The 72,089-nt window shown below is 38.7% G+C and overlaps 3 protein-coding genes across 6 annotated transcripts in view; all 3 read right to left on the bottom strand.

Annotated features, from left to right (window-relative positions):
* TMOD1 (tropomodulin 1) overlaps window positions 1-11,987 on the bottom strand; it is a 35,016-nt gene extending 23,029 nt beyond the window's left edge. For both annotated transcript variants that reach the window (XM_072404455.1, XM_072404454.1), the window contains exons 1-3: window positions 11,834-11,987; window positions 3,653-3,800; window positions 1,918-2,074 (exon numbers count right to left, since the gene is read on the bottom strand). In XM_072404455.1, the coding sequence (XP_072260556.1) occupies window positions 1,918-2,074; window positions 3,653-3,772 (277 nt within the window). In that variant the 5' untranslated portion in view covers window positions 3,773-3,800; window positions 11,834-11,987. The remainder of the gene's footprint in view (window positions 1-1,917; window positions 2,075-3,652; window positions 3,801-11,833) is intronic.
* A 14,254-nt stretch (window positions 11,988-26,241) lies between these two features.
* On the bottom strand, window positions 26,242-53,067 carry TDRD7 (tudor domain containing 7). Of its 3 annotated transcripts, none has more exons than XM_072404451.1 (17): window positions 52,848-53,067; window positions 44,227-44,443; window positions 42,825-42,966; window positions 41,558-41,738; window positions 40,361-40,470; window positions 38,932-39,140; window positions 36,226-36,779; window positions 34,285-34,471; window positions 33,706-33,817; window positions 32,270-32,472; window positions 32,032-32,166; window positions 31,573-31,659; window positions 31,083-31,217; window positions 29,958-30,068; window positions 28,602-29,077; window positions 27,107-27,267; window positions 26,242-26,756 (listed from the first exon to the last, which is right to left on the bottom strand). In XM_072404451.1, exons 2-17 carry the CDS (start codon window positions 44,437-44,439, stop codon window positions 26,536-26,538), a joined length of 3,237 nt encoding a protein of 1,078 aa, XP_072260552.1. In that variant the 5' UTR covers window positions 44,440-44,443; window positions 52,848-53,067; the 3' UTR covers window positions 26,242-26,535. The 3 variants fall into 3 exon arrangements, with proteins under 3 accessions (XP_072260552.1, XP_072260553.1, XP_072260554.1); XM_072404452.1 differs by having other exon boundaries at window positions 40,361-40,446; XM_072404453.1 differs by lacking the exon at window positions 38,932-39,140 and having other exon boundaries at window positions 40,361-40,409.
* Window positions 53,068-64,297: 11,230 nt separating this feature from the next.
* The window catches only part of LOC140326124 (stimulated by retinoic acid gene 6 protein-like), a 23,304-nt gene continuing 15,512 nt past the window's right edge, over window positions 64,298-72,089 (bottom strand). Inside the window, exons 12-18 of the mRNA XM_072404450.1 lie at window positions 72,046-72,089; window positions 71,440-71,488; window positions 71,241-71,358; window positions 70,110-70,229; window positions 69,320-69,483; window positions 68,788-68,934; window positions 64,298-65,337 (exon numbers count right to left, since the gene is read on the bottom strand). The exon at window positions 72,046-72,089 is cut by the window's right edge and continues 38 nt beyond it. Coding sequence (XP_072260551.1) covers window positions 65,096-65,337; window positions 68,788-68,934; window positions 69,320-69,483; window positions 70,110-70,229; window positions 71,241-71,358; window positions 71,440-71,488; window positions 72,046-72,089 — 884 coding nt within the window. The 3' untranslated portion in view covers window positions 64,298-65,095. The remainder of the gene's footprint in view (window positions 65,338-68,787; window positions 68,935-69,319; window positions 69,484-70,109; window positions 70,230-71,240; window positions 71,359-71,439; window positions 71,489-72,045) is intronic.

The raw sequence follows: 72,089 nt of genomic DNA, 5'->3' as shown, positions 1-72,089 counted from the left end.
AGAGTACATTTAATAATTTTAATAAATCCTATATCTGGTAAAATGCTTCACTCTATATTCTCTCCTCTATTCTCTACTCGACCTCATCCCTCCCATACCTCTCTGTCTCATATTACCATACAAAAAAAGGTTGATTTCTGAATTTCAGGTCATTGGATGTACTAATTATTACTGCAGGTTTACAAAACAGAATCTGTCTGATTTAAAACAAGAACATATAAAAGGTTATTAGTGATATGAATTACCCACTCTGATTTTGACTAAGTGGTCAGTTGAGGGAGTTTTGGAGTAGCAACTTTGTTGCACATGGCAAGATATTTTTTTACTGATTTGTGTATTATTGCTTTATAAGAATAGTGGATTTTAAATAAAAGGAACATATACCAAGGTAGCATTAATTTTATTACTGGGCTGCTGATGTTTTACAATTAGTTTATAAATAGCATGATGTAATCCATGAAAAAAATTGCTTTGTCCACTCTTTAACCCCCCATTAAATATAATTTACTGAGCTACCTGACATTATGCAGATTACACTTATTAAATACACACTAGATAATTTAAATGAGCATTGTATTACAAAAATGGAAAAGTAAGAATATATGCTATCAAGGTGTCAAAGGGAGAAAAAAAGGCTAGTCTTTGAAAAATATGTCAGGAAACTTTTCAAGTGCATTTAAATGTAAGATAAGAATGGGAGTATCACATGAGAACTGTGGGATTGTCTGGATAAGAGATACCAAGCACTGAACACACATAGCAAGGAGGAAGGAATGTTACACAGGATCTATTTTTGGCCTGTCCCTAAAGAAAGTCATGAAGGACAGAGTGACTGCCAGACAAGAGAACAAAGGGGCAGCCATGTTTAATAAAATACCCACTCACCAAAGCCAAATATAACCCACTCATCAGGGCTGAAATTAGCAACCAGTCACTTGGACTAAATCTAACCTTTATCGGCTTTATCACTTGTTAATCTTGTAAAGGATTACACAGCTGTGATGCTACAACCACCTTCTAATTCACTGTTCTCTACTATGACTCTGATTTTTTTTATAAATGGCACTAAAAAAAATGATATGACTCATCCTGGTAGAAGGCTACATTTACATGGCTTGTTGTTCAGCTGCACCACTTGGAGAGATGTCAGCCTTTGCTCAGCATTATTTAATCATTTATTCTACCTTTATGCAGCATTTATCCAGCAGTTATCCCATGGTTATACAACATTTACACCACTGTGTAGAAGCTGGCTTTAAAAGAAGTGGGAAAGCAGTTCCCCTTTAGATTGTGTGGAAAAAACACCAAAATATGTTGACATACTTTAGAAAAGTTTATTAGTTGTTTATATGTAATTTACTGTCTGTCCACCACCAAAGAGACGCTGCACATGTCTACCACCACTAAATAACGGTGATTCTAAACAAACATTACACAAAATACAGATACAAGTGCTAAACTTCTTTGGCATTCCCACTGACTTCTATTGATGAATATTTTACTAGCCCTTAACAGTGTCTTCTTAGCAGTTAATCCGCTAGGTAAACGCACATGCACCTGCTTGTGTAAATGCAGCCGCAAGCAGTCCATCAATTATTGAGTTTTTTCCTGTTATTTCACTTATTCCAGCATCAATGATAAAAATCTGGTAGTTAGTTAAATAAAGGAATCACAGGTGACATTTGGAGCTTTAGTTACAAAGTTAACCCCTCTAGTTAAAAATCCTCCCAAAAAAACAAATAATGCAATTATATTTAATTTCCCAATGAAAATAATTTGACTTTGATTTCTGAAAACCATGATGGCACTTTAACCATGAACTAAAATTCCTGCAATACAACATGCATTTTACCACCAGAAAAAAAACACAAATAATCAACCTATTTTACAAATGCTACAGCCGGGCATATCCCTTACCTCTTTTTTCCCCTGTGAAAGGCACCAGATCCTCTTTATCTTTTATTTCTTTAGCCTGCTTTTCCAGGTGATCTAGAAGGGCATCTCGCTGAAAAGGTCCTGTTGGTGTTTTGTTGGTCTGATTCTTTTGTCTTAAACCAGCAGGTAACAACTGATTCTATAAAGAAAAATACAATTACAGTGCTAATGTTAAACTATCTTATAAATGTTAGTTTTGAGAACAGTTTATCTATGTAATTCTGTTAGGCTATGTGCTAATATTTGTTGTTGGAAAGGATTCTTCATGATCCTTTCCAATGACTAACAACTGCATGATGCATGAACGAGTGGTGTACAAACAGCACCATTCTGCTCAATGGAGAGGGGAGGGGGAGAATGACGGAGTAGCACCCCGCTGTTCTCTCTCTCCCTTCACTTACATTACGATGGATCGTCGTCCGTGGATCCGCCAAGACGGTCGTTTTGACAATGGACGAAGAGCGCTGTACACATGTAAGATCCTCGTCCAATATCGGTCCTAAACCGATTATCGGACAAGAACAATTGCACGTGTGTGCCTAGCTTTAGCATTGTTGTGGTTGTATTGATCTGATTCTTTGAATGGTAACTTAATATTTGACTGGTGTGCAAGTGATAATTGTACACGTGTTTTGTATTGTCTCTTTTTATTTTGTTCAATAGATGTATGTCTCAATTTTAAATTGTGTATGCATACGCTGTTTTCACTGTTTAACCACAATAAAATTATTTTATAAAAAAAAAATACAATACTTAGCTACAAAGAGTGCTATACTGCACTACAGCTTTCATCATCTAACTTTATTATTGTTAAAAAATCCAGTGTAAAAAAGTATACTGAGAAGGAAAGTGACCTTTTTACAAAGTGAGAAAGGCTGAAGAATTGGTTGCTAGACCAAAGAAAGTGTAGAAAGTGTAGTATGCTTAAGATAAAGAGGTATTTTCACCAGCTGGCCCCCTTACATAGATAATGGGTCTATTTATAAAGCAGTGAATATGAAATTCACTGAAAATTAGTTTTTGTCTAGGTCTCTGTTGGGAAGATTTCCTATGACTTCCTGTAAGGGTGCATGAACCAATGTCTATATAACCTGCTCGCTCATTGGGGGTTCTCTGATCTTACTGGTAATGACCATGATTGGATGAACATTCTTTACCTTTACCTGAAACAACATGTCAGAGCACAAGATCAACCTACCCCTTTACCTAAAGGTCATGAGCAGAAAACAGTGGTTGATTTTTATGCTTCCAATGATTATAATCAGTTAAGGGAGCTAAACAGCAGCATAGGGAGCGTACTAAGCTTTAGAAATAAGTGTGACTTTTGTTATCTTTCCTAATTTTTCCACTTTATTTCCACCTGATGATCTTGTAAATAAGATTTTTAGGGTTGGTGCCTGGTTGCCAACAAAAAAGTGGTCTATGTAACTTTCTGCCAACGCCCAACATCAAATTGTAATAATATTATATTATAAGGAAGATTGCTGGCACTAGTAGTTTACACAAAAAACATGGATTTGTTTGCTTTCTTTTCAGCTAGATGTGACAAGGACACCGCACAAAACAAATGCAGCCACCACATCCAAGGGGCGGAAAACTGCACTATATTACATTTTTTGTTTTTATGTTCAGATATGCTTTAAAAAAAGACTAAAATGTGTTGTTGTCACTAACAGAAATCAAGTAGCAGCATAAAAATGTAAAATGTGGTACCCACATCAGGATCTAGTTCTTCCAATTCTCCTTCAAGATCTCTCAATTCCTCCTCAGTAAGTTTATCTAGGATTTCATTCTCATCCACATCCCGGTATTTTTCTAAATCCTTTTGCCGCAACATTTTCTAATCTTTTGAATATTTTTACAACCTGAAACAAAAAAAAACATATGTGTACTTCACAAGAAAAACCGAAACTACTCTATTAATTCAAACAAAAAGTATATTTATGCATTTTCAAAAAGATATTGCTTCAGATTTAATGTCCAGCTGATCAGCTCTTCAATGCAGCAACATGTATCCCCAAGCAATCCAAAATTGATTGCTTCTTAATGTATGAATTCATTGGTGACCATGTTTGCTATTTACCACATGATATTGAGGCTCAGCTATTCTGCCAACAGTGTGGACCTGACAAATGTGGCCATATGGGTATATGGGTCTATGTATATTAAGGAGAAAATCTGTTTCTGTGAACTAGGCTTTGGATCAAAAGAAAATTATTTTCATCCAGTATTTATATAGCATCAACATATTACGCAGCACTTTACAAAGTCCATAGACATGTCACTAATCATCATGACTTCTGTCCAAATACATACAGACATTAGTTAACAACACTTTTTGACTGTTTACATACTTGCCTGTGATAATATATCAGCTGAAGCATTAGACAATTCAGCCTTTCAGTGAGATCGTCCAAAAGTCTGACATGTTATGGTACCCATATAGAGAACTGTTTTCTCAAGTTAAGACCTTTGTGTACTTTGGGTCATGTGTCAGACAGCGACAGCATGTAAAGAGTACACAGAAGCAGATTAAACCACAGTAAAAAAATAATGTTTTCATAAGGGAGTGTATTTTGGGTCAGCTGTCTCCCCTATTCCCAATCATTGCGTACTACTACTGGATAGTTATGGTTAGATTGAAGGTAAGAGTTTGTAAGGAAGCATTTCAAAACCTCTGCACACTCTCCCTGGATGACCTATTCTAAATGGAGAATTAACTTACAAGGTTGTTTATTATCATTTACTATTGTTCTTTCAACAAAATGTTGGCAGCAGGGTTGTCTGCTTAGGGCCTATAGATAGATATAGATAAACAGACACATTAGGTTGTTACCAAAATTTTACTATATATGACTATATATTTACTATAAATTATTATTTATAAATTTACTTTGCTTATATTTTGCCTTCCCTGATTCACCTTTATCAACATGCCTTTGGGTGCTGTACTTTGTTTTCTGAACATCCTAGATTGTAAGCTCTTCGGAGCAGGGTCCTCTCCTCCTCCTGTGTCACTGTCTATATTCGTCTGTCATTTGTATCTATTTAATGTACAGCGCTGTATAATATGTTGACACTGTAAAATTCCTGTTTATTATTATTATTAATAATAATAATAATAATAATAATAATAATAATAATGCTATTCATTCCAAAAAACATCACAGCCTCTGCTTCAGTGGATTCTTAGGAATCTGGTTCTGACATCTTTACCCAGTCCTTTTATTGGGGTTTGGGACCTCTTACCAGGCCGGAAAGATGTAACGCCAAATAATGTTTGAAAAGATTTGGTTCTATGTACTTATAGGAGAAGCTAAACCTATTAATTACATATGATGGGTATTGTTTAAGACAAACAATTACAAACCCATACCAATTAAACCAGCAAGGCATATTACATGACATACCTCCTTATCATATTCATATCCTTATGCCCAATAGCCCAATACTAGCTCACCTGTTACTTTAGTACTTCAAAAAATTTTATTTTGGACCAAGGTCAATTCACGGACTGTCCAGGTCCCAAGGACCCAGCTTTCTTCCGTCTTCATCACAATGATAGGCCCCTGAAATCCTACTGTAATTCAGTAGTCTGCCGTCTGGTTAATGGGTGCTGTGGAGAAGACTGGATCTGCCCACTATAAGCCTTTGGTTCAGGAAAATAAATGAGATAATGCTAATTGGGTGTCTCACCTACTTCGTACATAGTACTGAAGAAAAATTCTATAACACCTGTTTATTTTGGAGGCAATACCAAGAATCCGTTGGGTACTTAGCATACCTGAAACCAGAACTGAACACAGATATATCCGCATACTATTTGCAGCGAGCCTTCTAACCCTGCAGTCTCATATTGATGCCATTTCGCTAACTTACTACTATATCCCATCCCCTTTTCCCCAGTAGCTTCTGTTCCTCTCCTCCCCCATTCAGTTTCTAGGGGCCTGATTTATTAAAGCACTCCAGAGGATACACTTTTGTCAAGTGTGTCACTTTTGTGAACCTGGGTGATCCAAAAAACCTGAAATGGATCTGGTCCAGGATTGAAAACACGTGCTAACAAATAGCAAATGACACTAAGAAATACATTTTGTTTGTTTGTTGGATCACCCAGCTTCACAGATGAAAGTGTATACTCTCCAGTCTTGGAGAGCTTTAATAAATCAGGCCCTATGTGTCTCCTTGGTTAGCGCTATGCGATATACATTGTTATATAGTGAATATAGGCTTGCCACTTTTTAGATGTATGTCTTTGTATTTACTGTCTTTTTCCTTTGTATGGTTATTTGTAAAAAAAAAACCTAAACAAAGAATGTTTTTTAAAAAAACATACTATAATAAGAAATAGATTCATAAACATTCCTTTCATATTAATATATATTTACCAGAACTTCATAATAGCTGTGCTTTCTGCTGCTTCTCAGAATTAGACAGACAACACACTGGGTTCTATTTATAAAACAGGGAACCAGACATTCCCTCAAATATTCCCTTGTGGAAATCTTCTTTGTCCATGTGTTTCAATGGCAGTAATTGATTCCTACCAGGGAACGTTTGAAGTAATGTCAGATTCCCTGATTTATAAAGAGATTTATAAAGGTAATGCAAAAATATGCTACCGCAGGCATGTACGAGATTTATAATTAAAATCTTTAAATGCAATACACAATATGAACAATAAATAAACAATAATATTTGTTCAATAAAAAAACACTATACCTCTACTTAAATTAGACAGGCAGCAATGCAGAGTGTAGTACACCTAAGCTACCAATCAGATTTAAACTTTCATTAGTCTTAGGTCATTAGTATGATGATTTGTTGATATGTGCTTTTCCCTGCCTTTCTTTTTTGTTGATCATTTTTTCCCATAAACACTGCTTTTGTATTTGAATGAAGGTGCTAAAAGCCTTAATGATGAGTACAATTATCCATTTAATAATATGACAACCTAAAAGAAGTATACAAACCACAAGTCACTAAGGTTGACATCCATATCAGATAGAAGTAAGTGTAATACTGCCACAAAAATTACCCATTTACATCACTCCTATCTGAAAAGTTCCATCCTAAGTAGATGACTAATGACCATAACTAAACTCATGTCTAAATTTGGTAGTTTATTTTAAAGACAGTGCCATGACTCATAGCCACTTACCCCAGCAACCAGCAAACCACCTATTACTTATGACATTTATTAGCGTTGTCATCAGAAGACTACAATTTAGCCATATGTAAAAAAGACTATAAATGTCTTCATATATTTTATATGTAAACTTTCTTTCCTCAGTTTAAGCACTGCAAAACTTACAGTGTTGTCTTTGGAGACTGCTTGAGTTCATGACGTAAATGAGTAATTTTACAATGTTCCTAGAGCTATATATAAATGCATTTATAATACATTCTGAAGATTCTTTATACAAAGTAGGCTGGCAAACAACCCTTCACAGAAAATTGGATGGGTATATAACAAAGGAGCAATATATTTTTTTTCAAATGTATTCGACTTTGATATGTTCTGTTAAGCTACGTACACACGGCAGATTTTTATCGCCCGATAATCGGCATCGGCCAAATATCGGGCGAAAATCTGCCGTGTGTACAGTCGGTGTCGTCCATCGTCCGGACGACCGTCCTGCCGGATCCACGGACGATGGACGACAGCCGATCGTAATGAAAGGGAAGGGGAGAGCGCGCAGCAGGGTGCCGCTCCGTCGCTCTCCCCCTCCCCTCTCCATAGAGCAGAACGGTGCTGTATGTACAGCACCGTTCATGCATCATGCAGTCCCTTGTCGTTGGAAAGGATCGTGAAAGATCCTTTCCAACGACAAAAATTGCAAGTGTGTACGCAGCTTTAGAGTATCATATGGAGAAAGTATTTTATTATACAATGTAGCAAAGCGAGAATTGTAAGGATTTTTTTTTAGGTGATTTCAATGTGTTTTCCTCTGGAAAAAATTACATTGGGACTGGATTTGTGGTTCCAGGCCCAGAGGGCTTTTGAAGGAATGGGTGGGCCAGGCACTCTTCAAGGCCAGAAATCCAGATATTTCCTGGCAAATAGTAATAAAAGGGCACCTGTCTTCAGAACATAGAGGAATTGCAGCCTGAGTCTGGGTGGCCCCGGTGGACAGGCTGGGTGTAGTCTGTATGGGGGTAGAGCCCAGGAGGTCCCCCAATGTTTAGGACTGCGGGATCACTAACTCTGAATGTCAGAGATAAATATTGTGTTTATTTTCTGAAGGACGCTTGATGATAATGGTCTTCCTTGTGGATTTATTTGTAAATTCTAGATAAAAAAGATATCACCCTGTGCCCACTATATAAATTCAATGTACTGGCACCAGGACAAAGTGCTGCCATCTGCCATCCGGCTCTCTAAATAGCACTGTTTATGATCCCGGTCTGCAATTGTGCCTGTGCAGCCTGTCACTTGCATGTCCATGAAAAAGACCCCACCACTGAACAGCCAATAAAGAGGGACCAAGTGATGTGGGCAACCATAGACAGGCATTGTTGGAAGTTAACAGGAAACACGTCATGTGAACACAGTTTTAGGAGAGCAAAAATAAGTATTAGATGTAATTTTATCCATGCAGTGGGTTAGAAAGGGTAGTAGGTGAATGTGGAAGGAGGGAATATTCATATTCCAGAAAACCCTATAAATGCTGCAAGTACAATAAAATACCGGTCGACTTGTCAGCAATCAAGTAACCTCTGACCTTCCACTACTGAACCTGAATTCCCAATCAGCATTGTCAGCCTGACTACGCCTATGCCCACCTTCTCTGTGCAAATCCACATTCACACACTGATTTCATTCCCAGAAAAACAATGCATGCCTAGGCAACAGGAACTGTCCTAGGGCTCCCTGCTGATTCCACATCCTACAGGAATTTAATAGGCCTGGTGCTGATGCCTGATTTAACAAACCTCTCCAAGACTGGAGAAGATATACTATCATGGGTGAACCTGGGTGATACAGCAAATCTATATTGGATCTGGTCCAGGACTGAAACATTTGCCAGATAATAACAAATGATTTTAAGAAACCCATTGCAGGTATGCTGGATCACCTAGGTTCACCCATGATAGTCAGGCAGTGATACAATTTTTATCAATGGTAAAAAAGAAAAAAAAAATGCATAAGAATAGGCTTTATTAAGCGGAGACTGTGTATGTAGGAGATCAGAAGCCAGTTATTTGGTGCTAGGTTTCAAGGTAATAGTATACAGTTTAGTCTGTGATGTTTTCATATGATAATCTGCAACCAACATTTTTTGTACTGAAGGTGCACTGCAATATGAGCCACTTTGATGCACTGCAATCAGAAAATCATACTCTTTGTGCTAATTGGAGAGTTCTATCTCTGAATCAGTAGGTGGCAGGTCAGATCTCTGCAGAGAGATAACTGCTTCCATACACAGAGGAAGAACCCTTCTTTGCAGCTGCTGGCAGGGGACAATCTTTCCTACATGCTTTCCAAAAAATGTAAGACTATGTACACAATTTGTTTTGATGCCCCTGGAATGTACAGTATTTAAACTAAAAGCTCAGACTAGCTTTAACTGCATAATGAACTTGATATGAAACTTGCAGTTGCAATTCAGAATTAAGATGCCAAAACTGTCAAACATAAAAAAATTAAGCTAGTGACCTTACTATTAAAAGCATTATCCCCAAGTACTGGAATTAGAATATAATACATTGTCCTTATAAATAGTTCACACAGGGTTTCTCTGATGAAGGACAGAAAATGGAAACTCACTGATAACTACTTTTTACATTGTAATTATTATCTTCTTGTGTTCTATGACTCTCAGAAATGCCAATACCACAATTTAGCCACGTTACATGTTTACTAAACAATAAATACTGGAAGTATGTGGTATTGAGGGCTAGCATAATCCCATTTACAGCAGCATCAAGACTGGTAGGTGAATGGTTAGCACTCTCAGCCAATCAGGATCTATTGTTTTAAATGGGAGGAGCAGATGGATGAACTCATCAGCATGCTGATGCCCCTAACTGTGTATATGTTGCCAAAACTTTTTTTTTAAATTTAAGATAACCAGTTAAAGTAAAACTCTTTTTTTATTGGCTTTCTATGTCCTGCAAGGAAGAATTTCATTCAGTGAGGGGAAATTCCCTTCTTCAGACTTGTATAGACCCTCAATAATTGTAGCTTGAGATAATCTTAGTGATTGTATCAGGTGACAGCCTTAGGAATGTTTGCTGTACAGATAGGATGCCAAGCACACTGGAGGGGGAGCGTACCATACCCTGATATATCCTTAATAGTAAAACATTATAGGTCTATTGTTTAAGTAAATGACATCCGGGGACACCTTTACTAAAAAATGATCATCCGTGAAAATGACAATCTACTTCCAGAAACACCTCCAGTGAATCTCCCGGATAGGGACACATCCTGCAATACATATTGGAAGAAATTCTAACCCCCACCCACTCTATTCAAAACTTTTTAAAAAATGGAGAGGACTTGACTAAAAAAAGAGGACTGGACCAGACCTTTACCTAAATTCTTATGGACATTCACATTGGAAGTATTGTCAGGCAGAGGTATTTAAACAAAAAATTGATGTCTTATCTTTTAGCTGGTACAACAGATCACATAAAGGAATTTTATCTGTGTATCTAGCTGTTTGGTTGAGCTCAGCGTTAGACTTACTGTACATGGACTATTTCTGCAGCATCAAATTTCAGCATTTATGTAAAATTCCTATTTAATCAGTAATCAATGGAGAAGCCTTTCTTTACCTTTCTTTTACTCATAAGAAACTCTTGACATTTTTTTTAGGTCCCAGGGAACCCCTACTAAAAGGGGGTCAATGAAAAAAAAAACACCTCCTAATTGGCTGTCCAGTGGAAATAATTCCCCTTGCAGTGGTGGCCAGAAAAACACTTTATAGACAACTAAAATCATTATTGGAGTCATGCAGCTGGCTCTACCAAGTACTATGCAGATATAATCAAACTAGAGATCATTTAGCAATTCAGGGAACCCCTACCAACCTCTGGAGGTCCATAGAACCCTGGCTGAGAATGGCTGATATAGTGTTTTGGGTGCCATGTTTTTGGATTGAAGGCTGCAGCATTCGGAGACTCCTAAACATCTATTAACATATATAAATGCTCCTAAAATGTTATGGGTGTTTAAGGGCATTTAAGCACGTGTAGAGGCATTTTTCTCTCTTCTTCTTTACCCTCTCCTCTGAAAACAAAAAAGTAAATTGGCTGGACAAGTGAGATCTATGCTTTTCCAGGCAATTTAATAAACTGTTTGTATGAATTGTATTTTTTGTAATATTCTTAAAACGTATAAGAATTTGCAAACATATTTGCTGCTTATAAACACAATTATCCTTTTACTAGAAAATATTTATATAAATACATTTATTAATAATCAATAGGCGACATTCTTAATGAGCAGCATCATTTCCCTCCTTGTCTTATGATTGTATGATTAGTAAATCATGCTTCTAACATGTATGTGCACCTATCATATTCCTGGGTAGTAAGGGGAACACATGAAGGACATGCAGCCCATTCCCCTTTATGATACAGAGAATGGAACAATAATGACATATAAACATAAAAGTCATAGAAAAGTATAAAATCCCAGCACATAACAGCCTGTGAGCATGTAGTGACTATGAGTGCATAGCATGTGAGGCATGCACACTAAGACAAACATGCATTGTCCCAATCTCAGAGGATCACTGTCTTTATGCTATTTATAGAGAAGCTGCGCAGTCCCCCCTTTGGTGACAAGTGAATATTTTGACCAGATATGGTCCTGGCTCAGCATGAAATCCACAAGGCAGCTTGAGTTTAGTATGAATAGTAAATATGAAGATATATATGTCCTTACCCTGTATAATGAGGGTTACTGCTAGCAGAGCAGTGCAGGCAGAGGATGAGCACAGAGGAAGGATGAGGTCTGGCTGTGTAGCAGCTGCCCGGACAACTATTGTACAAAGCTCAGCGCTCCGCCAGGCATCTCACAGCTCTCCAGCTGTCACTCACGTGACGTCACAGCCGGGTCTTAGGGATGGTTAAGGTCTACCGCTAGGGGCGCCATACCAGGTGATGTGCTTCCTAGAGCAGTAGCAGGATTTGTTATTATTGTCATTATTAATACACAGGATTTATATAGCGCCAACATATTACACAGCGCTGTACATTAAATAGGGGTTGCAAATGACAGACGAATACAGTGTCACAGGAGGAGAGGACCCTGCCTCAAAGAACTTACAATCTAGAAGGTGGGGAAGATTTTTGGTTTACAGCTGCAATGGTAATATTGGCAATAAACTTTATTTATAAAATAAAATGTTACAGTGAGGTAAACAGGGGCTGCAGATAGCAAACCTACATAATAAAACAGAAGGAAGAGAGGATCCTGAAAATACCAATAACAACTATGCCTTCTGCTATGTATGCATGATAGATAAGTCTCTTTTTAAACAAATGATCTTCAATTGACAAACATTGACAAAAAACAACTTATAAACCTATGCTATCTGTATGGGGCACAGTCATTTATTGTACCAATGTATTAAGTGTAGATGCAAGATGTACAATATATTATTTCCCCTGCCCAGCATATGTTTACTGCATGATCAGTCATTGTTTATTGACATCTGTACACACAACGGCCAGAAGATGCCTATTGCAGCAGAGAATCCTCATGGGTCATCATTATTATTATTAATAATAATAAAGAGAAATTATATAGCACCAACATAATATGCAGCGCTGTACATTAAACAGGGGTTGCAAATGACAGATCAGTACAAACAGTGACACAGGAGGAGGAGAGGAGCCTGCCCCGAAGAGCTTACAATCTAGGAGGTGGGGGATTTGATGTTCTCATTTGATTAGCTCTGATCATTGTTTTCTACAACAATTACACAGAACTTCTGTGTAGATTTTGTTCATATGTTTTGCTTTTTTTTTCGAGTGAGTGAATGCAGTATTTCATTTTGAATTATTACCAGCTGTCTCTTTTTATATTATAGGTGATTTTAAACATCATACTCTGAAAAACCTGACTGTGCAATCTTTTTGAGATCTACCAAAAACCTGACACATTTTAGTATTGCTGAAGGTGTTTATTGGTTAAGCCCAGAGGAAGGGTTAGAATGATCAGGAGTCCTGGAAGGGTTACACAAATTGTGTGAGAGACAATGCTCTGGGGAAAAAATGATCTCTAATATGTGCAGTAGGGCCTTGCTGTGCTGCAAAGAGTTAAAGGCTCTTTAAGTCTCAGTACAGATCAATAGGTTTTAATTCTCACCTATTTTTCACTACTGGCAGGCCTCCACCAGCTCTACAAGTTTTCTGGTGTAATTGCATAAAAAAGCAGGAGCAGGAGTCCTGCATTATATGTAACTGACACATTACATTATGTGTTTTTGTGTGTTGCATTAAATTGGGTCATTCATTAGAATGGGCTTCCCAGTGCACCACAACTGTACCTTGAGCAGCATAAATAATATGCTATCGCACTGTTCCCGATATGGTACCACCTTTCCATTATAAGGTATGATGACAATGCCATGCAATGGCATGAATGATGATCACGGTGTTAGAAACAAACAGCATTGTGTTCTATAAAATTGGCCATTGTCAAAGGAAAGAGCAGTATCTGGCAATCTTCTGTAAAGTGCTAATTACCACTTTATAAAATATAAATATAGTTGTAAAACCACTGGTAAACATTAAAGGTCAGCTACTGAACTGGTAATCATTCCTAAAGTGATGATTATGTCACCACTTTTATGAATGGGGTGATGGAAATGGTGGTGTTATAATGAATTAACAGCACGTTGCTAGTGATCATGCTATTTAAATTGCTGTAAGTTGCAAAGTATTCATTAAACCTGCTCACAAGATATTTGCTCACATTTTTAAACTACCATTTCTTGTTTTTTTTTAATTGAAAATATATTGCTTAGTTTGTGGAAAAATGAAAACTTGGAACAAAATGCTTCTCACATAATTGTTGTGTTGTTTAGGAGTAACGACCATCCATTGCCACTGCTGGAGGAGAAGATGAAAGTGAAGTCAATGGACTAACAAGAAGACTGCAGGACTAAATTATGTCTCCAACCACAAAAATGTTATTCTTATAGAGAAGGGAAGGGTTATTGTTCTTTTTTTTTTAACTGGCTGTCACCAGGACAAATAGTATGAATCACTTTAAAAAGGCACACAGACGTCAATAAGAGCTGACAGTTCTGACGTCTCAGAAAAAGTGGCCTTTGGCTACACTTTATGTTATGTCTAAAGAGTTTCTTGAGAAAAAAACTGACTCACAGAACTGGAAATGACTGTAGATGGTAATTATGTACATAAATCCAGATCCTGATTGGAGTTCCTTTATAATGAAAACAAAGCACAAAATTAAGTTGCAGTCTGTTCTCTCCAAATCCACATGATGAGATGAAAAGATAATGTTCTGAGATATTTTTATGTTTTTTAGAATTTGCTGTAGTTGATGTGTTTAAATAAAACTCTTCCAAAGTCAAATTGTCAAAGTCTTCCCTCTAGTGGATGATTTGCAGACTACTTCTGTATTCTCATTTCCCAATAAAAGCTGGACTAAACATTTGATTACCTAAAAGCTGTCAGGGGCTCACCTAAGCAGCCTGAAAATCTGACATGTGTACAATGATCCCCCAATGTCGTTTATTAATTCACTGTTGCATCCCAATGGTATCATTCATCCTCCCCCCTCTCGTCTTTTAGAATAGTGCTGTGTGTAGAGCTCTTGGTCGTTCACCTGGGGTTGGAAACGATCATGAAAGATTGTTTCCTTTGCCAATCATATGACATCTGTATGGTACTTAACAGCCCTACTCCAATGTTTATCATCAAATTTTTCTCTTCTTTCCTGTGGATTCCTCTTTTAATATTTCAATATACCTTTTTATATGTATGGTGTCCTTTATTTCTTCCATGTATCTTTGTCTTTATGCTCCTTTTTTCTACTTCTTTTTCCCCGTATCTGTTTATTTGATGCATTCTTGCCTCTTGTTTTTATTCCCCTTTTATTATTTGCTCCCCCCCATTCTTTTTTTCTCTTCATGTAATCCCAGACATACTTGATGTTAAGATCAGAGTTCTGTCCAGGCCAATCCGTCACCTCCAGGCTTCCTTGCTCTTCTTTACCCCGAAGATAGTTATTAATAACATTGGCTGAACATTTGGGGTTGTTGTCCTGCTGCAGAATACATTTGGGGGCAATCAGATCCCTGATTGTATTCCGTGATGGCTAAGTGCTTGTATATATCAGCATCGAGGATCCCATTAATCCTTACCAATTCCCCAACTCTGTTTGCAGAAATGCAACCCCAGATGCAATGAACCTCCACCATACTTCACTGTTGCCTGCAAACACTCATTATTGTATCAGCTCTTTGGTGAACTAACTGCCTTCTGCTACAGACAAATATTTAAAATATTCAAATCCGTTTTGAGCACCTACTGCTATTTTTCTGCACACCAGTTCTTATGTTGTCATGCATAGCTGAGTTGCTTTGTCCTGTTTACACTGTGGAGGTATAGCTTTTTTTTCTTTCATGAAGACCTTTTCTAGCTAAACTTCTCCAAACAGTACATGGGTGTACCTGGGTCCCACAGGTTTCTGCCAGTTCTGAGCTGATGGAAGGGAAGAAAGCATGATCTGTCTTTCATCTGCTGCACTAAGATTCCTTGGCTGACCAGTGTGTCGAAAAAAAAAAATAACAGATTTGGTTACTGTTGTTTATTTCCATTTCAGTACATCTGTACATGTATATTTGGTTCCAGAGAGTCTGTGTACTTGTGAAGGGGAATTAGATTTCAGATTTGAGTATAACAACTTCAGCTTGTTCTCCCTTTCATCACCGAACATTTTAAATAGATATATAATATATATATATATATATATATATATATATATATATATATATATAATAGGTATACTTGTTTCCAGTAACAAAGTGTATATTTGTGAGGGAAATGTGATTCTAGATTTGGGTGGGTGATGTGTCAGAGCCATCAAATGATGCTTTGCATCTTTACTGCATGCCAGATGCACAGTACTGTGTCTGCGGCTGTCACTGTGGTAGCTTTGTGCATTATGCCTTCTCCCTACTCTGTTGCTCAACTTAAGCAAAAACTCATCGGCCCAAGTACCAGAAACGAATTGAGTGGAATCCAGATGGAGCAGCACAGAGCAGACTGGAAGCCAAGCAAAGGAGGAGGGTGGCAGAAATATGGAAATCACCACCAGGGAGAGAACCAGCCAGGCACCTAACACCATCAGCTGGGCTACCTCCTTTGGAGCCATACAAAGCACTAGTAACAGCATGGCTACACCCTGCAGAGGACGTGGGAATGGCTAGGTGCTAGTGATGGAGGCGGGTGGGGGATCACCTAAGCAAGGAAGACAGCTAGAGACATAAGTTGTATTCCTGGAAAATAGGCTGCTCTAATGGGCTAGCACATTGCATAGGGAGGAAAGAGGTATTTTAGGTTCAATATGTGTTTATTAGGTTTTGCAAAGAAAGTACAGTACAATATATACCATTATTACAAAATGTGGGGAACAGTAATATAAACAACATAGGCTCAGTACACAATATTTTAAGTATAATATCAATCAAACTTGGAGAACATAATAAAACATAGAGGTTGAAACATATTAGTTTGAACATTGTTTGTGGAACATCAGTTACATTATCTGTATTCAAAGGAATTTTAAAGAAATAAAAACAACATAATAAATACAAACAAACTTGAGCCTGAATCATATTTTCTTGGAAAATTAGAGCATGAAGAAAGGGTTTAGGGGTAGGATGGAGAGGATAGGAAACAAAAAGCGGGGTGGGGGGCAGGGAAATGAGTGTCTTATGGTAACACAGAATCTAAGATAAACTGCATTGGGGGTGGTGGTGGTGGGGGGTCTAATTTACTCTTCAGGGCGTTTGAGATGCTATAGTGTACCCAAAACGCCCAAAGGGCAGTGAACTTGTCCATACGATCATTATAACACAATTATTGACACAAAGGACCAAAAAAGGGGAGGTCTGTTTCCAATATATTATAGGAAGAAGTTGGCGGGCCTGCGCTAAAAGGAGGCAGTGTATAGTTTTCTCAAAACCAGGGGGTTTGGCAATATTGAGAGTAATCCCATCTCAGGGGTCGGGGTAAGGGGCGTTAAAGCATATAATAAACACCTCCTTCCAGAACGGTTGCAGAATCAGACATGACCACCAAATGTGTATGCATTTCGCCTCTTCCGTGCCGCATCTCCAACATGTGCAGGGGGTAAAAGGGAATATACGATGATATACGATTTGTAATTTTTTTCCTGAGTATAGCCACAAACAGAAGAATTATGCGTCAGTCAATGGCTGATTGCCAATGGCTGATTGCCATTCCAACTCTGCAATCTCATGCCCAAATTCCTTATGCCATCCAGAAACAAAACTAGGTGTGACTGAATCATAATAGCCAATAGGACATTTATATACTAAAGATATCAGAAGTTGGGGGGGGGGTACATAGATGCCAAGGTAGCGATTTTGCACTCCAGCTTGGATTGCCATTCAACTACCCAGGTGAGCAAAGCCGCAGCATGGTGTAATTCAAAGTCAGGTAGACCCATACCCCCAACTTGTTTGCACCTGCACAAGAAGGTATGCTTTATCCTTGGTCGGTGGCTGCCTCATACAAATATAATGGCCCAGGAATGTAAAGTTTAAGAAAACATTTTAGGAGGGGAGATAGGTATAGCTTGAAAGACATATAGTAATAGTAGGGTAGTGAGTTCATTTAAAGGACGTGGATCCTACCAAACCACGATAGTGGGAGGTTTTGCCATTGATCTAAGTCTTTGGATCTATTTTTTAAGTAAGCAGATCTGGGGGAATGGCCATTCCTAAGTATGTGATGAGTTGCGTACCAAGGGTACCAGGTAGAGAGATGTCCATGGCCTCCATTTTGGAAAGGTTCACTTTGAAATTACTATGTATACTTTGTATTTCTAGGAGAATGGAGGGAGGGAGGAGAATGGAGTGCAGGTGGGTCAAATATAACAGGACATTGTCCGCATAAAGGGCTAATTTATGATGATGGGTAGGAGTTTGTATATATTTTATGGAAAGGTTGGAGCAGATGGTGATGGCTAAATGTTCCATCACCAATGAGAAAGGGAGAGGAGACAGTGGGCAGCCCTGCTTTATGCAATTAGAGATGGTGAATAATGGGTCCCATTAACTAGGCCTTTTGTTGCTGGGGTAGAGTATAAAGCCATGATTTTCATCTTTTTTTCCTTTTTTTTAGGAGTTCAGGGCCTATACCAATCTGTTGCAAGGTCAAGTCTAACCGACTTGATCCCTATGTATCAGTGAGGGAAGCAGAGGAGCTATCCTATTAGTTTGTGGAGTTGCTACAAATGTATCAGGTATTTGCTTTTTTATTCGCTTTTGGTAAAGCAACAAAAAAGTGTCAGTTGTGACCAGGCACTCATCAGTAACACCATCTTGATTGCTAGCATGCTAGAATACATGGGACCTGATTTATTAAAGCTCTTCAAGACTGGAGAGGATACACTTTCATTGGGGAAGCTGGGTGATCTAGCAAACCTGCAATGGATTTCTTAAAAGTAATTTGCTATTTATTAGCAAATGTTTTCAGTTGTGGACCAGATGTGTCCCAGGTTTGCTGGATCACCCAGCTTCACTGAGGAAAGTGCCTCATCTCTAGTCTTTGAGAGCTTTAATAAACAGGCCCATAGAATCACCCCTACATATAGCTCTAGCCTAGGTTTGTAGTGTGTACATTTTACATTTTGGCTATACTTGATTGTGACAAGCCTGTCCCGGACAAAGTCAGATGAATATTTTAAATGAACCTAATTAAGGGGAAAAAGACATGTGACTCCTGACAGGCTCACAATCTCCCTAATGTTTGTGGACTATATTATTGTTATGGTATATCTATTATATATATATATATATATATATATATATAAATATATATATTTGTGGATCACATCATCTCCAAAAGAAGTGTTGCAGCAGGTAACATTATATCAGGCCAAAATTTTTAGCTCCCTTTCTTTTGATTTACCAAAATATGTTCTATATTTCCCAAGTGCAGGGATCTCACATTTTTGATACATACATCAATACATTGTCAATAAACATGTGTGATTTAGATTACTAGGTACACATATACTCAAAGATAAACCCATTCCAATAGTAAACAGAGGCATTGAGGCTGGCCACTAGTAGGTGGCACTGTGTCCTCATGTAAGGTGTTTAACTCATTTCTCTCATTTTGCCTCTATTCTATAGACAGTCCAAAAGCCCTTACACTTCTGTTTGTATGTCATCACAGACCATAACATCATATTACGGATGTTCTTGCATGGATGGTAGTAAAGGACAGCAGTTGCAGTGACTTGAAGGTGTGAGGAGCTTGAAGTAGAGAAGTACACAGGGACAGAGAAAGACAGACAATGCCACCTGCCAGACAGGTCAAAACCCAAGGCTGCGACTGCTGCTCTGGATACCTGCACTGTTTTAGCTTCCTAAGAATGTGTACTGTGAGAAGGGGGAAGTGGAAAGGATCTAAAAGACATTTGCTGTGCCTGGAGTTTAGCTTTACACTTAACAGAAGTCCTTGGATGGGTTATTGCCAATAAATATCAAACTTCTAAGTGCCAGCATCCTAATGCAAGGATTACTGAAGTATGGGAAATCTCATTAGCGTGCTTAAGACAGGATAAATACTGAAGTGCAGCTGCCTAATGCAGATACATGTGCAGCTATCTTCTGCTTGATTTTACAAAGTAAATCAAACTATGCCATCCACTCGATTTAGTGAAATATTTATGTGCATTTAATTTGTGTAGATAAATGTCCACCTCCTAGTGAATAGCAAAAGGCTGTGATCAGTAGTTTTTATATTAGTCCTGGCAGGGCATTTTACAAAAGAAAAAAATATATATTTTTTTAATTTAATACTCTAAAACTACAAGTCCTAATGCTCTAGAAAGAGTTGCAGACCTAAGCCATGCTACATATGTCCCAAAAACCTATATATAAAATACACAGACATACAGTTTACATACCCAGGCAGAATTTGTAAAATACACAGGTCAACATGTCATTTTCATCAGATAAAATTTTATGTAGGTTTTTACAACATTTGACAACGTTTAACAACAGTTTTATTTTTTTAAGGTTAGAGACTGCACTAACTGCGATTGATTTAATTTGTCATCATGCCAAGAAATTGCCTAATGATCCAGACAGTTTCTGTTATGTGTGTGGTTCATTCACAATGAAAGCACAAATTACCACAGAAGATATACAAATTATATTTCGGCTGTCCACTTGGTGACCAGGATAAATCTTGGGCTCCACATGTCATCTGTACCAGTTGTTCCAATGGACTGGGTAACTGGCTAAATCGGTGTAAATTAGCAATGCCATTTGCAATCCTGATGGTGTGGAGAGAACCACGAGACCATCTAATTGACTGTTATTTTTGCTGCGTAAACTAAAGTGGACTCTTAGGTAAAACTAAGCACAAAATTGTATATCCCAGTCTCCATGATGATTTATTGCCAGTTCTGGTACCGCCACATAATGTACTTGCTTCTGTAGAAGGTGATGAGGAATGTGCTGGAGTTGCACCCAGTTACAACTCCGAATCATCTGATCCTGACTACTTGGCCGATGAAGATTCAGAACCAGAGACCTTTACACAAGCAAAGCTAAATGATCATGGTTGTGATCTAAATCTCTCCAAAGACAAAGCAGAACTTCTTGCTTCAAGGCTTAAACAGAAGCACTTGCTTGCAATGGGTGTAACTGTAACTCACTACAGAAAACAAAATCATAACTTGACAACGTTCTTCACTATTGATGGCTCACTGTGCTACTGTCATGATATAAATGCACTCTTTAACAGTTTGTCAGAAGAGCATATTCCATCTGAATGGCGTATCTTCATTGATTCCTCTAAAAGAAGCTTGAAAGCAGTCTTACTGCATAATGGTAATTCCAAACCAAGTTTACCAATTGCCCATTTAGTTAACCGAAAGGAGTCCCTTGACAACATGAAGTTACTACTTAAAGCAATCCAGTTAAAAACTCACCAGTGGAACATCTGTGGGGATCTAAAGGTCATTGGCTTGCTGAAGGGAATGCAAGGAGGATTTACAAAATATCGCTGTTTCCTATGCCTGTGGAACAGCCGATCTGCGGGAAACCAAGCGTGATTGGCTACCAAGAGATATCCATCAAGCAGTGTCAAGTTTCTGCCTCTGGTTGATCCGCATAAAATGTTTCTGCGACCCCCATATATCAAGTTAGGCTTGATGAGGAACCTTGTAAAGGTAATGGGTAAATCAAACTTCATTGGTTTTTAGTATCTTGTTGGGAAGTTTCCAAACATAAGCACTGCAAAAATGAAGGAAGGGATATTTAAAGATCAAGTCTGTTTTGCAGGATGATGTTTTCAAACAATCTCTCAGCAGCTGAGCTAGAAGCTTGGGATGCATTCAAGTGGCTGTGTGAAAATTTACTTGGCAACCATAAATCTCCTGCATACAAGGAGTTCAGAATCTGCTTGATTCATACCAGAAACTGGGTTGTTGCATATCATTAAAAATATATTTCTTGAATTCTTTCCGGAAAATCTTGGTATAGTGGGTGACGAACAGGGAGAATGTTTTCACCGGGACATTCAGTTAATGGAGCACCGCTACCAAGGTTTCTGGAATGAAAGTATGATGGCTGACTACTGCTGGATGCTGTACCGCCACAATCCAGACAAGGAGTGCATAAGAAAATCATACTCCAAGCATTTCTGAAGAAACAATGGTACCTGACCGACAAGAGTTCAGTAGATTTATAGTGTGCCTTATTTTACTTCACACTGAAGAAGTATTAAAATTCACTTCAATGGTGCTTACGTTTTAGTACAAAATACATGCACATACAGTGTTAACTATAATAGTACTCATAACTCAGGAACCGTACGTGTTAGGGAAAAACTGAAAACAGATCTGAAATCTGCTCGAAAAAAATTGCTGTGGTTTCTGATGATTATCAAAACTAATTTGTTGTTGACCTGTGATTTTGGTCTTTGATGGAAAAAACAAAAAAACATGGTTTTTAAATGGGCCCAATGAAAAGTTTACATACCCTAAATGTTGGGGCTGAAAATACACACACACGTTTCATAATATACTAGAGCCAAGTATAGCCAAATGTCAAACTGTACATATTAGGTAGGCCACAGTTAGGTAGACGAACAAACATTTGAGCCACAAATGCCAGGAATATGGCTTCTCTGTAATCAAGTGGTGTTACCTTTTCAAGATGTACAATAAGAAGTTATGGGAACAAATCTAGACTGCACGGTTGAGTTGCAGAACAAAGCCTTTACTGTGCCATTGCCACAATACAGCTTATAACATGCCAGAGATCCATTCCAGGTTTGCTGGATCACCCAGGTTTACCGATAAAAGTGTATCTTCTCCAGCCATTGAGAGCTTTAATAAATCAGGTCCTTTGTTTGGAGAAGACACAAAACCTATGATGAAATGTATACTATGCCCTAGTGTAAAGCCCAGAGGTAAATTGTTGATATTATGGGGTGTGTGTGAGTTACAGCATGTTACTAGACATTTTTGGAAGACAATTTGCATTAATACAAAAGCTAAATATGGGACACACTTGGATCTTGTAACATGACAATGATCCAAAAGGGCCAAGTTAACCTCTTGGTAGCTACAGCAGAAAAAAAAAAGTGGAGGTACTGGAGTGTTCATTATAGTCTCCTCACCTTAGAATCATTGAATCACTTTGGGGAGATATGAAACATGCAGTTCATGCCAAACAATCCAAGAATCAACAAGACCTGGAGGCTTTTTGCAAAGATTTACAGATTTACCACCTGAGAGGTAGACTAGAGCCTCATCCACAACTATCACCTAAGACTGAATGGCATCATTGATGTTAAAAAGTTTGTTCAGTTTAACAAGATCCAACTCATTTTCCTTTTTGCTGTTTTCTGTGAAGACTTATAATTTCATTTGGATCCTATTAACCCCCTAACCGCTAAGCCCGTAATTTCTCGCACTAAATATTTTTGCTCTTTTGGTTAACCCCGTATTTTTTCGCCTACACTAAAATCCCCACTTACCTGGTCCCGCTGTGCTAATCCAGCGTCGGTTCCGTGTTCCAGCGTCGGGTCCATGTTCCAGCGTCGTCCTCCAGCGTCGGGTGTCCCTCTCCTTAAAAGAAAAAGCCGGCTGGCTTAGAGGAGAAAGCCAGCTGGCTTTCTTTTCTAAGCCAGCCGGCTTCCTCTCCCTCCTCTCCCTGTCCCTGTCCCTATCCCTGTGCCTCTCCCTGTCCAGCGTCGATCGCTGGACAAAAAAAAAAAAAATACTCACCTTCTCCCTCCGCTCCTCCGGACACGTCTATCTTCTTCGGTGTCCAGCCGGCGAGTGCAGAGACGATCACCAGGGTTTCCCGGTGACGTCGCTGCGTGCGTCGGCGCGGGAGGGAGGCGGGGTGGCAAATTCAAAATTTTGCATTGAGTTCCTTTGTATTGAACTCAATACAAAAAAGCTGTATTGAGTTCAATACAAAGAAATCCTTATATAATATATATATAATTGTATTATATATATATATTATATAAGCTACTGTACATTACATTTTACACTTTTTTTTAGTTTTTTTTAAAGATTTTTTTTTTATGTTTTATAAAAAAAAAATTTAATTATTAAATTTATAAAATTTTGGACATATTTTGGTGAGTTATGCGGTAATTCGGTGAATTAGAGCCTACAATCCAAAATAAATTTCCATGCAAAAAATGTAACACTTTTTGCATGGAAGTTTGGAAAGAATTAGAATACCCGGCATTTGCGTACACGTCCCTCGGCGATTCCTGATGATGCGCGTGCGTGCGCCCGTCGATGAGGGTCGTAGCGGAAAATTCTAATTTTTTGTATTGGATTTAATACAAAGTCCTGTATCCAATCCAATACAAAATAATAGAAAATATATTTATGTGGTTTTGTCTATAGGTATGTGACGGACACTAGGGAGGTGTTTTAGAAAAATATATTACTATACATTATACCGAATTATCGCATTTTCAGTATTTTTCATTTATTTATGTGTTCTTGTTTAAGCTGATTTTTGTGTTTTTCCTTTAATTTTATTAAAAGTTTTTTTTTTTTTTTTACATGATTGTGTGTTTCAAACATTTTTTATATTCATGATATCTACTAGAACCCTATTCGGACATATTTCTGTAAGTTACAGGTCTACAATTTAAAAAAAAAAATTTCATGAAAACCTGTGACGCTTTTGGAACAGAAATCTAGAAATCAGTGTAACGCTCAGGTGGTTAAAAGTAAATGAAATGTGTTTTGCCCAAGCATGCATGTTTATGCATCTTACATGTTTCGAGTATGTAAACCTATTAGGAGAACTGTATATAAAAAGGGGCGAGCTTTGATCTGCATATGTCAGTTAGGGCAGTCTAGGGCTTTCAGACCTGCTGTGTGAAACCATGTGGCTGGCGACCCCCGGATGTACAGAAAACACTGGATTTCTACCACTCTCCAGTTAAGATGAAGTCAAATACAGGATGGATCAGATAGGACGTAACCTTTTAAAGGAACTCCGAAAGACCCCAGGCCTGTGATAACAGGTTGATCAATGAAGAGTTGTATGAATTGGATCAATAGTACGAGCTCTGATCTGGAGAACAGAGTGAGTGAAGTGGAGGATAAAAAATGATTAAGGCTTTTGGGTCTTTTAAGGTGATTTATGGTGCAGAATTGTTTATATCTACTAATTTATATCCGAATAGTGTAGGACTGGGCTTTCAAACTGAAGCAACAGGAAACAGAAGTGACTAGACACAGTAATTGGTGCATTGCAATGGACTTACTTCTACATGTTTTACCTTGGAAGATGGTCCCCAGAAAAATATATTGCGGAGCAGGTCGTCTTATTACATGTGTTTTTTTAAAGAGTAAATAAAGTCGGGATACCAACACCTTCATATCCTTGTGCAACTGTACACAGAACAAAGTAGTATATGAGGGGGTGCTAAGAAGTTCCTGGCTTTGCCCCCTTCAAGATGAAATAGAAAAATGTGTCAGGGCATATGCCAGCCTAATATCCCAGTATGTAACTGTGCAAATATCAGGTCTTTGTGATTCTTCAAACTGTTTTTTTTTCTTTTAGTGAAAAGCTGCGATGGCAGAGGCACAAGCAGGTTTCACGTCATTGGAGTTATGGGCCGTCATGAAGTTTTTGTTTCTTCAGGGAGAGTTAGCAAAGGACGTTCACACTGAGATGTTACAAACACTGGGGTAGAAGTGTCCTTCCTACAGCACTGTCAAAACCTGGATATCTCGTTTCAAGACTGGGCATTTCACCAATAAAGATGAGCCATATTCGCAAAAAAGCGCAGATACTTGACATCTCACGGGAACGTGTTGGGCTTGTTATCACCATTATCCTAGACATGCGCAAACTTTGAGCGAAGTGGGTGCCGAAATGTTTGAACAGCGATCAGAAGGAACAAGTTGAAGCATCCAAAGCCGTTTTGGCCCATTTTGAAGCTGCACGGGACTTTTTGGCTAGGTTAGTGACTGAGGATGAAACCTGGCTCCACATCTATGATCCTGAAACCAAGGAACAGTCTAAGGAATGTCGCCACAACGGGTCCCCGCGGCCGAAGAAGTTTCAAATCCAGAAATCGCCCGAAAAAGTCATGGCCTTTTTTTTCTGGGACAAATAAGGTAATCTGTTGGTGGACTACCTCCCAAGGGGTTACTGTATTACTGTACAGTATTATACTAACCTCTTGGACCAGCTGAGGGAGGCAAATAACACGAAACGCCATGGAGAGTTGACCAAAGGGGATCTTTTTTTGGCAGGACAATGCACCCGCCCACACGTCCAACGCACCTGAAGAAACACCTGAAAAGGTAACATTTTTAGGACATTTCTGGCGTCAAAGATGCTGCTAAGAGCTGGTTTACGGCCCAAAGGACTTTTATTTGAACAGTCTAGAAAACTGCAACTACGCTGTACTAGGTGCATCAGTCTCAGGGGGTAATATGTTGAATAAATGTGTTATTTCATAACGCTAGCTCTCTTCTTTGTGGGCAAAACCAGGAACTTCTCAGCACCCCCTCGTAGATGTATCAATTTACACAGAAATCCACCTAAAATGCACATTTAAAGCATTTCCTGCAGTTTTATTTGTTAAATAAACATTACTCTGCAATATATTCCAACTTTGTACAGCTATATTATTAAACAATGTGCAAAAAAATCAACTCTTAAACAATGTAAACAAAATTATTCTGTTAAATATCTCTCACAGAAAACAAGTTTCAATTTTTCAAACTTTAGAACCATCAGCAATTCAGAAGGTAGAAGAATCAGGTAGATTCATAAAAGATCAGGCTATATGTATCTGTTATTGCTTCTGTATTAAGATCACTGGTGGTCTGTAAAGCGCACTCTACTGTGGCTTTGAAAACTCAACAAGGTATTCGGACATAATGTCATGAACCCATATGTCAGTGTCTGGAAGTGATGTATCCACCAAGTATGCCACGACCTTCCGATCCCATGAATTGGTGCTATCAATAATTGATTGAACAAGGGCCACAAGAGGCTTATTTTCTACATGGTTTCGGAAAACAATTGAAGCTTCTTCAGACCACTGCTCACATTTAATACCTACAAGAAAAACAGAAATAACAAACAAGCATTTAAACATTTACATAAAAAATGATTAGGGGAAAAAAAACGTAAACCCTAGGTATTTATATACCTTGTACAATGACATGTTCCCACCAATATTCTCAGTTTTAGATATATATTTTGATGCAGATATGCTGAAGATTGAATATTTGGATGCAGATAGCTTTTTTAATGGTTGTGTTATTGACTGTTTAGCAATTGCACGTTTGAGGGATTACATATTAAGGAGGACAGCTTGTTACATTGTTACTATATTAAGGAAATGTATCTTTTTTGTGTGTGTTGGACACAGATATTTAGTTCTTGCTCCCAATAACTTTTCTTACCTGCAAGTTGACTTGTTACAGCCTGAAAAGGTAGTTGTCTAAATTTGTCATTTAGAGGCTGCACTTGCCGACTATTGACAAGCTCATGTCTGCCATAATCCAGCTCATACACAGATACCAGGCCATTTGTGAGGATTCCCTTCAAGAGAACCCTGTACCACCTAAAAAGAAAAAGTAAGGATTCCTTTATTAGGGACACAGATTGAAAACAACTCATACCAGCTTTGAAATCAAATCAGTCACTAACAAATAGGAAAATGTCACAAAACAGGTGATGAATTAAAAAAGGCCCGCACATAAAGTGACTGCCCCAATACTTTACTATCAGACTGTTGTGTTTTTTTTTTATGGCCACGATAGATGGTGTCATCTTATTTGTGTGGATTGGACATGGGCAAAAAAAAAGAAAAAAAAAAAAAGGCAAAACCATGGATTGTTCTTTTCACCTTGCCAGCAGTTGTGTGGCTCCCAACCATGTGACCAGGTAAAGCGATTTTCAGTTTACCCACAACAATATAAGGGGATGATAATAATTGGAGACGAAAATAACTATATGCAGCAGTATACAAAAACTACAGGTAATGTAATTAATTTTTAGAACATGTCTGCCTTTGTTTTAGGTGTAAATCTAGGTTTTAGGTCAATCTTACAAAACTATAATGCCTATGTAGGCGGAGGGTGGGGTGGTTAGAAGAAAGGAAAGTGAAAACGACTGCCCCACCCCCCCATTTAAAAAAAAAATCCTATCTTTCCCCCAGCATTCCCCGAAGGAAATGATTTTAGGCTGGGTGGGAAGAACTATAAGTGGGTGGCAGTCCCTGTAATATGACACATCTTTGTAGTAACTACCCAAAAACAGACGAGTGATTACCAAAAAGTGCCAGGTGGTGCACTCAGCTAAAAGAGGCTGGGGAGAACACAGTCCTCTTATCATCACAAGTTTTTGGCCAGAGGCCGACAGGTTCAATCCAAACAGCTGTATTGATAAGTATTGATAAGCTGGGATGATATACTAAAGACATTTTGGCTTTAATCTCTCTCCCCAGCATTTCACAGCTGTCAGATATACAATGTGAACATGTCTGTAATGCCAAATCACACAGCCCAAAAACTTCCGCTGGTGCAGGAGATTCTTATTATTAGTGGTAAGCAAAAACACACACACACGTAAAGTTTTGTAACAAGCAACTTCCATAATTCATTAATAACTATTTACACTAAAGGACAAAGCAATCAACATCATATTTCTGGTAAGAGTAGACCTTTATTTCCTCTTCCACTAGGACAGCCCAAACTGGGATCCACAAAGAACAATATCTGGAAAGGATAATGCTAAAAAGGCCTGTGTGGAGATATTGTTTGCTGTAACATTTGACCTATGTGGTATGTCAGAGATGTAGGTTTATTTATTCTTGCCTGTAATTCAGCTTCTTCTCAACCTAGAGAGTTTACAATGTAGACATACACCAAAAAATTACTTAAGCCATGTACTCACTTGTTATCCACCTTTGCAGCATATATTTTATTCTTCTCAATTTCCACTGTCTTCTCTTCAGTGCTGCTGTAGTGTAAAAGCATTTCTTCCATAACTACTTCCAACTTATGCAATTCTTGCCATGGCTGGAAGACAAAATGGCCAGGATGGCAAGCCACAGATACAAAAACATCCATGTGTTCACTGCTCTTTGGCAGAGGCAGGGGTGGTGGCAGATCCAAGGAAAGGGCTGTACTAGTCTGCTCAGGGATATGTTTCTTTGTAACAGTAGCTTGATCTTTGCGAGGTATGGCTGTATGTGTGCCAACATCTCCTTTGGCTTTTGACAAGGAGGCAGTAGTGGTGGGAAAGTTCTTCTGTTTCCATGACTCCACATTTGTGATCTGGCGGTTGACACTCCATTCAGAATCGGCAGAGTTCTTTGATGTGAAAAGGTAAACGTACACCATTCTTTTTGCTTCATCTATTTTCACTACCTGTGCAGAACAGTAATTCTTTGGTTAAACACTTTCCAAGCAAGGTTATGGATGGTGTGTGTGCGTGCCTTTTACAACTTAAGTTTTAAGTCCTTTTACACCCCCTCCCCCCTTTTTTTACCAAAAGCAAGATGGCACAAAGTGGGTTGCTTTCCTTTATTTTAGGATCTTGTAAATGCCTATACAGCATTACCCAGATTGGAAGAGATTAGTAGCACTTGGAGCTAATTAACTGTCTTGCAAGCACATGTGATTAAAAGGAACATGCTGACTGAACAAGAGAGCAGAAGGTGACCACATCAGTTCATTGCTGCTCACAGAGCAAATCACAAGAGAAGGTAAACTAGCTATATTTTAACTGCTGAATAGAAAAAATTAGATTACCAAAGATGTAAATCTTAGGACTGGATATAGTACAAATACAAATTTCCTGGCTGGTTTACCGGGTCAACATATGTTTATCAATGATTTATTTACTTGGAGTTCAGCATTAAGTTGACATTGTGAAGGCATCCTATAGAACAATCCCCCTTTCTAATTAAACATGTTGGAGCTTTGCATATAAGGCTTTCTGAACTCTAAAAGTGATTTTTTTTAATCTTTAGCTCCTGTAAGCTCTACTATCTTTAATGGTCTCCAGAATCTAACCCAAGGCTTGTTTGTCAATTTTGAAATTCAACCTAACAGTTAACCTATCAGAATTGAATTTCAGCAATGTAACTTAAGTAAAAGAAGCTCAGTTCCTTTCAATAACTGCTCCCCAAAATGGTTAACTAAATAAACTACCTACGTGCATTGCACATAAAGATATTTCCCAGAACATTTTGCTTTTGATGTACAAAAGAAGAGACAAATTGTTATACCTTCTATGAAATCCTACCTTGATGCTACACTCTGAACAGTTTAAAACTGTGTTTCTGAGCCACAACACTGCATCCGGTGTCCACATACCAATGTTAACTGGAAGATCTACAAGACAGCATCTTATAGCCTACAGAAAAAAAAAAAAAAAAGTAAGCAGTATTAAAATGTGAAAGCATCCAAAGTATTCTGATATAATTTACATGAATCTGAATAAATGAGGAAATAAAAGCCAAACAAGCTACTTTGATATCCCTGACAATTCTAACCAACAAAACTGGATGTTACTGGACCCTGGAGTTGGTACTTCTAATGCAGGCAAAACACACACAGATTTTTCAATAAATAATTTTAACCCCCTTAGCAGTAATCCCGAGTGAGATTTGGGGTGGATTTTCCATGCAAAAAGCGACCCCGAGTCACACTAGGGGTCGCTAAAAAACACACTTACCTTATTTCTTTGGCGTCCCCCGGCGTCCTACTTGTCCCTGCAGGTCCTCCCGCGGCGTCCTCCTTCTTCGATCTTCTCCCAGCAACTCCAGAGACGTTCTCCGGGGTTTACCGGTGACGCTGGTGCATGCGTCGGGAATTTCAAATAATTTTGTATTGGATTCAATACAAAGTTACTGTATTGAGTCCAATCCAAAAATTTTTTATAATATATATAATACATGCTACTGTACAGTTATATTACGTTTCACAATTTTTTATTTTATTTTATTATTATTAAGTTAATATTAAATGTATTAAATATTAGACATATTTTGGCGAGTTATGCCTAAGAATTATAGGTCTACAATGTAAAATAAATTTCCATGCAATAAAATGTAACACTTTTTGTGTGGAAATACGGACAGAATTAAAAGGCATGGGGGGGTTAAATCAAACACAAATAGTAAATCAATTATTTTTGATATAAAAAAGAAGCTCAAATGTTTGAGAACAGAAAAAGAGGAGCAGCGAAAAATCACTGATCAAACAATTGTATTATCGATTGCAATAAATATTTACTTTTCCCACAATGCACGAAACATACAGAAAATTTCAAAAGGTTTTTTTTTTTTTTTTTTTTTTTTTTTTAAAGAAAAGTAAAATGACGGGGGAAACTAAATGATACAGTAAAAAGTTGCAAAAGTTTGAGTACCTGAGGTGGTATTGAGATTACATCTCGCAGATATTGAGAGGGAATTTCCTTCAATTCAGACACTTTCACGGCAGCAATGGTTCCAGAATCTAGGAACTGAACATCTATTGTGCGACTGCTGTGGACACTTGTTATCTGCAAAGAGATCATGAAAAGCATATGATTCAGTCATTTCAAATATCATACTACATAAAAATAATTTCCTATGCCTAAAATCCTGCCACTGACATGTCACACAACAGAGACCGAAGGCTTCTGGGCTTTGTGGTAGAAATGAGCTGCTTAGCCAACTGATCACTTTGGTATGGTTCTTTGTGGTCTTGCCTTGGCACACATGTGTAAATGACAACTGCATATTACGTTCTAGGTATCCCACACATGATTTAGTAGTTTAGCCTAAGTCTGAATTTCTTGTCTATGGTACCAGTAGCCTAGCCTGAACTGACAAGAATACTCCTAAATAAAAAATTTAGATAAGAGAAAAACTCACCTCCACACGTGCCCATTTTCCCTTGCTGTGGAACAAACATATTTTTCCACAAAATGGGAGGGAAACAAAAAAATCCGAGGTGACAGTCTAGTAAATAGAAATAAAAATATGTCATGTACTGATAATATAGAAAATAAAAACATTCAGCATTTGCTAATATACACAATAATGAATATATGCTCCCACTCTGTCCTAGAGAAGGGTCCCACAGAATCCAAGCAGCTGCTAACAAACTTTTTTTTTTAACTATAGTAGCAGCACTGGACAAATCTCTAAGTTGAAGGCAGTGGCCACTGGGACTCCATGGACCCCTCTCCTAAACAGATATATTATATACACACACTAAAAAATAAAACACTTGTGTCATTCATAACATTTTCATTTCCTACTTATGCACTGTATGGATGATACCCTAAAAGGTACTGATTAACCTACATTAATGCTACAACATTGGCATACCTTAGAACTAAAGTGGTTTTCAACTATCTGCAAAGTTTCATGCAGCTTGGTCAGGCCCTTTGATGGGACTTGACAAAATAAGGTACCATCAGAACAAACATTCGTCACATTTACATTCGTGTAAGAAGCAGATACCTGTAAAAAGAAAAAAAATAATTTTAAAACAATGCTGATGTGCTTGTTACATTGAGAATATAACCTGTTGTTTTAAAATAAACGAAAAAGCCTGATCACTGACCTTCAACTGTACACTCAGAGAATGATCACATAATTCTCTCAGACAGATAGCATTTATATTTATATCATCATCTCCTGATGTATCATACAGTATGACAAGAGGCTTTTCTGTCCTTTTCAGCATTTCTACAGCAAGAATTTTACCACAGGCTTTGGCCTCTACTGCTTTCACTAGCACAGGATCATCACAGAAAGCTTCCAAACCTATTTAAAAAATGTAAACCAGGAAATTGAGAGATGGTATAATGAGCACATTCATAAATGCTGCAAATGCAATTATGGAGAGGCAGTGTCAAATATTTGTAATTCTTTATGGGCAATATCAGCAGAGTAAATAAGGTGAATTGAGGAAATAAATATTTAGGTAGTATAAATGCAATGATTTTAACCGCAACACAGATATTTTTTCATACTGTCTGGGGTGTTAAAAGTTATTTTTGATTAGAACTGGTTGATAAAAGCCATTCCTTTAGTTTGTTCTAAAATATTCCCAATAAATTAAATAACTAGTTCTATACAAAAAAATACTTGAAATAAAAATAAATGTTCACAAATAATATTAATAAAGAAAATAAAAAATAAATTTTACAGCCTATCTGTCACATGTTCTTCACAAAGTCTTTTTAAAGGTCACCTTTTCTTGTTTTTATGACAGTTCCAATTCCAGTCATTTGGCTAAAAAAAATAAGCATCTTTCACTGCAATAATAAGTGTTGTCCCCTGACTATTTAGAGACTACCTACGTACCGCAAGTCTCTTGAACGTGCAAAATAACACAAACCTAGGTTCAAAGTACTCGAACCAGAACAGAGGTTGAACATCATTACAGGTATAGGTACCATGATGAAAAAAAAATAAATTATTAATAGGCACTAAAAGATGGAGTTGGGCTTTAAATCCGAGTCAAAAGTCAAACAGCTCTTTTACCCTAATTCTGTAGTTACTCTTAACACACATGTCAAGCTGCACAGCCAGGAAGGAGACACAGTGCTTGCTTGTTTCAGCAATGACACTTTCCATGTCTTGTCTGGTTCAGTATTTCCTTAATTTGGGTTGCAGATCCATTTGTAATGGGTCAACACTGGCCCACGCTGCTGCCTACAATATTGACAAGTAGAGGAGAGGGGTGAGCCAGGGCTGTCATCAGAGGGAGTCAACGGGTACTTATGTACCAGCCCTTGAACAAAAGAGCTTGACTTTTGCAATGCAGAAACTTTTAAATAAGAGAGAGGGGAAGTTTATTTAGTATGGGGCCCATAAATTTCTGATGCTAGCCCTGGGTGGAGCAATCATTTACAGCCAGGCCTGTCAGATGGAGCTGCATGCAAGATAAAAAAGGTTATCACTTTATCAGTGCAGAAATAAGGAGTGGCATTTGAAATAAATGTGACAAAGCATTTACCCTCCAACACAAATACATTTTAGGATTTATTGTACCTGCTAGTCTGCATTTTGTGGCTTGGAATGGGAGAGAATGGAAAGGTTTGCTCAGCAGGCTGACTTTAGCACTGTCAACCACTTCACTAAAGCCATAGTCCACGTAGAGTACCTATGGAATAAAATGTAACAAATGAATTAAAGGAATACCATATAAATAGACTGAAATTACCTACATAGTCCTGAACAGGCAAATCTAGCCACTGAGTCACCCAACTTACAAATCAATGAAACGCATTACAGAATTCAGACAAGTTAAGGTGAGGTGAACATACAAGAATCAAAAAGCCTTCCATTACACCAGAGTTGACCTTGATGTAGCCCTCCATAAACGTCATTCACACATCCAAAAAAATAAGGCCAATATTTTTATTTAATATTACAGAATAAACCCTGATAAATATTTGTTTTTCTCACTTGGGCAAACTGTATATTCATTAAGGCTGGACCCAATACAACGGCCCATTTATGAACAAACTGCATGCAACATGTACTCCAAGTGCAGCAATTTCCCCAGGCTCTGCATGCCAATTCAAACACCAATGTTACTGGTGGCTTTATCAAATTAAATATGCTTACCTTGATTTTATTATCTTCAATTGTGGATATCTGAGCACGCAGCCAGGCTTCCTCTTCTGCTTTTACAGCCACAAGCTGCCCTGACTTCAGGGAATGTGATGGCACAGGATTTGCATTTTTACTATAAAACTCCTTCATTTCATCTTCCATGCGTTCTTGCGCAGCAGAATAGCCTTCACCCACATACCTATGAAATAAAAAGGAGTATATGCATACTACTAATGTTATACGATGACACATTGAATATTGTATAATTACAGTGGACCAGAACCATTTATAGCAGTTTGTGTGTAGTATAGCAAAGAAAGGAATGAACCCTACAAGATGCATAGTCTATAAAAATCTCAATTTGTCACCAAACTAATTCCAATCTGCGGCTGAAGATTACTTGCATGTCTGAAAACTTTATTATTATCATTATTATTATTATATCATAGTTGATTCATCATCATCATAGGCTGACTTGAATACCCCGCCCAGCTCTCGGCAGCTCTCATCCACGCATGCACAGATCTCAGGCTGCTGTGTGTCATCCGTTCAGAGGATTGCACACAGCTCAGCCTTCATGTGAAGGGGACACAGGCAGCCCCGCCCCCATCTCATAGCACGAGCTCGGATTTCTGTTTGAAAAAAATCTGCCTGTGAAATGTATCCAGTGTGTATAAACCTCCATATCTCCTAATATGTATGTCACAATGACCTGTAAGTTTCAGGGTGTACAGGGGACCCTCATAGATACTAGTTACTATAATTGCAGCCCCCCAGGTTCAAAGAATTTGAAGATATGGGGGTCACAAATGTAAAAAGTTTGGGGTTGCTGTTTTAGGGGAAAGTACAACTAGGAGTCCTAAATTGAAAGTGCAAATTGGGGACCCCGAAGCCACAAACATAGCAAGGAGCATTGGGGTGGGGCCCCTAAATATATACCTACCTGTCACAAATCTATACCTATGAAACTACTGTCTGCTTCTGTTACTGGATACCCATGGCATAAACAACTGGGAGCACTAAATTTGCCATGTTTTGCCACACCCCCTTTTTTACCACCCGGCTACAGCTTCCTACCACCCAGCTGAACAAAATTTCTGGGGAGAACACTGTTATATGTATTCTTACTTTAAGAATAAATAGCATCAGTTACAAATTTACTTTTTAAAACCCCATTTATGAATAATGACTGGTAAAAAATCGTTTATGCCTTGACATTGACATAGGTTGCTTAACCCTACAAAGAACTGTACAGAAGTGTGCACAAGCTGTTCCCTGGCAGCTGATGAGTGGGCATTTCAATCATGCTCAGAGTAAACCAATGCAGGTGAGATTTGGTTTGCCTTTTGTAAAAAGGTCCAGAGAGATAAATGGAGTCCACAACTGCTGAAGTCTCCTTTTGAAGATGGTAGTTTCCTGGTTGTCATCCCAATACTTTTGATGTCAAACAGTTAAAGAGATAAGCAGCCTAAATAAACCTAACACTTATTTGCAGCATGCCAGTTCAGGGACTGTGACTGAAACCTGCTAAAATCAGTCATACATTCAGGCATCTAGCATTTTTAGGCGGCCTTCAATGGCAGCCCCCACACTTCTCTCATGACAGAGACACTTTACCAGAGTTCTACTAGAAACTTCATTAGGAAGTAACTTGCCCACTTCCCTCGAAAAAGAGATATATCAGTTATATCAGTTAAACTCTTATATAAAAAGAGTTTAACTGATATATACCTTTTTTCATTTGTTATAATTTATATAGCGCTGTTTCTTTTTGCAGTACTATACAAAGACAAACACGGGTATACATAGAAAGACAAGCACAACAGCAATAAGAAACAAGAGCAAGTGCACTGTCCATATATAACCTGCAACCTAGATCACTTTATAGATCAATTTACATTTTTTTTCTCAGCAGTTACTCACTTTAGAAATATACAACCCTGATTGAATTACCTGATGACAACTTCTTGTGTGTTGTTTAATTCCACCACAAGAACAGATGGGGAAGCTTCTGAAGGAATAACCAATGGTGGAGTAGACATCTGAGCATCTGCTTCCTCCTCTTTAGACTGTACTTTGGGGGATGAAACTTCCTCCCGTTTTTCAATGTTCACATTTTGTTCAATTACGGGAGACTTTGCATAAAGAATTCCCTTGTAAGGGTTCTCAGAAATAACCTCTATAGTGCAAATATCAGATAGTTCTTCCACCTTAAACGTATCCAAAGGAAAGGGTATTTTGAACGTGCTCTCAAAGACTTTGGGGAGTGCATGTAACCACAGACCACTGCTGTAGTTTGACAAGAGTTCAGAAACTTTTTGCTTAAGTTCAGCACTAGCTATTGCTTTTGCGGCAAGTGGTGCTGGTGAAGCCTGCTTTGAAGCACCAGAGGGCACATTTGCCTTAACCTGATCATTAGTGTGTATCTTGTGAATCTTCGAAGCATTGTGTTGCTTTTTTGCAGATGAGCAAAGAATGATCTCATTCTGATTGTTTGGCCTTTGCACCTAAAAAAAAAATATGCAGAACATCATTATTATACTGGGTCATACATATACTAAATATGTTCATACCTACATAGGCATTACAATCATGTAAAAAGTACAAATAATTTTTATTATATATAGAGATTAGGTACTCAAACAAAACAAAACACACAAGTATATTGGTGGCTCAGTGGTTAACACTCTGGCCTTTGCAGTGCTAGGTCCCAGGTTTGAATCTCGGCCAGGGCACTATCTGCATGGAGTTTGCAGGTTCTTCCCGCCTTAGCATGGGTTTTCTCCCATATCCCAAAAACATGAAGTTAGGTTAATTTGCTTCCCCCCAAAATTGACCTTAGTCTGTATTAATGTCATATGACTACGGTAGGGACATTAGATTATGAGCCCCTTTGAGGGACAGCTAGTGACATGACTATGGACTTTGTACAGCCTTGTGTAATATGATGGCACTATATACTGCGTAATAATAATATAATTAAACTAATACCGACCATGTGCAAGAATATGTAAAAAATTGGGAGGTGAAACACTCTCCAACAAAGTTTACCAACTAAAATTCTAATAGAATAACAATAGCATGGTCTCCCAGGAAAAAAATGTAATTAGGCGAAAACCTCTAAACGTAGATCCAAACAATGTATGCTTCCTAAACTATATTGTTTGTAAAAGAAAAATAACTTTTTCCTTTCCTTAAAAATTGGAAGTATACATCCACAAAAAGAAATTGCAGCCCCAGAAATAAAAACAATAAGGGGCAGAAGTAAACTTTATGGCTTGAGTGGTTTACATTTCAATAACTCCCTCTTCTGCCCAGTGACCATGATCATTAGAGATTACATTTGTTTTACAACCACCAATCATTGAAAATATTGAAATATTTTTTTAGATGATGGCAGGGCACATAAATGTGCACTACTATGACAAAGACAGAGAAGCACTCAAGGCATGATCTAGAAAAAAAAAAAAAAAACACAGGCGCATAGTACAGGAGGTGGTAAAAACAAATAATGTATAAATTTTTTTTTTGCAGCTACCGTGTTTCCCTGAATATAAGACCTACCCGAAAGAAAGCCCTAACATGCTAATCATGCAAGGATGAAATATAAGCCCTCCCCTGAAAGTAGGCCCTATTGGCTTCTTCGGAGGGTGCGGTCACGTGGTACACGGAGGGATACCAAGAGGAAGGAGAGAGCAGAAGATTTTCAAAGCACTGGAGCAAGGGGTGAACAAATCCCAGGGTTAATTAACCTACGGTACTCTGGTGTGACACCACAACTATTAGGAGGTTGGAGGATTCTTTTTTCAAAGGGTCCTTGTTAGTATTTCATTCATTAGCAGCAATGCATATATATTGATTTTTTTTTTTTTTTTTGCTTTTATTTAGATTTTTATTGGTTACTGTTTGTGGTCAACAACGCTTTGGAAGTTTTGTTTCTGTGTCTGCATGTTACTCTAGGAGTCATATGTTAATTGTCAGCAGATTTTCTTGGTATGTTGCCCTTGTTTGCTTATGAAGCTGTGTTTTTTTTGTACATGAATAAAAACTGATTTTTGTAAGACATCCCCTGAAAATAAGCCCTAATGTGATTTTTAGAGGTAAAATAAATATAAGACCCTGTCTTATTTTCGGGGAAACACAGTATTACAATAAAAGATATAGATTTTCCCAAGGTTGCGAGCAGTATTCATAAACCCCTAGTCCAGTCCTTCAATGTGGTGTCTCTAGGTTCAGCAAGTACAGAAAATACCTGTTGAGGCTGTAACACAGTGTAAAAACTAAGCAATCTTCCTTTTATGCCATCTTCTGTCAAGTATTTATTCCTATACGGCCAAGTAAAGGAGATGAAGAAAAGAAGGCCTGTGCTATCCAAATCAAAAAAACTGGGTGACAACCATAGTGAGCAAGCACAGCCACAGACAAAAGTATGTTATCTGGAGGAATACAACATAAAAAACAAAACACAAAAAAACAAGTAAGGAGGCCACTACATCTAAGGACTGGTAAGATAGTAAACACAGAATAAGCCAGTACAGCCATAACTGCAAGCTGACACAGTTGTAAAGTTTCCACCTTTCCAAACGTTTCTGTTCAAACATATGATAACAAACTTTGAAAAACAGTGGTAAAATACCAGAAAGCACAACTGATCCCTACCGTGCAAATGTGCGTCCAGTTAACAATCTGTTTTAGCACCTCATCACTCAAATCATGTTTGAATGTCTCCTTATACATCTGAGGCAACTTGGAGAGTGGAACACCATTACTATGTTTGCTGAACAAACTACGCAGGTTGCTCTGAATTACAGAGAGGTTAGGATGGAAATTACCGAGCAGCGCTGGTTTGCCAAATTGTATCTCGTTAGCTAAAACAAAGCAAACAAATGTACTTAATACAGATACAAAGAAGAAAGAGAATCTGACTGATACTGAAATACAGGAAGATTGAATAATCTACACTTTTATGTGTATGTCAGGATAAAATAAAGAAAAAAAAACATTCAATACATAAAATAATACCAACTGATATGCCACAAATCAAGTGACCCAAATTCTTGTAGTGAACTGAAAACTTAGTGCCAATGTACACTAAGATTTCAAACATTGCTATCAACTCTGTAGTCCTATTCTGTTTGACTAAAGAACACCTACCCCAGATGTTGTGGAGGAGGTGTTGGTTGGATAGTCCAGTTCAGGAGGGAGAAGCTCAACGTAAGACAATGTACTGTGATTAAGCATTGGCTTAATATAAAATGTTGACGTAAGGACTGACATGCACTTTATGTGCATGAGTATACCTTTCATATCCCTACAGCTGACCACATTTTTCATCTGAGAAAGAAATCTACATTTTGCTTATGCAGAAAGTTAGACTATGGCTCTGGTTTGTCAGGTTGTAGATGGATGTCTAGAGAAGATTGGTACTGGTCACTTAAATATAACCAGTTTTATAATAAATAAAAAGCTTGATTTGTATTCACATTTTAGCAACCTTTGAGACCCCTAAAATAAAAACATTTTGTAATTAAACTACAAATAAAAAAACTGCAACAGATTCTATTTCACAAAAGTAGCTAAGTTGTTCATGAAAAAGATTTAGAACTGCTCATAACTGCAGATAATCCACCAGTACATCCTTCCAGATCAGATACGTTACAACATGTGTAATAAAAATTGGGATTTTGTTGTATACTGCAGAATCCTAGTCAAGACATTATAATGACGATTCCAAATCTCTTTAGTCTGAAAAAAAAAAAAAAAAAAACTCTCAATCCTCCTAACCTTTGCTTTCATTGGACGGTCATATTAGTCACTCCTATGTGTTGGCCTAGAAAAAGCCATGTAAGTCTATCAGAGGGAACACACACACACCTTTTTTGTTGCTAATAGTGGAACCTTCTCTCCTGAACGTTATTTTAAAAATAAGCATATGGTGGCAGTGTGTGTGGAAAGGGTTATATATTAGATTGATGAACACTGCCGCGTGGTGGCCCTTCCTAGCCTGAATAGTGTTAAAGCCACCCATTAAAGGTTTGGCCAGTTCAGGCTGCATAGCTATAATACCAATTTCTCTTTGGCAACTTACCATTGGAATCTGTAGAGGTCTGCTGAAACATATGTTGGTTTTCTTCTTTCTGGAAGCGGGGAGGAAGAGTTACTTTTCTCTCAGGCCTGTCAGAGACAGTAATATAAAGACTGTTTCTCAATTAAAAAGACTGCTTCCTCAAGAAAACTTGAATTATATTGCTTAAACTTAACTAGGTTCAGCCAAAAGAAGAACATATTTATTTACAAATGCCAGAAGAAAAAAAATGGAGCTACTTTGAAAACACTGCATCTTTTGTAAGGTTTTGTTGACCCAATAAAATTTAACACACATTTTGGGACAAAACAAATCTGCAAACAGTTTGCATTCATCTGGTACCAATGCTTTGTGACAACTAGTCCCAAATTTTCCATGGGGATTACTGCACACACAGACAGTGAAAGCACATGACAGACATCTATACTATCTGATGTGACAAAAACAAAGTGGAAATAGATGATTTAAGCAAATGTGCATGCCAAACTAGTCTCCAGTTAGTTCTGCATCAGCTTAAAATGAAAGGAACCCGTGTAATGAGTATTAACAAAAGTGCTACTGAAGCACACGTAAGCTTGCTCTCCAGCTACAGGAACATGGAATGTGGTAAATATCACAAGCACACACTGTCTTTGTTAGGGGTAGCACATTTCCAAGACTTCCTTCTATTTGAAAAAAACATGCCTTTCGCATGTAATTAAAGCAATAAACAGAAACACACAGTGAGCAGATTACTTCGTAGACAACTGGATAAACACATCGTCATTACATAAAAATAGATATAGATTTTATTGCCTTGCACTGTAAGATAGTAGATAATATGAGGCAAATCTTTCCTGATTTTTTTTTCTTAGTCAAGGGTGGATGTTATTAGCAAAGGAAACATGAAGGAAGGAGGAATTAAAAATAGGGGCTCATAACTACAGGAACGAAAAAAGTATCGCTTTAAATTGAAAAGGAAGCGAAAATGAATCAAGGAACAAGCATTTAAACAAAAGTAGACTCCACCTTTTAGTTGCATTATTACAATGTTTCTTAGGTGTGGATTATACAACTAAGGTGATTAGGGGAAGACACGATACCTATCTGGGCAAAGTGACAGTGTCTCTAACAGACCATCACTCATAATATGGCTTTTGCAAACATGTAAAATGATCTATATCTATTTATATTCCTATCCATGTTTAGTCATATTCCCACCTGCTAACAACAGGATGATGCCTTTGCACTGGCACCTCCTTTAGAAGCCCAGATCCATACATCGGTGCTGAGTGTTGAGGACTGGACCCCTTTCCCCGAGCAGATGACATTATAGGCTTCTTCACCACTTTATCAGGCTGGGGTGCAAATCCAGGCCGCCTAAGCATTGCCTTTGGTTTTCCTGTTTTAAACAAAATATATATTTAACTCAGAAAGCATCAGATTTTGGCTGAAAAGTACAGAGCCACATAATGTGCAACAGCAGACAAAATCAGGAGATATATGAACCCTCTAGATCAAGTCTGCATATTAGGTTTTTGTTTTGTTTTTTTCCCACTAAAATTTTTTGATAATATGAATTTACTGAAATCGGAACTTAAATGTGCTGGACAGTACATTTTGTTTTACTTTACAGCTGGAATACTCGGCATATATTTTGTTCATCTAGTAACACAACTTAGAGTTCTGCAAGACTGACTCAAAGCCTCCCTTTGCCATATACACTGAGGCTCCTGGATTCCAGTTCATACTAACATGTCCACAATTGTAGCTTACACATTTATTAGGTATACTGAATCATGATGGCAAATCACATCCAGACATGCAATAACAACCTAATGTGTTTTGCATAATAAATGCTTACTCCAAAAACAATTCCTATGAATAGGTGTGCAATATGCTTGTATATTCTTATTCAATAATGTGTCTGTGTGGAGGCAGTTACCTTGGTAGAGAAGCAGAAATTTGTTTCTCTTCTCAGAACTGCCCACTGGTAACTGGTAATCTGATGATTATTATGTTTGTATTTAAAAGGCACAAAAAGTGGTGAACAATTAGAAAGCCAAAGAATAAAATTAGGCAAAAGCAAGCACTTTTTACACTACTAGTTCTCAGGTAGGATCTTCTTCAGCAAGACATAGGTAAAACAGATTGCAACATAGTAATGATATCACAAAATCTTAGTAGAACCTTGCAAGAAGGTCAATCGTTTTTGAGATACTGGTTAGCCAAAATTATTATTTTATGTGATACCCAAAAGACATAAAATCTTTATACGCTAATTTCAACTTAACTTTACATTTTTTGTAGGAAAAGAGGGATGCATTGAACTGTAATTCAACTTTGAGAACAGTTTGAGCCATCTAAACCTTTTCACAGTTACTCTATTAGCTTAAAAGTATGAAGATTTATCTAACTGATAAAACATTATAATAGTAAAATTGTATCAATTCTTTTCAAAACAGCCATTCTTTAGAACACTTATTACCAAAGAGAGTTATGGGGGCAGAATATTTCAGCCTCATCTGGCAGTTGACTTGGCCACCAGATTTCTTTTTTGAACTTCGTTGACGTGCTACAAGCTCAGCAATCTGGGCTGTCTCCTTGCAGACCACAGCATGGCAGATAAACTGAAATTGACAAAAAAGATAACCAAGGTAATTGGAAATATTAATAAAATCAATGCATTGCTATTAGTAAATGTTTATTACACAGTATTTATATAGCCGTGAGACGTTACGCAGCACTTTACAAAGTCCATCGTTATGTCACTAGCTGTCTCTCAAAGGCTCACAATCTAATATCCCTACCTTGTCATAGGTCATTAACACAGACTAAGGTCAATTTTTTGGGGGGCAGCCAATTAACCTAACTGCATGTTTTTGGAATTAAATTTTTTTTGGAATGAAACTGGAGTACCCAGAAGAAAACCACACAAACACGGGAAAAACACGCAAACTCCATGCAGATAGTGTCCTGGCGGAGATTTGAACCTGGGACCTAGCATTGCAAAAGAGAGAGTGCTAACCTCTGAGCCACCATGCTACCCACAGCTCTTAAGATTCTGTCTCTCTTTTTTCACACTTTCTTCCGCAACAGGTGAAGATAAGAAATATGATCACTTTGTAAAAATACATATATAGCCTGTAAATAGAATTCTGTTTTTCTTTTGAATATCATCAGACAAAACACAATGTCATACAAAAAGGGGTTCTTGAGTTTAAGAGCCAAATCACCATTGTCACTATGGTCAGATCATAAGGAATAATGTACATCTGACACTGGAGTACATGTTTTTAGACAGGAAATGGCAAAGAAAGGCTGAAGTAGATAAAAAGGATATGCAAAAAAAAAAGCAAGAACAGATGTATGAGAAAATACATTTTGTGGCAAATGTTTTAAAATAAATACCACTTTGGCAAACAAAAAAGGACATCTAGTTGCAGTGGAACAGAAATCCCAACTTCTGTGAATCAGGCAGGATGTTACTGCAAAAAGGGACAGGTACCTTTCTGCAATAACCGTTCTTACCTGCCTGGTCCCTGCCCAAGCAGTGAATTTTCACAGCCCAGTGTTTGTTGCTTGGGAAACGCAGCAATCCTGGGTTCCCTTACACGTGCCGGGGATGAAAGAGTTATGTCATCCCAGCACAGCCAATCAAGATGGCCAAAGATAGTCTTTGGGAAGTAATGAAGAAGGAAGATAGAAGTGCCTGCAATATAAAAGGAATAGGAGAGTACTCATGGGTTTAGCCTCGCTTTAAGGTTTAGATCGCATTTAATTATCAGTGATAAGTGCACAGTAATCATAGATTTATTATCATAGAACTACATATTAGATTGTTTAAACCAATGTCATTTTGCAGTGTTTGGCACAGCAGAACTCCTTACCTCGCCACCACGGCTGTCTTCAATCCTTACAACTGTTGGAATGGCTTTAATGTATGCTTCAAGTGTATGGAAGCCCATGTCTTTGAATGGAATATATTCTCCAGTAAGGGATTTATATTCACTTAGCAGTCGGGAAAAAGGCACACCATTTTTGTTTGACTGCAAGACAGCACGTAGCATTTTTGCTACAAGATCTTTGTCCGACTCCAGCATTTTGCTATTATGAGAAAAAATGAAGAAAAAAAAGAAGGGTGTATCAAAATATAGCTATTACAGCACACCAAGTTATTAGTATTTTAAAGTATTTCTTAATACATACACAAGGATATCTCAAATTTAGACCCAAATAAAAACCTCAGCTGTCCCAGCTCCTCTGGGATCTTCATCATGCAGTCACCATTCTAAAAGTCCCTCAGCCCTTCTGTGCATGCACTCTGCAACCTCGATTCAATCCAATTAACACACCACCAACCTTTTATCTCAGGAACAACAACAGTGGACTTCTATGCTTAAAGAATAAATGGACATTGTGGGTAAAATGATCAAAAAATCCACTGCAAACCTTTTTGATCTTTTCAGGGTACTGACCAAAACTTTAGCATTTTTTTATTTTGCAATTAAAATTTAGTTAAACATTACCATTTGTACATCAGAAGAGATGCAAAATGATTTGCACAATACCATTTCGTTACAAAGTGCTACAGGAAAAAAAAAAGTCACATTTGTCAATATTCATAAATACCTACAAACGTCAAGAACATTTGCATACTTTAGTTGTTTACGATCAGAAAAGGGAATTTATCAGATTAATATTGGAATCTCTTATGTCTTACGTGTAGATGTTTGATAGGATTAAAATCTCTCATCTACGGAAGCAGATATGTGGAGCTGTTGAGTTACTGCTTATCCCTCTTATCAGCCATCTGTCTATTAATTAGCAGGTTTCCTGGACACAAAATACAGAATCACTTTGCTAAACACCAAAGTTTGCCCCCCCCCCATTCTTCTGTGGGAGCAAGGGATATAGTAAGTAAAGCGCTTCCTATGGTACCCCAGAGCTTGACAAGGACTTAAACCTTGTAGTGTGCGGAGAACCCTACTTCAAATGTTCTTTCCTAGCACACATCTTTAACATTCAGACCACTGGTCTAAGTGTTCCTATTCTCTTGGCAGGCTACTCTTGATGCTTCATCATATTTTTAGGAGCCATTTCAGCATATGAAATCTACCATTGCGTGGACTTGTACCAGATCTGCATACAAGTCAATATGGTAGACAGAAACAGACCATGGCTTATGGAAGTTAATACAGATTACAACTTTAAAAAAGCAAATCGGAAAATTGAGGATTAAAGAGATGATGTCACTTCAAGGCATTCAACACAAAATGCCTTTATGTTTTCAGGAATATTACATCGATTGGATAAGGAAGCAACATATTACTGCTACCATGTTGTGGCATGTTAGAAGTCCTTGACTTTTCTTGTCTGTAATCTTTCAGTGAAAGGTTCACTTTAATAGTGTTTTATGGCAACAGGGGAACAAAATGGTTGCTGCAAAAATATTGCATATAATAAAACTGCTATAACAACTACAATGATAAAAACACAATGAGTTGAGTTCATTTGTGGGATAAACTGAAAAGGCCCATATGTGCAAAGAGTCCTACATACTGGTCTCAGTTACGCCAATTTTGTCTGGTGGGCACAAAATTCCAGCAAGTTTCTGTAAGAACCTTGTGGAAGGTTACCCACCAATTTAGCTCAGGTTAAACGGTCCATCAGCAATGCTACCAAATATTTAAAAAGTGAAGATAAACTTGTGGAGTAATAAAAAGTTAAATACATGTCTGTGAACATTCCGACACAAAGTAGATGTCTTAAACAAGAGGTGTCCTTTTTTTGGCCCCCCGAGGAATCCTAAATATGATTTGCAGCTGGCCCGCCGCTGCATTGAAATAGCACCGCTACTACAATTCCCGGCATCACTCACATCTATAGAGCAGCGGCCTCTCTGCCTACGCGTGGCCCCACATTGGACGGTTTTATAGAAGCAGGGATTTGTAGTAGCGGTGCTATTTCAGTGAAGAGAGAGTTCCAGCCACTCATAACATTATGCTCCACATTGGACTGTTTTCTTGAGGCAGGGAATTGTATTAGCGGTGCTTTTTCAGTTTCAAGTTTGGCCTGCGACTTTGTCAAAGTTTTTAATTTTGGCGCACTGTGTACTTGAGTTTGACACCCGTTTTAACTTTCCAAGCGGTATTCCCAAGTGTTACTCGGGGTGGATTTTCCAGGCTAAAATCAGTATTCAGGAGTCACACTCGGGGTAGATTTTAACAAAAAAAAACCCCACCTACCTTGTTCCATCGCTTTAGATCTGTCAACAACCTGATTTTAGAGTGTAAGCTGGTATTTTAATATCTAGTCTATAACTATATGGTGAACTAATTTATTAAATATATAAACATACAGGAGTCCAATCTTTTAGAAAATGATAACATCAAATTCAACAGCTCGATCTTTTTCTTTACAGTACTGAATTGCAGTCTTCAGCATGTACACTGCATATATGGCAAACATAAGTGTATCATCAAATATTTTAAATAACAGTGCCTGTTTTCTTTCCTTCAGACTGTTGTGGGGAATATGAGGGTCAGGCCATAGCCATTGGTCAACAAGGTTTTAAAAAAAAGAAAAAAATTCCAGGTGTTAGTAGTCAAAAAGAGTAAATATGCCCCAGCATCAATGGAGGCAGCATGGCCCCTTAATTGGGTGTCAATCCTACCTATGGCTTTTTTCTAGCTGTAATACAAAACACCTTTGCTCTACTCATCTCTAATACAGAAAATGTTTCTATAGTCCAGAAGGACAAAGCGTGTCCAAACTTGCAAAACAGATTCTGGCTCATTAATTTGCATGCTGGACTTAAGTGAACAGAAGCAAAGCTCTATGTACAAATAATGGCAGTTAAAGCCCTATTAACACTACAGGGGCCGGTGTTCAACACATAAATGCATTAAAGCTGGGTGGGAAAAAATTGTAGGCAGGTACCAGCCCCTATATTGTGACCCAATTCCTCAGTAACCAAAAAACAGTTCGGTGGTTACTGAAAAGTGCTTGGTGCAGATAAAATGAGCTGGGGGGACCGTGGGTCCCATTTATAATCATATATCACAAAACAATCCCTGAAATGCAATTGTTGCACATTGTGTTGTACATTGGGGTTCATCTCATTCCTAAAACTTGGATCACAATGTGCAATTTGCAATCTGCATAGGCCAAACAAATTTCCACTGTTCAACCGAGCCTAGAGCAGTGTTTTTCAACCTTTTTTGAGCCATGGCACATTTTTTACATTGAAAAAATCCTGCGGCACACCACAATTTAAAAATGTTACAAAATGCCACTCTGTAGCCAATTCCCTTGTCTCTAAGAATAAACAAGCTACCTACTGCCACCCACTGACATGGAAGAGTATTACATTACACCGCTAGTCACTACAGCACAGACACTCGACAATGGTAATTGGAGAATTTCCCATGGTACACCTGAAGATCTCCCACGGCACACTAGTGTGCCGCGACACAGTGCTTGAAAATCACTGACCTAGGGAGCTTTGCGAATTGAGTAGTTCAGGCAATGTGACTTTGGCAGCCTGCCCGTCCATCCAGAAATGTTCATTAGATTTGTTGCTTCCTGCACCATATGTGGATTTTTGCAACGTTTTTCTGTGGTAAGGAGTAGGCCTGATGTAGCCAAGAGTGGGCCCCAAGGGTCTGTGGCCCTTGTGCACTAGCACACACTTGAACCTACCCATGTCTGCCCCTGATAAAGGGACATAGTCGCCTTGTCCTTGCAAATTATCTCTAGAATGGGCCTCCTGACCCCATATCACTTTACAAGCACTCCTCCCTGCACTTTTTTAGCTGCTTCCAATACCAGGTACTTTTAGGTTACAGAGATCAGGTCTAGCAGCCCACTAGGCCCAAGCACTATCAGCAGTAATATGAGATCAGTACTGACCATTTTAATTCCAGCTGAGAAGGGGAAGATGTAATAAAGGATTACTGGTAAAATGGGTTCTGAATCTTCTTCCATTACCTTCTCTAGTCTATTACAGCCACAAATCAAATTTTTTTTATAATTCGGAGAGCCCCAGTTAGTTATCCAAATGATAATACATCACATAAGTCTGTATTTAATGTAACATTCCAGAATGACCCAGAATGAAAAAGATAAAGGAAATGTATGACTTGACTCACATGGAGCAGAGCATAAGCAAAAAATCCCCCCCCTTTAAATTTCTTTTTTGCAATGTTACAATGTGTATATATCACCTGATGTTTGTAATGTTATAAAAATGAAAACCCCAATAAAAAGGATTGAAACAAAAAGGTTATGAGGCAGAGGGAGCAGATGAGTAGAGGTCTGTTTTTTTGTGATGCATCAGAAATGAAGAAGGCAAGACTGACACCATGTGCAAGTAGAGGATGAAGATGGTGATGATGATTTTGAAGTTATTCCCTGGATTAATTCTCAAAGTACTTATAATTTGGCACTTGCCTGATGTTTTTTATAGAAGTGCTTTGGGCCCTGAATATGGATGGACTGGCCATCCCCATTCAGAACATCTCCAGGTCCTGTCACTTTCACCTGCGCAACATCTCCAAAATCTGCCCCCACCTGTCCCCAGAGACCACAAAACTCAACAGGACTACTGTAACATCCTTCTCGCTGGTATTCCACTAACCCGACTCTCTCCTCTACAATCTACTATGAATGCTGCAGCCAGACTCATCCATCCTTCCCACCGCTCCTCTTCTGCTGCATCTCTTTGTAGTTCTCTTCATTGGCTTCCATTTCATCTTAGAATCAAACCTGTGCTTTGCCTTCAAATCCCTGCACAGTTATTGTCCCACTTACCTATCTGACCTGTTAGAAAAATACTCCCCTAGCTGCTCTCTTCGCTCCCCCAATGACCTAATAATGACTTCCTCACTCATAACCTCATCACACAGCTCCAAGACTTTTCTAGAGCTGCCCCAACTCTCTGCAGTGGTCTTCCTTGTTTTCCTATTCGACTACTACTACTGCTCATTTAAAAGAGCAATCAAAATCCATTTTTCAAACTTGCCCACTCATCTTCTTCTGTCTTTTGAAACCGTCACTACTTCTGCCCACTACATATCTTCCCTTCTTTTGTGTACTTCCCCCACCTCCTAGATTGTAAGCTCTCCGGGGCAGGGTCCTCTCCTCCTGTGTCACTGTCTGCATGTGTCATTTGCAATCCCTATTTAACAGCGCTGTGTATTATGTTGGGGCTATATAAATAAATACTGTTAATAATAATAATAATATGCTTTGGAATTCACAGCAAAAAAATACATTGTGTTGTCAATTTTTGCAATACATTGCTAGCTTTCTAGCACATTGCTTATTTTTCTGTAGCATGTTTAATAGAATAAACCACAAGAAAATGTGAAGGTATTGCAGAGACGCATATTTCTTCTTTTTTAATTTTGACATGTTTTCGGATCAAGGTCTATGGCACTTATAATTTTTAAAAACACATAACCTTTTTTTATAGCCTCTGTCCCAGTGTTCTATTTAACAGTGCATACAAGAATGTACAATGTTTTCCGCTAATAATGCTGTACAGCAGCAGAGATCCCCAACCCCCGGACTAGTGCCAGTCCGAGGCTGGTGAGTTGGGGGCCGCAGATGACAGAAGTGCAGACGGCCCTCCCTACAATGTGTTACAGGAGACGGAGCTGCAAAGAATAGCTGGGCATTGTAGTTGTAACTTCGGTCCCCCCTATTCCGGGCCATGGCAAATTTTTATTCTTCTGTGACAAAAGTTGGTAACCCCTGCTGTAAAGTGTCATTCAAAATGAGCACAGATCCCATGTTATGATACCACACGTCAAAATATGTGCATTGCACAAACACAAAGGGGTCTATTTAAAAAAGCTGTGAATCAGATATTTCTTCAAACATTCCCTGGTGGAGAATCTTACAGGTACATGTCTTTCAATGGCAGTAATTGATTCTCCACCATGTAATGTTACAGGAAATGTCAGATTCACTGCTTTTTAAATAGATGCTTTAGTGTGAATAGGCCCCTTTGGGTTCCTGTATTCAGGTCTCTGGCAGATGTGTGGAAGTATTAATCCCCCTTAACAGACTCCACATCCATCCTTGTGTCTTCCAATAATCTCAAAGCAGAACATGAACCATTTTTATACCTAGTTCAGGAGATACGGTGACAAATGCATGATGATGGAATGACAGTATGGATTTTGTGGAACTTTTACATTAATAGCTAATAACATTTTGCACCAATAGTTTAGAAAAAAAGATTATTTTTGATTCAGGACACACTATTTATAAGGCAGGGAATCTGACATTTCTTCAAACATTTCCTGGTGGGAATCAATCACTGCTATTGAACACATGGACCTGGAAGATTTCCACATAGGAATTGGTATCTAGAATAGGAATGTGAACCTGGTCCTCATAACTGAATATAGTTTATAAGGAAAAAAAAAAAAAGTTTTCAGTGCAATTGACATTTAGTTTTGACATGGTGACCAAGCCAAACTGCTTCCAACCTGCGAAGTGACCCATTAGGTTCAATTGATCCACAACTACCAAAGGGGAGGTTTTCTCAGACCAACCCTTATGGCTGCTTAGCACAGTGTCAGTGTCCCATTGGGTAATTTTACCTTAAGGTCCAAAGATACACAAGTACGTAAAATAAAATCATGGCAACGGTAGGCAAATTCTCAGCTGACCACGGAACAGATGTCCCTACTGAAAATTTCTTCTTCTCCTTGTTCTGGTGACAAATGTAAAAGCTTGGATTTCTCATGAATTTTAACAAATGGTGACCGGGACAAAAACAGCTGGAGACATTCACCAGCCTTAAGTGTTTACTGACACTGACACCAAAAGGGCCATAGATATACCAGGGAGGGATTTGTTTTGTTTTTTTTATCTTACTCTCTGTGGAGTATTTACCCCTTCCCCCGGCATTCTACCTGAAGTACCTTATCAGAATTCATGGTGTACCGACCTGACCAATGAAATCTTACAGTTATTATTATGCTTCTCTGTGTGTGGTGGCATTATTTTGCATTGTTTACAAAGGCCACATAGTTTGTAAACACTAATTGGCCACAAAGGAAACCTTTGATCTGTAACAATAAAGGTAATCTGGTACATACAAATTTTCATTCCCAATCCAAAAATAAAGGGAATGCAACAGCTAACAAACTGGTAATCAGTTGTGGATAGATCACATTTAATAAATATTGAATTAACAATGATGTTCACATTATATCTGGTACACACGTGCAATAATTATCGTTTTTAGGATTACGATTACCGAATATTTTGTTGAAATATAATCCACCAATATTGTACACACATTAGATACCATTGTTTGAACGATGCAGGAAGTGACATGTAGCAGAGAAAGTGTACTGCAGAACCAGATAGTGAACGATCGTCGCCCAATCAGATCCACTGGGACGGTCGTTCGTTTCCAGCAACATTCTAGTTCATCGGCGTCGTTGGCCTGTCATCGTTCACTTTTTTTGTTAACGATTATCGGGCGATCGATTTGATAGTCGTTTGTTTCCAACAACAATTATTGCACGTGTGTATGTAGCCTAAGGATCTCATACATATGATAAGAATTCTTGGCAATCTGTAAAGCTACGTACACACGTCAGATTTTTACCGCCCGATAATCGGTATCGGCCAATTATCGGGCGAAAATCTTCCGTGTGTACAGTCGGTGTCGTCCATCGTCCGGACGACCGACCTGCCGGATCCACGGACGATGGACGACAGCTGATCCTAATGAAAGGGAAGGGGAGAGCGCGCAGCAGGGTGCCGCTCCGTCGCTCTCCCCCTCCCCTCTCCATAGAGCATGAACGGTGCTGTATGTACAGCATCGTTCATGCATCTTGCAGCCCCTTGTCGTTGGAAAGGATCGTGAAAGATCCTTTCCAACGACAAAAATTGCAAGTGTGTACGCAGCTTTAGTGTGACATTCTGCCCAATCACCAGCAAAGTAGGAGGCATTCATCCTACTGACCACCACACTAATGTACTGTGAGCTGTGCATACAGTAATTATTGAAGGGGTTTTCTGACACCAGAAAGATATTTTAAGGGTTCCCCCATGTGAAAAAGTTCACCCTAGGGTGTCAACCCCCACCCCCTAACATGCCTGCACCCCAATGAGGTCTGATCCCTCATTACTCACACTCCTTGCTGTATGAACCCCCAGGAAACTCGTGCACCCCTCACAGTGTGACACCCAACATACGTATCTATGGTATGATCCTTACACAGTGATCCCCCCATACACATGGTATGATCCCCACCCATAATACCTGCAGTACCCGCACACCTGTACCCAGGCCACGCCCAATCACAAGCCCCGGCTTCCCTGCTATATCTTCCACACTCAGCCGATCCTGGCTATCTAGCACTGGAATACACAGACACGACTGAACCTTAGCTATGTGTTCCTCTCATACATCACACACCTATACGTGGAAATATCCGCCCAGGCCGGGTCAGGCACCGGAGCCGGTTCAGCAGCTTACCCGTAAGACGGCGCCTCGGCTCTCTGAGCCGGTCACGTGTGGAGGATCTAAAGGCCTATCTGTGCCCGTCACCACTGTGGCCCCCGGAGCGTCTAGCGGCGCCTAGCAGCTACCATGCCCGGGCAGAGGGGCTGTGCTGTCAGTGAGGGCTGAGAGCTCCTATAGCGGCCCCTCCTATCAGTTTCGTTTCTCTGCTCTTCCACAGGCAGCTCATACACTTCGCCTTACCGCTCCTAGCCCCGCCTCGTCGCTGGACGACGCCCCGCCCACATCCCCACGTGCGTCTGTCCAGCCCCGCCCCTGTCTCTGCGCTCATACATGTCCCTATGATGAATTGTCTCTGGGTTATTAGCATGCAGGAATGATGATTGTCACCTCTGTGTTATACAATGGCCTAATAGTTAAATAAAATAATACTAAGTAATTGGTATGTGTTCACATACAGACAGTTGTACCTCAGGGAACCATATCGGGGCTCCATAAACATGAATATTCATCCCTACCAACATCTCAGTATTACAGACATCAAACAATGAGTACTTATGTTTAAAACCTAAAGCGTACCTAAACTCAACATTTTTACTTTACACAGAAGGGTAGACTACTCTTCTATGTAATGTAAAATGTTGGTGATTTTTTTTTTCTGTGCAGTACAGCACCGCCCGTTTAAGTCTTGATTGCCATGCGTACCTAAACTCAGAAATTTCACTTTACATAAAAGGGTAGACAACCTAGGTGATCAAGAATGATCACCTAATCACCTAGGTTGCATCTCAGGCATGCACAGAAGGAGCCTTTTCGTGAGAAGAGAATTTGCCGATCTGACGCATGCGCAGTAAGATCGGCAGGTTTTTTTTTCCAACCTACGTTACCCAATCTCGCATCTGGGTCGGGTAACGTAGGAGGAAAAACCAAGAGGAAGAGGCGAAGATGGTGGCGCCCGGCAGGCCGGATGCCAGGACGACGCAGGACCCGATGGAAGACACCTCTAGACCGATCGATTGTGCTGCAGGATTAAAGGTAAGTGGATGTTTTTTTGTTTTAGCCATTTTTGAGTTTAGTTCCTCTTTAATGGGAACAGAGAGCTTCCCGGGTTACCCATGTCACACATCCCAGGGAGGCTCTGGCTGCTCCTTCTGCGCATGGCCAAGATCAGGGGCAAGGGGCTCTCTTTATTTTTCCCTGCCCAGCGACTATGTCACCCGATCTCGCACCTGCGCAGTGTGAGATCAGGTGACGAAGAAATAAGACTGAAGATGGTGGCACCCAGAGCTATCTCTGCGCCGAGACCAAGAATCCCAGGACCGGATTTTCGAAAGGACCATCGCCATCAAGGGACCTGCAGGATGAAAGGTAAGTGTGATGTTTTGTTTTTATTAATAATAATACACAGTATTTATATAGCGCCATCATATTAGGCAGTGCTGTACAAAGTCCATAGTCATGTCACCAACTGTCCTTCAAAGGGGCTCACAATCTAATGTCCCTCCCTCAGTCATATGTCATTTATACAGTCTAAGGTCAATTTTGGGGGAAAGCCAATTAACCTCACTGCATGTTTTTGGGATGTGGGAGGAAACCAGAGTACCCAGAGAAAACCCACAAAGACATGGGGAAACCTCCATGCAGATAGTGTCCTGGCTGAGATTCAAACCTGGGACCTAGCACTGAAAAGGCAAGAGTGCTAACCCATGAGCCACCAAGCTGCTCTTGTTTAGTTTAGTTTAGTTTGGTTTAGTTTAGTTATACTTGAAAGCAAGGTCCTCCCTTATAACACATTTATTAATACCTGTGATCCAGGGATCATTTTATTTCTAGCCACATGTATGCAATTAGAAGACTCTTTCTATACAACGGAATCAGACATTCCCTCCAAAATTCCCTTGTAAAATCTTTCAATTCTATTGGCAGTAATTGATTCCCACCAGGGAATGTCAGATTCCCTGTTTCCCTGTGTCCTTAGGCTACGTACACTTTTCAGATGATTCTTGGCTGATACGAGCTGTCGGGCTCATCTCAGACAAGAATCTAACATATGTACAGAGGTTGTATGACGTAGTTCATGGATCTGTCCTGGCGGATCTTTGAATGACGGAAGACGAACAACCGCAATGGTGAAGTGAAGGGAGGAGGGAGCAACGCAGTGCTGCTCACTCGTTCTCCCCTCTCCATGGAACCGAATGGAGTTGTATGTACAGCACACATTCATTCATCTTTCAGTCATTTGTTGCTGGAAACGATCTTGAAAGAATGTTTCCAATGACAATATTCCAGCATGTGTACATAGCCTTAGAGTTGGTATTAAAAATCTATAAACTATAATCACAAAATATACTGCCACCAGAAACAATGGTACCAGTACAGATAGTCCCTGGGTTACATACCAGACTATAGGTTTGTTCTTGAGTTGAATTTGTACGTAGGTCGGAACAGGTACATTATTTTAAGAAATGCAATCAGGACAGATGTTTGTCTCAACATATTATTAGGCAGCATGGTGTCAATTACTGTATAAAATCCTAACTGAGTTAATCACAAACAAAGCAAAAAAAAAAAACTTTATGGAGCCTAGACATTTATTAACTTCTGGAGCAAGCTGTGCTTCGATATGCAAAACGAAACAACTGCAGAGTTTGTCTTGGTCATTAAAGAGTTACAAGAATTTGCAGAAAAGCAAAAGACTTCTTTTGCAAGTCATGCGAACTGCCCCCTACCCCCTCTTCAAGCTTCTGTTCTGCACAGGAGCGAGCAGGGAAGTCCCGTTCATATCTAGGAGTCGTCTGTATGTTGGACTACCTGTATATATAGGTATTGTCCCTGTATTACATAGTGTGGTATTAAAAGGCCATTATGCCAAAAAAATTAAATCAGCATAAATATATATGTTGGGTATTTATTTCAGGTATTAATTTAATGTTCTAACCTGTATATATATTTTGACAATCACTTGAAGATTGAAGTGGAAATTTCATTCCATGCAGTTGTAAGGGCAGGTTCAGACCCCTGCCAGTCACTTGGCCACGGCACCACAGCCCCTGCATTTCCCTAAAGAACTAACATTTGCAGATCTGACAGAAGTAGGTGGAACTGATCTACTCTCTGCCACCCCTATTTATTTGTTTTTGAGCTGCCTCTGGTAGACATCCCCTGTAGCATCTCTCCCATTTAAATATAAAATTGTCTTCTTTTAAAATACCTTTGTCTAGAAATTGTCTCTCTAGCAGACTAGGGTCATTTCCCCTTATCAGTTATTTTTTTATCTGACAACTAGGGTCCTTCCAGACCCTCTTAAGCTACGTACACACTTCCAATTATTATCGTTGTTAAACAAACGACGAACGATCCTGCACGATATCTGCGAACGATCGTATAGCACCGATCCTGTACATACAGATAACTAAAAATCTGACGTGTGTACGTAGCTTTACAGAAGAAATCTTTTGCTAAACACAGCTAAGGTTGTGAGTGATCTTAAGAGTGGAGCTAATCTGTAACATCTTGATATATATATAATAATGATTTTCATACAGCATTCAAGGTGTTATCTAATCTATAAACTGTGTCCTCACCCATAGATCCATGCACCTTCATATCAAGCTAAAAGCTCTCATTCACTTCAGTTCCATATATAGTGAGAAAATCAAGAGATTTAAAAACATTTCTCTTACCAAACATTGTTTAGAAATCATATTTGAAGTCCAGGGTACAGATTTTTGGAGGCCAAAATCAGATGTGTACAGTGGTCCCCCAAACTTGTTCATTGATCCATCAAATGAGCAGCCAAACAGTAGTGTCTGCTTTTACTTCTATAGAGGAGGGAACAGTAGGACCCTGCCTGCTTTTCCTCCCTTCTTAGGAAAAGAGAATGGTGCTGTGTGTACAATGTTCATTCATTTCTCTCATCTGTCCAAGGAAACAATCATGAAAGATAGTTTCTAGCTACAGAAATTGGACGTGTACAAAGCCTTACACCTAAAATGTATTGAAAATTGGGCCTGATTTATTAAAGCTCTCCAAGGCTGGAGAAGATACACTTTCATCAGTGAAGCTGGGTGATCCAGCAAACCTAGCTAGCAGAATGCTTTTAAATCCTGAACCAGATCCATTCTAGGTTTGCTGGATTACCCAGGTTCACTGATGGAAGTGTATCCTCTCCAGCCTTGTATTTATATGTCTGTATGTATTGCAAGAGTACAGATATCACCCTGCTGATCTCCAGATTGTTAAACGCATATATGAACGTATATAGGAGAGCTTAACCCATTAAAAAAGCATGTTTTATTACTTTACACGCACAGCAAATATTGTGGCTTTAATTGTTAATGACTTAGAATTTAATTACGGAAGTTATTATACATATATTTATCAACTTCATGTATGATAATTTTCTCATAAATTACAATGATTGGGCATTGAATTTTTAATTGCAAAAGATTGAAACCTCATAACAAAAATTTTCTGAAGAAAGACCCTCCTGTAATACATTTTATGTATTATTTAAACCTTTATGCTGCCATATGCTGTTTTTTTTGTTTGTTTTTTGACAAATTCATTATTTTTTTGTACATATGTTGATATGCACATTACTTAAATGTCTCAGAACACAACACTGACATACACATGTCAGATGATTCTTGTCCAATAATCGCCTCAGCGCTCGTATCAGAAGAGAATCTGGCATCTGTACAGTGCTCATCGTCTGTATGACCGTCCTGGACGAGGAATGATTATAATGGAAGTGAAGGGGCGAGATTGCAGTGGGGTGCCGCTACGTCATTCTCCTCCCTCCCCTCTCCATAGAGCAGAACGTTACTGTATGTACAGCGCTCGTTCATGCATCTTTCAGTTTTGTGTCGTTGTAAAGGGTTGTGAAAGATCCTTTCCAACGACAATTATTGCACATGTGTACGTAGCCTTACATGTTTGGCAATGCATTCACCTGTTAATGATGTAATGATATAGGTCACTCTGAGTTTGCTAGTCAAGTGGTAATAAAAAATATGTTGTGCAGACTGGGACAGCCAGTTTTGTTTTTGTACAAACAAAGTGGGAACATGGTCAAAGCAGGATATGAGTGATATAAATGTGAGGTTTTGTGGTGTTTTTTTTTAGATAATGATAAAGGGCTAAATAGGACAAGGCTGCAAACACACGTGCAATAATTGTCGTTGGAAAGGATCTTTCACGATCCTTTCCAACGACAAACGACTACACGATGCATGAATGAGTGCTGCTCTATGAAGGGGAAGGGGAGAGAACGACAGAGTGGCACCCTGCTGCACTCTCCCCCCTTCACTTCTATTAAGATCGTTCGTCGTCCATCGCCCGTGGATCCGCCAGGAGGGTTGTTCGGACGACAGGCGCTGTACACACGCCGGATTCTCATCCGATAACGGCCCTGAGCCGATTATTGGACGAGAGCCATTGCAAGTGTGAACGTAACTTAATTGTACTACTCTGTAACGGAAATTCTGTCACGGTGTAGCCTACACTACATGAGCCATATTATTGGTCAGTGGGGTCACCCTATATTTTGTGGTTAACTGGAAGGCACAGGTGGCAGATGGGTTTAACCTGACTAGTGTATACCCTTAATATATCCCAAGATCAACTGCAAAGAAGGCAACATTTTCATATATTGCACTTACATACTTAAAAGCAAGTTGGAAAATGGCTGTGGATGTGCTGTAAACAAATGATTCTGGACACATGTGCATAAGGTAAGGATTGCATTGCTCTGCCCACCATCCTTAATAAAGAAAAAAGTCTTTTTTCAGTTTTAGATGGAAGTGATGTAAATACATTCTGTTTTTGTTAAGGCGATTTCCTATTGATCCCAGACCAATATTTCCCTCTCTATAGTGACCTCGGTTTTCAACGCATTGGGAGCAGTGATTAACACAACACGCAACTTAAGCATATATAGTTATATCCTGTCTCAGAACTTTATTTTCACATCACAGTTTATATAGTCAGACAACCAGGTGGAAGACACTTAGTAGTTAGTAACAAGAAACTTAATTAACAACTTAGGTAAGACAAGGTAAGAAGCTTAAAGGTAAGGATGGAGCAAATATTGACCTACTGATAAGGAGGATGTAACTAGTTTCGACACAACTCAATTATCTGCAAAATATAGCAAAACCACAAAAACAACCTAAATTCAAAACTCAGCAAAATTATATTCCTTTCAGTTCCCTTCCTTTTATCCTTGAACAAAGGATAACTACCTGACTTCATACCTTTGTTTCTTTACATGCAAATAAACAGCCTCAGGTTCTTCAGCATACATAACTAAATGAAGCTGAATGATTCTTGATTTGCATATTGACAATAACAATTTCAGGGAGTCATAGGTTTGACAGTTATTACAAAAGCTAAAGGGGTCATGGGATAAACGCATATCACTTTCAATAACCTCAGTGTCATTATAGATATTGCTAAAGACTCTAAGCAGCATGCTGATTGGAGTAGAGACAGCAATCAAACAAGAAGTTAACATATCTTGAGTACTATGCATATCAGGCAAAAACTAGAACCATTATATATTTCTTTGGCAAGACGTTTCCATATGTTACCCTGGAAATCAGTCCAGTCACTATACTTAAGTAATCGCCGGTGCATAGACAGGGTAATTCTTTAGGTTATGGCTTGTTTGGGGACAAACAAAGGGCAAGTCTTGAGGGTGACAGAGGCAAGTTGTTGTGACCCATACAAGGCAGAATATGACAATCAGGGCTCCAAAACTGCAGACAAGCATCCGGGCTGGTACTCGTGGATCAAGAAACATCATCCTGGCGCTGGATCGGTGGTGCCTTTTTCACTCTTGAGGCGTGTATCCAGGTGGGTCCTCCATTGGTCAGCATGGCTGTTCTAATGATGGCTTGCACACTGACTGGAGGTCCAAAGGTTGGATCCAAGGATTTGTGCTTGTGCAGAGCTTTAACGAACACTACGTCTCCAGGCTTGAATGGGTGCGTCGCTTGACCTGTAGGGAAAGGAAAAGAGAGAGAGATATCTCCGTAGTTGCTGTTCAGTTTTCAATAAGTTTAGCTACACATTGGTCTTGGATTTGTTGGAGATCCCCGGGTATTAAAATTAAAGGGTCTTTAGCCCAAGGGGTGGGAAAAGGTCTTCCCATTAAAATTTCAAAAGGTGACAGCTTATTAACCAGGTTGGGTGTCATTCTTATTTCTGCTAGTATGGCTGGCAGGTATTGGTCCCACTTATGGAATGTCCCTCCAGTAATTTTCCTAAGTTTATCTTTGTCTTTCAGTGTCCTATTTGTCCTTTCTACTACTCCAGCACTCTGGGGGTGATATGGGATGTGGACCTTCCATTCTATGTTCATCATTTTTTTAAATCTCCTGTGTGACTTGGAAGTGAATGGAGCCATTGTCTGAGCTTATTCTCAATGGGCATCCAAATCTGGGGATTATCTCCTTGCATAGTATCTTAAGCTGCGTACACACCTGCAATTTTTCTCGTTGGAAAGGATCTTTCACGATCCTTTCCAACGAGAAAAGACTGCACGATGCATGAACGATGCTGTACATACAGCACCGTTCATGCTCTATGGAGAGGGGAGGGGGAGAGCGACGGAGCGGCACCCTGCTGCGCGCTCTCCCCTTCCCTTTCATTAGGATCGGTCGTCGTCCATCGTCCATGGATCCGCCAGGACGGTCGTCGGACGATGGACGACGACCGACTGTACACACGGCAGATTTTCGCCCGATAATTGGCCGATACCGATTATCGGGCGAGAAAAATTTGCCGTGTGTACGCAGCTTTAGCTACTGTCCTTGCATTTTCCTGACTACAAAATCTTCTACCCATCTGCTGAATCTATCTGTAATCACTAACATTATCTGACATCCATTGGAAGCCTTTGGCATGTGTGTAAAATCAATTTTTAACTCTTGTAATGGACCCTGTGGAGGTAACAAATGTTCATGTTGTCCTGTTTCTTCCCTTGCACAATATTTCTGGCATATGTTAAACAGCGGGAAAGTATGACTTGTGTATGTTCCTTTAAATTCTGGGCACAAAATCGCTTGTGTATTCATTGTGTTGTGGTCTTAATGCTTTTATGTCCCATACCGTGCATTTGAAAACAATGAGGGGTACTGCTATTTGGGGCAGCCCTACTATCCTTCCTTTTGACCAGATTCCAAAGGAATCTAAGGTCAATCCTTCCTTTTCCCAGAATTCAATGTCCTGTGGGGTGGCGAAGGACTGGAATTGTGTTGGTTTCAGTGGAAGCTGGGATGGCGAACAGAAGTGTATCAGGGGGCTAGTGGTGGGTGTGGTAGACTGGGCAGCGACTTTGGCATGAAAATCTGCTAGTCTGTTACCCCTGGCATGGAAGGCATTGGAAGAAGTGTGTGCTTGATATTTAACAATGGCTATTTGATTGGGGAGGTGAATTTCAGTGATACAGGAGTGTGACTCTGGCACTTCATCCTCCGGCCCATTAAGACCTTAAAGGGGGCATTAAGCACAGTGACAGGACTGCTGTTAGCAGGAGCATATTTACACCTAATCCTGCAGTGGATGTTAGGATAACTTCATAACCAGACAGCCTTTGTGCTGTTATGTGTTGAGTGGTTAAATTCTTAACAAGTGTAGTACAGCATGGGATGTGTAAAGTATCGTCTCGTGACCCAAAGTTAGAAGTGAGACACTTTCTACAGCCATTGCACATGCTGCCAGCACACGCAGACAGGCTGGCATGCCTTGCACAGTAACAGGCAGTATCTTAGAGACATATGCCACAGGCCTCAATTTACCTCCATGCATCTGAGCAAGCACAGCAGCCATGGTTTTACAATACTCTCTTGCATACAATACAAATGGTACATTGAAATTCGGCATTCCCAATGCAGGGGCAGAGGTCAGGGATTCTTTTAACACCACATATGCTTTGGTCATTTCATCAGACCATTGAATGTTATTAGGGGCACTGGGGGTGGTACTAGGACTTGGCTGTGAGTCCCAATACGAGCAGTCAGGAATCCAGTGTCTGCAGAAATTGATCATGCCAAGAAAGCTGAGCAGCTGTTTCTTTGTCTGTGGGCAAGGCAGACTGGTAATGGCATGTACACGGCTGGGGGCTAGCAGCCAGGATCCTGGGGTTAAAGGCATTCCCAGGAATGTGACCTGTTGCAGACAGAACTGAACCTTTTCTGCGACACCCTTTGTCTCCCTTTTCCAAAAAACACAACAATGACACCGTGTCCCTCTGACATGCCTCCTGAGAGGGGCTACTGTACATAACAATAAAGCTGAACCATGCTGTGGCTGCCAGTTGGCAAGAACCTGCAGGAGGGCAGTTGAGAAAACTGCCGGGGAGTCAACAAAACCCTGGGGCAAGTGGGACCAGGTATATTGTTTTCCCTTGAAAATAAAAGCCATAAGGGGCTGAGTCTCAGGTGACAATGGTATAGCGAAAAATGCATTGGCCAAATCAATAACACTGTAACATTGGGTCTCGGCCGGTACTGCTGTAAGGAGGGTACTAAGATCTGACATGACCGGTGTTAGGGGTGTGATCAACTCATTGATGGCTGTGAGATCCCGTGTAAAGCAGTATGAGCCATCTGGCTTTTTGACAGGACTTACTGGAGTATTGTAGGGAGAGCAGGGTCTCTTAAGTATGCCTTGCTGGCAAAAAGATTGAATCATGGGTGCTAAGGAATCTTACTTATCTTTAGTTAGAGGGTACTGCTATAGGTATATTGGTGTATGTGGTTTTGTAAGTGCTGTATATGGGGTGCAGTCCACGAATCCCATGTCATATGGTCCGGTGGACCATGTGCTGTCAGGAACTGGAAAACCCAATAAGGGCAGTTGCAAGGTTGTACTGACATTAATCCCTCCCTTTGGGTCAACAACCAGTGACATTCCCAGAGATCCTATCAGGTCTCTTTCTAACAGGTTAACTAGACAACTAGGTAATACCTTGAATGAGTGATGTGTAATGTATTCTCCATGTACTGTACATATGGGAATATGAGGTGTGCGACTTGTAGGGGTGATGACGTTTATTCCCACAGAGGGCCCACCAGATGTAGATGGACCTAACCAGGAGGACAGAACAAGTAGCTCCTGTGTCTACTAAGAAGTCTGTCAGGAATTGTCCTACTTCTAATGTGTTTATTGGGTTTTCATCAGCCTGGTCAGAGATCTGTAACATAGTGGTGGTGGAGTCCCTGTACATGGGGTTGGACGACTTAGGCAGCTAAAAACATCCTGCAGCATCCTTTGATAATAACTGGGCAAAAATGTTTGGGGCATCTAAAGTGCTCCAGTTGGCAATAATCATTTTGGCAGTGCACCCATGTTCAGGAATCATTCCATTAATCAGTGATTAATACTATACTCAAATCTTCTCCTAATCCTAAACCTGCCTCCTCCTTCCACACTTTCCTAAACCTTCTAGCATAATCACATATAGGTTCTCCTGGCATTTGCTTGTATGCTAATGCAGTAGCCATGGATTTCCTATCTCGGTGTAATCTTACAAACTCAGTGTGTAACTCTTCCCATAACGTTTTATAGTGTGCTTCAGTTATAAAGGGATAATTATTTACAATTCTTTGTGCAGGAGTTGGGATGGATCGGGACATTTTATGTTCTCCGTTCCATTTTTCAGGTGTAATGTCACCTCCTGCTCTACAGTTAAAATTATAGGGGCAACCCTGTTGTCAGGTTTCTAGCACACTTTTATATGTTTTTTTTTTTTTTTACATGTTTTTCTTTTTTTACATGTTTCTTATAGGGATGTTTAGGTTCCTCTGGGTTATTCCCCTTACCTTGGGAATTTCCCATAGTTGCAGTATAAATTACAGTATAAATATCAGACGGTTATACACAGTTATTGTTAATTCAGTTAGTTCAGTTAGTTTAGTTCAGCAGGTAGCTGCAGTGCTCGCTGACATCCTGTTCCCAGGACCGCTTACCAAAACGCAGCTTAGGTCACGTTACTGCTTGCCCGAGGCAACCACAGCAGTGAGGATTGACCCAACCTCACCTTGGCAACCAGATTAGTACACAAACTTATCTTATATACAATATTTCTTACACTTCTATATCATGCAACAAAAATTCTTATACTCTATACATTAAAACAGAGGTCACGAGTGTGCACATATTCAATAAAAGATTTCCCAACTCTTCCTAACTAAGAACCCAGTCCTTCTATGAGGGAGTCTACACTGCCACAGTGCTTAGGTTCGTAAGATATCTACAGGGACCCAGGGGAGGGCAGAGGTAGAAAAGAAAATTTCTACTTACCCGATCCTGGTCTTTTTAAGGTAGATACCCACTTCTGACGCCAAACTGGTAAGGCGATTTCCTATTGATCCCAGACCAATATTTCCCTCTCTATCGTGACCTCGGTTTTCAACGCGTTGGGAGCAGTGATTAACACAACACGCAACTTAAGCATATATAGTTATATCCTGTCTCAGAACTTTATTTCCACATCACAGTTTATATAGTCAGACAACCAGGTGGAAGACACTTAGTAGTTAGTCAGTAACAAGAAACTTAATTAACAACTTAGGTAAGACAAGGTAAGAAGCTTCAAGGTAAGGATGGAGCAAATATTGACCTACTGATAAGGAGGATGTAACTAGTTTCGACACAACTCAATTATCTGCAAAATATAGCAAAACCACAAAAACAACTTAAATTCAAAACTCAGCAAAATTATATTCCTTTCAGTTTTAAAAATACTTTATTTCAAAGTTTTTACATTTACAACTCACACAGACACATACAGCAATCTATTGAACCAAAATGTTATTGCTTTTAAATTGTAATGCAGAAGTTTGACATCTTTAGTAATGCAGAATAAATACTGTATATAGAGTAAAGCCTCAACTCTATATACAGTATGCATTTAAAATATTTTGTTTACTGCATAAATCACTAGACAGAAAAACATTACTGTGCCCCAAATGGTTTCTCCTTCATTGATACATGAATTGCTGAATCAGTGTCGGACATCCATCTGAAAATACCTTCCTCTGTTTGCCATGGTCAGTGTTCCAGTAACATGTAAATATGTTTATACAACCCTATTGTGTTGTTGGGTTACAGTGTCAGAACTGTAGAACATATTCTTTAAAATATTTGTTATCATTTCCATTAAAAATACATTATACATAATCTCAGTTAGTCTTTCATATAACAATTTCTACAAAGATATGGTAAATAAATCATATTTTGATCTATGTTACATCTTAGTCCGATATTGAATGTCTTTCCCTTATTTCCACATCATGTAGATCTGTTGTATTTTGTTGGTTACTTCTTTTTTCTGCCTCCATTACAGAAGCCTGGATAAGTCTGGTTTGTATCAGAGTATTTTCCATTTCTGCATCATCCGTTTCTTTTCTTTTCCTGTAAATTATGAGTCTGGGATTTTTCAAAAGAGTATAAAAAAGGAGCCATCTTGTTTTGGCCTTAACTGATGTGTGTGGTCCTTTAAAGAAAGAAATGTACAAAGTTATTAATCTCAACAGCAAAAAGAACCTATTGCCAGAACATTAGTTCCAACAAAAATCTTCTCATAAGTTCATTATAATGAGGTATCATATGTATGTATGTATGTATGTAAAATCCTCCTTTGCACAAACATTTAAAAGCCTTGAGATCTCTATCGGGCATTAGTCAGTGGCATTAGCAGACTCAAGGTTTACTTTACTGACACTATATTATTCCTCTTTGTCCCTTCCCCAGCACCTTCTTAGAATTTTAGGGTGGGTTGAGGCGCTGGTCCACCAGTGAATAATTTCAATCTCAGAAAAGGAAAGCACTATGACCTGCAAACAAAAAGCAATATCTATGGTTTATTACTGAAAATCCTCAATATGCCAATAAATATTATTTTAAACATAAAGAATACCACAACGTAAACAAAACCCAGCATATACAAACAATGAATAACAGGTGCTTTGAACTCATTATTGAGAAATGATAACTAATATAATACATTTATCTTGTCTTAGTAACACTTTTATTAAAGTTGTTGTTTGTATTTAAATTATTTCCCCTTAAGAACCTTTCTAGTGCTTCCACCTCCGTTTCAGCTTTCACAAAATATTCTGTGCTAATGGGATTGGTGAAATGTGATTTCCTTTAATACTATAAAAATATCACATTATTAAGGTGGTGGATGCCCCTGTAGTCAATGACATCAGCAATCTGGGCATTTTGGGGGTGGCTGCAAGAAGTAGGTATGGGAGAATACTGGGGAGGTGGGTATTAGTGGATTAGGAGCCACACATGCAAAAACATTTTACTCTAGACAAATACCTCAATGCTAATGTCAGCAACAAAGTCTTCTGGTTACTAGAATACCATTCTAAATAGTGGAGCACATGTTCAAAGCAAAACATCTTGTTCTTGTTAATATTTTTCTATATGTTTTCAACATACAATACAATACAGTTTTAAAACATATTTTTAGGTTAGGTAAATATACCTAACCTAAGTATTGCAGGTGAACATTTTTATAATTACAAGCCATATTTTTAAAGATTTTGCTTTTTGCTTTACATATTGTACACTTTTACTGCCAAGCCTTCATGACACAAAACACCATCATGTGGTTTTATAGCACCTGATTTAATAATGCTGACTGGAGAGGATTCACTTTCATCAGTGAAACTGCGTGATACATCAAACCTGGAATGGAAACATTGGTTTACAAATAGCAAATTACTTTTAAGAAATCCATTCCAGGTTTGCTGGATCACCTAGGTTCACTGATGAAAGTGTTTCATTTACAGCCTTGGAGAGCTTTAATAAATCAGTCCCATAGAGAGGAGGGAGATATACTATCGTAAGATCCCAAGACATGTAAAGGTAACAAGCAACATTATTCACAGCTAAGAGAAGGAGTTAACAATAGTGGTAAAGACAAAATGACCCAAAGTGGTGGGATGTCGCGCCTTTTTCCAGATCAAAAACACACTGAAATGGTGTTCATCTGATCAAAACCTAATCTGCTATATGTGTCCAGAGTTTTACTAGGTAATAACTAGAACACATAGCTCTTCCTGGGATTTAGTAATTTAAAAGACAACAAGGGGCACGGCATCACCAGAAAGCACAAAATCAATTAATTTTGGGGCATATGGATAGGAGCCACCAGGGTTTTTTTGAGCCCTCCTATGGCTTGTCCTTTCTGCAATAAAGAACCTGCATGCTCACAATTATTTCATTTTTAACTTTTGTTCTGCTTTATGAGAGGGATTTTCTGTATTATGCAGATGTTAATAAAATATTCAAATAAATGTGACTCTACTAATAATTTATGATTTCATGCAAGCTAACATCTTACTAAAAGTTAAGTCAGAAATATTTAATGAAAAGTGGATTGCACGTTTTGAAAGCATGTACTGTGATGATATGGGTATTTGGATGAATGAAAAGAGTATATCTGTGCTTTTAGGTACATGATGTACAGATAGAGAAAAAGAGAGAAAGACAGGCCTTTTGTGGCACAGTAATTTGAACGTGAATGTGTGGTTTATTGAATAGGAGTTTTTAGGGTCTAATCTAGACAAAACGCAGCTGTGCTAGAACCTTCTGCTAACACAGTCCTACTATTCTAAATAGCATGATTCCGTGAACAATATCAACATATATGCACACTGACCGAGCTTTTGTGGCTTGCTGCTGATAGCCAATCCGTTTTCAAATAGGATTCTTCTGAAGTTTAAAAGATAAAGTTGTCTCGACTAACTAACTAAGTATCCCTGGAAGATACTGTACCAACATTATTATTCCAAAACCTTTGCTGCTGTCTTTGGTGAACGAACCGTAAACAACATAATATTCATGTGGACAAGCAGCCAAAATATTAATTTGTTACTTCAGACCACGGTTTATTCACAAAGGAGATCCTTAATACACTTTGATAGGTGTTTCACTTTATCTCACTATTCAACGTGGTGTTTGAGAAACATTAATCGACAGACACAGTTTCGAACTCCCAAACCCCCTGAGAAAGCCCTTTCTGGGCAAAAGGTGTCGGGTATAGGAGAATAATTTTGTATTGATGTCTGTCAGTGTGCATATATTTAGATATTGTTCATGGAATCACACTATTTAGAACAGTAGGACTGTGTTAGCAGAAGGTTGTAGCACAGCAGAGTTTTGTCTAGATTAGACCCTAAAAAAAACTCCTATTCAATAAACGACACATACACGTTCAAATTACTGTGCCACAAAAGGCCTGTCTTTCTCTCTTTTCTCTATCTGTACAATATGCCAAATCCCACAGACCAGGCACAACAAAATACATGTCTTATATGATAACTTCCTTTTGGTTAAAGAACCTCCTTCACATCTTTTAGGAACATGGTATTGTGGTATATTTTTAATTATGAACATAAAAAATAACAATGACACTAAGTATAATGAACAACATTATATGAACTTATATGGATGTAAGATGTATATTTTAATACAAAAATCTTTGTGCTCACATTGTTGACCGTATGCTGGGGTTGAAATGAATTCACATTTTTATGTGCTGACTGATTTACACAAGACAGTTCAAGACAGACATTGAAGATAAGTTTTATGGGATTGTTTTACAACTAGAATAACAGTGGTTTAAATTAAGCCTTAAAGGGAAAATAATTAGGCTTAAAGAGATAAATTAAAATGATACACAACACTTCTGTAATTAGCAATTTTGACAGTTCCATGGAGCAATTAGGTAGGAAAGAATCCTTATTGCAGAACTGTTGGGGTTTGGCACAGTCTGGGAGATGATCCAGATGCATCCAGGAGCAGAGGACAGATTTTTCTAGCATTGCCCTTTAGCAGATCATGGTGAGGCACAGCATAGGATCAATGCACCTTCTAACATACCACTTTTTTACAACTGTTGATAGATTATTAAACTAATTTTACTTACTTGATGAATTATTGAAATTATGATATGTTGATAACAGATTGAGTCTTTTTTCAGCTCTTGTTGTAAGAAGAATGTTGCAGAAACCAACAAGTACTGGGTTTGTATGATAGTGATCCACAAATATCATCCCAATCCACGTTTTGTAACCTTAAAAAAAACAGATTTATTTTGTTTTTTTTTATATGAGACTTTATGTTGCCTTAAATACATAAATAACAGTGTACTATTATATAAATAAAACATTAGATCTTGATAACGCCATTTTAAACTAGAATGGGTATTTTCTAATCAAACTCATCCTGGCGAGGTTCCCGAACTTCACATCTAATATTGTATGAACTCCCTGCCAGAAAAGCAAGTATTTTATTCCTAATCGTTTAATTCCAGACAGCCTCTTAATTTCCAGCCAGGGCATATAAGCATACAGCACAAGCTACAACATTTTTGCCTACCCCTTTTAAAACATATTGGTCTAGGAATAGTTTTGTTATGACTTATATGAAAACAAGCACCCTGACTAATCAAATCTTACCCATGTCAGCTGACTCATATCCACGTTGCAGTATTGTCCTATCAATCCTTGCAATCAGCCAACTCCCCAAAATCAAACTACAGAGGAGTCTAAATAGGCAAGCGCTCAAACCAAGGATCACATTGTAGAAGAAGAAAAAATAATTAAAATTATGGAAGGCTTTCCTGAAAAGTAAAAAGAAAATAACTTGAGTTAATTTAAAAGGTAAAACAATTGTCAATACTACTATGATACATATCAGGACTACATCTTGCTGAAATAGTGAATACCATCTTCAACTATTACTATTGAAAAAATAGTTTGTTACTTTTTAAAACAATGTAAATGTTTTTTATTGTAATAATGCAGCGTTATTAGGGGCCACAGTGTCATTTTCTTTATAAACATGAAAACAAACAATATATATATATATATATATATATATATATATAACTTCTAAACGTTGCTGATTGTGGAGATGATCCTTATCACCTTTAAAAGTGGGTAAATCATTAGTAATTTTGTGGCTAAATCATTTGCCTATCAGATCTTGGAATATAGTACTAGATTTAAGGCAGGGCATCTGTTCCTCTAGCATCATATGCCACGATTCACTTGGATGGGAAGCAGCACCACTCCAGAGGTTTGGGCAATAGCCACTCTCATGAATGGTGGTGGCTACCGGCCAATGGGTGTTAGTCTTGTCTGTGCTGGTATAAACCATCCTAAGAGGTTACCCTTATCATTTTTTTTATTTCCCAACATTACAGATGTCATAGATAATTGCACTCACAAATTATAGAAAAAATACCTGTTGTTTAGAGCTAGGGGTTTCTGTTTATCTTCTGGTGTTATTTTCTTTTGCAGAAAGAATTGCCCAGCTAACACAACTTGCAGGATCATCAGTAAAATAACAAATAAAATTGTTAGGCTTTAAAAAGAAAATATCATTAATAATGGAACGGTTGTAACTTAAACTTAACAGAATTATATTTATGTCTACATCAAGCTGTGTTTTTATGGGAAAAGAAAACTTTAGCGCCAAATCAAGGCTTGAATATTTTTGAAACCTAAGACTAGTTTCTGAATTTCTACCTGAAAACTGCATATTCTTGCAATCAATGATGAATAGAAAAATAAATATGTTAAAACACCTACAAAATGTCTTATACCTTCTATACTAAAGCTGCGTACACACGTGCAATTTTTGTCGTTGGAAAGGATCTTTCACGATCCTTTCCAACGACAAAGGACTGCACGATGCATGAACGGTGCTGTACATACAGCACCGTTCATGCTCTATGGAGAGGGGAGGGGAAGAGCGACGGAGCGGCACCCTGCTGCGCGCACTCCCCCTTCCCTTTCATTAGGATCAGTTGTCGTCCATCGTCCGTGGATCCGCCAGGACGGTCGTTCGGACGATGGACGACTCCGACTGTACACACGGCAGATTAATCGGCATCGGCCAGATATCGGGCGATAAAAATCTGACGTGTGTACGCAGCTTAACACTTCACTGAGTTTGTTGCTTGTAAACTTTTGCTACCTAAATATATCTAGTAGGTACTGAATAAATATACTATGATATTATTTAAAAAAAATATATATAATATAAAAATACTAGTACAACACATTTCACTCAGTGTGTTTGAGGGTACCCAACCTGATGCAGATCTCTAGTTACATCAAGCTGCATCAGTGACTTTTAATAAAATGATAACTGTGCTACCCTTAAAAATGAAACCAGTTTTACCAAAACTGTGCTTCATGCTGAGCTTTTTAGCCCCCACAGCTCTCTTTATATAGAATATGTGCAGCACTGAGGGAGGCTTACAGTAATGTTGTCAGTGACAGAAACACACTTCTCTGCTAATCAATGTTAATAGCTATTGCACGTTAATAAACATATAGGTAAAATATCTAAAACACACATTGTTCTTACATTGTAATTCCAAAACCTTTTAGAAATTTCAGTGCTTGCCCAGATTTTATTGGAACAACAAAGGCATACACAAAACCCATGCCAAACATGCACTGGACGGTGTGTAGTATCAAATAACCTGAAATATAAGACAAGTATTTCATCAAGCTAAAGAACAGATTAGCACAGAAGTTTTCTTTAGTTAACACAGAAGACTCACCCCATAAAACGTATGCTACTTGCCAACCAGTGTATCTTGCTATAGCAGCCTGCAACATGACAAAAGAGGCACATTTTAATTTTCTTATGGACAGATACAGCTATGTATTTGGCCATGGGTGGACCTGATTTATTAAATCTCTCTGAGACTGGAGAGAATACACATTCATCAGTGAAGCTGGGTGATCCAACAAACCTGGAATGGATTTCTTCAAAGTAGTTTAGCAAATGTTTTAAATCCTGGACCATTCCATATGCATTCCAAGTTTACTGGATCGCCCAGCTTCACTGATGAACGCGTATTCTCTCCAGCCTTGGAGATCCTTTATAAATCAGATCCCTTGCCTCTAAGCAACAGTAGGTTACATTACTAATGACTCTGTAAGGTGCTGCTGAAGATGGCAGCATTTAAAAGCATAAATAAATATTTTAATACCTAAGCACTCAGCAGCTAAACTGCCTATACTGCATAGACATCAATTTTTAATTTTCAGTTTTCACTGGAATATTATTAGGGCTTAATGCAAGAAACTAAATATTTAAATATCATTCAAGTTTATTGCCCATGCATTTTTTGAGACATTCAAACCTTTACAAGCAAACTTACAACTGACTCAGTAGGTGAAGGATTGTGAAATTTTATAGGAAGAA

This window comes from Pyxicephalus adspersus, chromosome 3 (genome assembly GCF_032062135.1).
Source record: "Pyxicephalus adspersus chromosome 3, UCB_Pads_2.0, whole genome shotgun sequence".
Classification (NCBI taxonomy): Eukaryota; Metazoa; Chordata; class Amphibia; order Anura; family Pyxicephalidae; genus Pyxicephalus; species Pyxicephalus adspersus.
The sequence above is the reverse complement of the archived record's forward strand: the minus strand, read 5'-3'. Positions and strand labels throughout refer to the sequence as shown.

What these genes read in the sequence shown, in the direction of transcription:
- TDRD7 (XM_072404451.1), bottom strand. Translation starts at nt 44,439, where the DNA reads ATGCTGGAGTCGGACAAAGATCTTGTAGCAAAAATGCTACGTGCTGTC. An exon ending in GACCTCTACAGATTCCAATG is followed by an intron (nt 39,141 to 40,360) that starts GTAAGTTGCCAA and finishes GCTTTGTTTTAG; the next exon opens with CTAACGAGATACAATTTGGC. An exon ending in ACTGGACGCACATTTGCACG is followed by an intron (nt 36,780 to 38,931) that starts GTAGGGATCAGT and finishes TTTTTTTTTTAG; the next exon opens with GTGCAAAGGCCAAACAATCA.